At 45.3% G+C, this 60,948-nt stretch overlaps 2 protein-coding genes across 5 annotated transcripts; both read left to right on the top strand.

Annotated features, from left to right (window-relative positions):
• Positions 1–1,057: 1,057 nt before the first annotated feature.
• Positions 1,058–25,546, top strand: LOC138789967 (platelet glycoprotein IX-like). 4 transcript variants are annotated; one of them, XM_069968845.1, is made up of 4 exons: positions 1,058–1,077; positions 11,936–12,045; positions 21,698–21,764; positions 24,869–25,546. In XM_069968845.1, exons 2-4 carry the CDS (start codon positions 12,005–12,007, stop codon positions 25,487–25,489), a joined length of 729 nt encoding a protein of 242 aa, XP_069824946.1. In that variant the 5' UTR covers positions 1,058–1,077; positions 11,936–12,004; the 3' UTR covers positions 25,490–25,546. The 4 variants fall into 4 exon arrangements, with proteins under 4 accessions (XP_069824946.1, XP_069824947.1, XP_069824949.1 ...); XM_069968846.1 differs by lacking the exon at positions 11,936–12,045 and having other exon boundaries at positions 1,067–1,077; XM_069968847.1 differs by lacking the exons at positions 1,058–1,077; positions 11,936–12,045 and adding an exon at positions 12,350–12,386.
• A 22,249-nt stretch (positions 25,547–47,795) lies between these two features.
• On the top strand, positions 47,796–53,925 carry LOC138789966 (platelet glycoprotein IX-like). Its single transcript, XM_069968843.1, has 2 exons — positions 47,796–47,891; positions 53,223–53,925. The coding sequence occupies exon 2, from the start codon at positions 53,224–53,226 to the stop codon at positions 53,857–53,859; it is 636 nt and encodes a 211-aa protein (XP_069824944.1). The 5' UTR covers positions 47,796–47,891; position 53,223; the 3' UTR covers positions 53,860–53,925.
• Positions 53,926–60,948: the final 7,023 nt, after the last annotated feature.

The raw sequence follows: 60,948 nt of genomic DNA, 5'->3' as shown, positions 1-60,948 counted from the left end.
CACTGGATGCATCCCTAGAAGAATGGAATCCATGAGGCAATAGACATGAGTCAATAGCCATGATAGGCTTGATGGCTAACTTGAATGGCAGCGGGAAGAGAGAAAGGCTAGGAAGGCCTAAGCTGAGCAGTGAGAATTACGCTACAGCATAACATGGAAAGAGGTAAAGTCACTGTCTTACTTTTTGGAAATTTTGCTGTGGAAAGTTGTCCACACAGGCTATCCATATTTCTAAATGACTTGTTAAGGTATATATCAATCACAGGGAACAGTCACTTGTCAATTGCGCCCTCTTAAACAGGAGATGTCAGAGAGAATAAACTGTGTGTGCATTTATACTTTATATATTGACTGACCCTTATCCCCTGCTGCGTTCATCCCACAATGCTTTATCCTACTGCAAGATGTGCACTAGGGATGAGCGAACCGGCCGAGGTGGAGAGGCTTCTGATTTTCGCTGTCTGCCTGCTCCGTGGAGAGGGTGAATACAGCCTGAGGACCGCCTAGAAAACTGGGATACAGCCTATGGCTATGGCTGTATCCCAGTTTTCCAGGCGATTGTATCCACCCTTTCCACGGAGCAGGCAGACATCGAAAATCAGAAGCCTCTCCACCTCGGCCGGTTCACTCATCCCTAGTGTGCACACTCCAGTCACTGACCAAGGCAGATTGCCAGTTATTGGCTAAGCGGGCAATACCGTGTGTATTGTGTGCTCATCTGGGAATAAGCACCATCAGACTAATACCAGTGGCGTAGCTACCATGAAGGCAGGGAAGGCGACAGCTATGGGGCCCCTGCAGGAAGGGGGCCCGAGGAAGCCTGCCCTGCCTTCATGCTAGGTACCGACCACTGTACCCCCGGGGGTCCAGAGAGGAAGAGGGACCCCCACTGCACTGTTCAGCCCCCTCACTGTAGTGCCGGGTGAGCGGGCTGAACAGAGGAGCAGGACCTGCCAGGTCCTGCACGGCACAGGAGAGGAGTGAAGGACCTTTGGGTCACATGACCCAAAGGTCCTGAATACTTCTATGTGAAGATCAGCCCGGACTACAGGAGGAGGAGGGGGAAGCCTTGGAGCTGTAAGTGCTGTGTATGTGTGTCAGTGAGTGTATATATGTATCTGTGGGTATATGTATATGTCAGTGTGTGTATATATATGTATCTGTGTATATATTTGTCAGTATGTGTATGTATCTGTGGCTATATGTCTGTGTATGTCAGCAATATCTGTAGCACTGGTGTATATGTGTGTGTTTGTGTATGTCAGCAGTGTCTCAAGTGATTGACAGGTTTGCTCCCAAAGATGTTCTGCAGCAGCTTCTATTAACCCCTTAGCGACCCATGACGTACCTGGTACGTCATGGTGCCGCGGGGGGTGTTCAGAGCGGGGTCCCGCCGGGACACCGATCCAGATTGCAGCCGGGGAGCGCCTCTATTAGCCGGCGCGGGTCCCGTTGCCGTGCCGGCTAATTAAGCACTTCAATGCAGCTGTCAAACCTGACAGCTGCATTGAAGTGCTTTATGCACAACGTCCCTGGTGTCTAGTGGCACGGATCTCCCCCCCGCGATGCGATCGCGGGGGGGAGATCCGTTCTTCTGGCCGGCCCGGGCCTCAGCGTCGGAATGACGCTGATCCCGGCTCGGCAATAGATTGCTATGGCCTGCAGCAGGCCATAGCAATCTATCACCGATATGATGGATCTTTGCTGTGTATATACACAGCATTGATCTCTATGAGAGATCAGTGCTTTGTATATACAAGTCCCCCAGGGGGACTTCTAGTTTATGTAAAAGAAAAGTAAAAAAAGTGTTTTTATTAATAAAAAATCCCCTCCCCTAATAAAAGTCCAAATCACCCCCCTTTTCCCATTTCATAAATATAAATTATTAAATAAACAAATAAATAAACATATTTGGTATCGCCGCGCGCGTAATCGCCCGAACTATTAATTAATGACATTCCTGATCTCACACGGTAAACGGCGTCAGCACCAAAAAATTCCAAAGTGCAAAATTGCGCATTTTTGGTCGCATCAAATCCAGAAAATGCACAATCAAAGTACCGATAGAAAGTACATGTCATGGCGCAAAAAATGACACCTCACACAGCCCCATAGACAAAAGGATAAAAGCGCTATAAGCCTGGGAATAGAGCGATTTTAAGGAACATACACTCACCGGCCACTTTATTAGGTACACCATGCTAGTAATGGGTTGGACCCCCTTTTGCCTTCAGAACTGCCTCAATTCTTCGTGGCATAGATACAACAAGGCAGGGGCGTAACTAAAAATGGCTGGGCCCCATAGCAAACTTTTGATTGGGGCCCCCCCTCCGCCCGCCCCCTCTTGATCGACCACTACGCCATCAACACACTCAGCTCTACACAGGTCCTGTACACCATATAAATTACAGTACAGTTATATCAGGTGACTTAAAGGGGACGTCTTCTCTGATCGGAGTTCTTCCCTGTTCATTTTCTTCTCCATCTCCTTCTCCAAGCCACAAATCCACAGAATCTGCCAGAAAAACATATTAGTCTCCTCACACTGGCACCATCCTCATCTCTCTATACTGCACATCTGCATTGGCCCCTTTACACCCTCATTTAGTGGGAAGGCTGACTCTATGTGATCCCATTTTATTATATGGCCCTCCTCTCTGTCGCCCCTCCTGATAAATAGCCCCCTTATGTTGCCCCCCTTATAGAAGCCCCCCATGCTGTCCCCCTTATAGATGCCCCCCATGTTGTCCCCTAATAGATGGTCCCCTATGTTGCCCCCCCTATAGATGGCCCCTCCTATGTTGTCCTCTTATAGATGTTCCCCTCTCCCCCAATGTTGTCCCTTTATAATATCCCTCTCCCCTATGTTGTGCTCCTCTCCCCTATGTTGTCCCCTTATAGATGGCCCCCTCTCCCCCTATGTTGCCCCCCCCTTATAGATGTCCCTCTCCCCCCCTTCCTTATAGATGTCCCCCTCTCCCCCCCTTCCTTATAGATGGCCCTCTCTCCCCCCTCCCTTATAGATGCCCTCCTCTCCCCCCTCCCTTATAGATGCCCCCTTCTCCCTCCCTTATAGATGTCCCCCTCTCCCCCCTTCCTTATAGATGTCCCCCTCTCCCCCCTTCCTTATAGATGCCCCCTTCTCCCTCCCTTATAGATGTCCCCCTCTCCCCCCTTCCTTATAGATGTCCCCCTCTCCCCCCTTCCTTATAGATGCCCTCCTATCCCCCCCTTCCTTATAGATGCCCTCCTCTCCCCCCCTTCCTTATAGATGTCCCCCTCTCCCCCCTTCCTTATAGATGTCCCTCTCTCCCCCCTTCCTTATAGATGCCCCCTTCTCCCTCCCTTATAGATGGTCCCCCTCTCCCCCCTTCCTTATAGATGTCCCACTCTCCCCCCTTCCTTATAGATGCCCTCCTATCCCCCCCCTTATAGATGCCCTCCTCTCCCCCCTTCCTTATAGATGTCTCCCCCTCCCCCCCTTCCTTATAGATGCCCTCCTATCCCCCCCCCCTTATAGATGCCCTCCTCTCCCCCCCTTCCTTATAGATGTCTCCCTCTCCCCCCCTTCCTTATAGATGTCTCCCTCTCCCCCCCTTCCTTATAGATGCCCTCCTATCCCCCCCTTATAGATGCCCTCCTCTCCCCCCCTTCCTTATAGATGTCCTCCTCTCCCCCCCTTCCTTATAGATGCCCTCTTCTCCCCATCCCCCTTATAGATGCCCTCTTCTCCCCATCCCCCTTATAGATGTCCCCCTCTCCCCCCTTCCTTATAGATGTCCCCCTCTCCCCCCTTCTTTATAGTTGCCCTCCTCTCCCCCCCTTCCTTATAGATGCCCCCTTCTCCCTCCCTTATAGATGCCCTCCTCTCCCCCCCTTCCTTATAGATGTCCCCCTCTCCCCCCCTTCCTTATAGATGCCCTCTTCTCCCCATCCCCCTTATAGATGCCCTCTTCTCCCCATCCCCCTTATAGATGCCCCCTTCTCTCTCCTCCCCCCCCCCCCTGGAAAGCAGGTTTAAAAAAAACAAACAAACTCACCTTACAACGCGCTCCCCCGTCGAGCCTTTTTCCTGTCAGTCCCCCGTCTGATGCGCGGCTGCCGGGGGTGTCGCGTCCTATCCCCGACAGCGCGCGTATCATAGAGCTCTCTGTGGGCTTGTGCTGCGGCCGCGACTTCCGGCACACAGAGAGCTCTATGATACGCGCGCTGCCAGGGATAGGACGCGACACCCCCGGCAGCCGCGCATCAGACGGGGGACTGACAGGAGCGCTGTCGGTCGGTCCCGTGCTCCTCCTGGCCCAGTGACTCCTTTTCCCTATGGTTGGGGAAAGGAGTCGCCAGGTCAGGAGGAGCACGGGACCCACGTCACGGGCCCCCTGATGCGGCGGGGCCCCGTAGCAGCCGCTATGGCTGCTACGGCGGTAGTTCCGCCAGTGCAACAAGGTGCTGGAAGCATTCCTCAGAGATTTTGGTCCATATTGACATGATGGCATCACACAGTTGCCGCAGATTTGTCGGCTGCACATCCATGATGCGAATCTCCCGTTCCACCACATCCCAAAGATGCTCTATTCGATCTGGTGACTGTGGAGGCCATTTGAGTACAGTGAACTCATTGTCATGTTCAAGAAACCAGTCTGAGATGATTCTAGCTTTATGACATGGCGCATTATCCTGCTGAAAGTAGCCATCAGATGTTGGGTACATTGTGGTCATAAAGGGATGGACATGGTCAGCAACAATACTCAGGTAGGCTGTGGTGTTGCAACGATGCTCAATTGGTACCAAGTGGCCCAAAGAGTGCCAAGAAAATATTCCCCACACCATGACACCACCACCACCAGCCTGAACCGTTGATACAAGGCAGGATGGATCCATGCTTTCATGTTGTTAACGCCAAATTCTGACCCCACCATGCGAATGTCGCAGCAGAAATCGAGACTCATCAGACCAGGCAACGTTTTTCCAATCTTCTACTGTCCAATTTCGATGAGCTTGTGCAAATTGTAGCCTCAGTTTCCTGTTCTTAGCTGAAAGGAGTGGCACCCGGTGTGGTCTTCTGCTGCTGTAGCCCATCTGCCTCAAAGTTCGACGTACTGTGCGTTCAGAGATGCTCTTCTGCCTACCTTGGTTGTAACGGTTGGCTATTTGAGTCACTGTTGCCTTTCTATCAGCTCGAACCAGTCTGCCCATTCTCCTCTGACCTCTGGCATCAACAAGGCATTTCCGCCCACAGAACTGCCGCTCACTGGATGTTTTTTCTTTTTCGGACCATTCTCTGTAAACCCTAGAGATGGTTGTGTGTGAAAATCCCAGTAGATCAGCAGTTTCTGAAATACTCAGACCAGCCCTTCTGGCACCAACAACCATGCCACGTTCAAAGGCACTCAAATCACCTTTCTTCCCCATACTGATGCTCGGTTTGAACTGCAGGAGATTGTCTCGACCATGTCTAAATGCCTAAATGCACTGATTTGCCGCCATGTGATTGGCTGATCAGAAATTAAGTGGTAACGTGCAGTTGGACAGGTGTACCTAATAAAGTGGCCGGTGAGTGTATATTTGTTAACAATGGTTTGAATTTTTTAAAAGCCATCAGATAATATAAAAGTTATACATGTTATATATCGTTGTAATCGTAACGACTTGAGGAACATGCATAACAAGTCAGTTTTACCATAGGGCGAACGGCGTAAATGCAAAACTCCCCGAAATCAAAACAAATTAGTTTTTTTTTTCAATTTGACAGCGCAAATGATTTTTTTTCGGTTTCGCAGCATATTTTATGGAAAAATAATGCCTGTCATTGCAAAGTACAATTGGTTTCGCAAAAAATAAGTGCTCATATAAGTCTCTAGGTGAAAAAATGCAAGCACTATGGACTTTTAAACATAAAATGGAAAAAGCAAAAGCGCAAAAACGGAAATTGGCTTTGACCTTAAGGGGTTAATGCTGGGATCTAATAAAAGAACCCACCATTAATATCTGCTGCATTTTCTTTTATTTCTGGTTGAGTATTTCTTATTACACTGAGATGATTTCCCTGTGTACAGTCTACTCATGGTGTATACATCTGTACTAGTGTAATCACATACTAGTGTAAATGTGTGTATGTCAGTGGCGTATCTGTATATATGTTAATGTTGCCTCTGTGTGTGTATATGTGCGTCATTGTCAGTGTTTGGCGAGGGGGGGGGGGGGGTAGGGGAGCGTACAGGATTCATCGGGCCCCGTACAGTTTTTTGCTATGGGGCCCCATGAATCCTAGCTACGCCCCTGACTAATACTGTGGGGGATCAGGACAGGTTTGGCAGATTTATCTAGCGTCAATGGTATTTGTGATATCAAGAAGGGCATATACTATTGAAGGTGTATGGACACCTTAAGTAAACATACTTTCCTATGTAACTATAGTTATATCTGCCAACATGCTGTGTATTAGGTCCTTGAATGTTTATATCCATAACAGGCAATTTAGATCTAGTTTATACTGCTATGACCCCAATTCTGTCAGGGTCAATCCAGGTCATCGGAATTTGTTTTTGGACAAATTATTTACCTATAATACACTATGGGGGAAATTTATCAAACGGGTGTACGAGTATGCCAGTCTAATAACAATCCCTGCCCCAATGCACTGCGTCTGAGACGGGCGCAAAAATGTACGCTTGCTCCGGAGCAGGCATAAATTTTCAGTATGATTTACACCTAGGCCTACTGTATATTATCATCAATCTCTGTGACCTTGGGGGAGAAAACAAAGATTAAGCGAGCGATGCAGAATGCCTGCCATTGAAAGGTCAATGCTGGAGACAGATATATTGATTCTGCAATAACTCTTCCCATATACGCTGATATGTGACTATGATTCCAGAGGTCTAGACAATCAAGGGATGTGCAGGCGCTAATCTCATTCTAATTGTTTTGTTCTACAGATATAAACAGCAACTAAGTTCATCGATCCTATCGCAAAATACTATTTACTAAAGTAATCTGGAGAGTTAGTGGCACTTATGCAATTGTGTATTATGTGTTCTGGGGAAATTGTAGGGATTTTTACATTACACATTCCAGTTTTTTTTTTACTCATTGCACATTGAAAAAAAACTAGTCTACATTTTCCCCGCCATATTATGCATTTATGTTGTTGTTATTATATTCAAAAAAGTTAAGTATATACATTGTTAAGAAAAAGGGCCCAGAGGCTTCAGATAGCATCATACTGGGCTTAGATAAAATACATGGTATACATGGTCTATGTAAATAATTCCTGCAGTGCCCATTCCAATGGTGTCATACTGTGCCCCTTAGTGGCACACATTGCCCAATTGGTACCTGTGGGAAGTGTAGTGCTCCATATAGTTCCTTGGCACCTGTGCAAAGTTTTCACTCAGGTTAACCCCTTAAGGACAGAGCCAATTTCGATTTTTGCGTTTTCGTTTTTTCCTCCTTGTGCATCAAAGGCCATAGCACTTGCATTTTTCCACCTAGAAACCCACATGAGCCCTTATTTTTTGCGTCACTAATTGTACTTTGCAATGACAGGCTGAATTTTTGCATAAAGTACACTGCAAAACCAGAAAAAAATTCAAAGTGTGGTGAAATTGAAAAAAAAACGCATTTTGTTTATTTGGGGGAAATGTGTTTTTACGCCATTCGCCCTGGGGTAAAATTGACTTGTTATGCACGTTCCTCAAGTCGTTACGATTAAAACGATATGTAACATGTATAACTTATATTGTATCTGATGGCCTGTAAAAAATTCAAACCATTGTCAACAAAATATACGTCACTTAAAACCGCTCCATTCCCAGGCTTATAGCGCTTTTATCCTTTGGTCTATGGGGCTGTGTCAGGTGTCATTTTTTGCGCCATGATGTGTTCTTTCTATCGGTACCTTGATTGCGCATATACAACATTTTGATTGCTTTTTATTACAATTTTTCGGAATTTGATGCGACCAAAAATGCAAAACTTTGCACTTTGGGATTTTTTTGCGCTTACGCCGTTCACCGTACGAGATCAGGAATGTGATTAATTAATAGTTCGGGCGATTACGCACGCGGCGATAGCAAACATGTTTGTTTATTTATTTATTTGTTTACTTTTATTTATAACCTGGGAAAAGGGGGGTGATTCAGACTTTTATTAGGGGAGGGGGCTTTTTATTGACAACAACACTATATATATTTTTTTTACACATATACTAGAAGCCCCCCTAGGGGACTTCTGGTATATACACTTTGATCTTTCATTGAGATCTCTGCAGCATAGATATGCTGCAGAGATAAATGAGATAGGCACTCGTTTACTTCCGGCTGCTGCAGCCGGAAGTAAACGAGTGCCGAGCCGGGGACGGCGCCATCTTGGAGCGGTCCCCGGCTGGCTTCAGGAACGTAGATCGCTCCTCCGGGATAACATCCCGGAGGAGCGATCTCCGCCACTAGACACCAGGAAAACGCTGGATCTGCAGTGACAGCTGCATCTGATTACTGTATTAGCGGGCATGGCGATCGGACCGTGCCCGCTAATACCTACAGTCCCGGGCTACAAGCGGCACCCGGGACCGCCGCGGTTCAGAGGGCGTACCTATAGGGTTAAGGGGTTAAGTGGGAGATGTAGTACGTTATTTTCCCCCACTAGGTGTAACTACTGTTTTTTGTCCTTTATGAACAGCAGTAGAATGAAAGAGTTCACGGTTTTATGCTATGCTAACCAGTCACAGATGCTCTTCTTTCCTATGCTATCCTATTCATTATTTCTCTCGCACACACTCAGCCCCACCACTCTTAGGAGGGTTTAGATTTACCCCTGTAGAAGGAGTTAAACTGAGGAGGAAGTGAGTTAGTCTCTAGTTAGTATTCAGAGTGAGAGGATATACGTATGAGAAGCTGGCTCTTAGAGAGACTTTCCCTATGCAAGTAACTACCACAGTTATCTAGTGCTAAGTTCACCCTAGGGGAGAGAGGCCACCTAGGATAACCCTAGCCCACACCAGGAACCCTTCTAAAACATGCAGGGCAGTTTCCTGACAGTAGAGGAACTAACCTCAGTAGGACAAAGCTACCAGGAATAGGTCTACGTATCCTACTGCGCAGGACAACTGGGTAATTTGGAAGTCTGTTACACCCAGATAACCGACGACTGGGGCTTGTGCTACCCACCTAGGATGGGTTCTATGCAACTAGGGGGCAGAAGGTGGTCAGACTATAGTCTATATGTGAGTATGAGTTTCACTTATTTCTTCTTATCTACACTTCAGTTCCAGCAGAGCACATATTCTACATTGGGCAGGGCTCTTCTGGCAGCTCCTCTCCTCTTCCTGCTCTTCACAAAGCACTTACTACTACAAACACCTACTTCTACAAAGCACTGGTTTTACTCTATTGTCAGCAACTACTTTTTCCAGTATCAAGATTCACAATAACTGTATTAAGTGTACTGTTTACCACCAACCTTGTTCAATAAAGTAATAAATCTTCCAGCCCAGGGCTGTGATCAAGCATCTATTGATGTGCGAAACAGCTGTAAGCCTGATACTCATCTGCTATCCGCCTGTTGCTATTTTGCTTCATTCGGTGAGTGCCTCCACTGTCTACTCTAAAGCTTTATTACGTTGACAACCCTGTCTACTGTCTTGGAGTGCACCACCTGTAGCAGCAAGTCAGGAGGACGGGACTCTGATGATTCCCAGCTCGCAAGCTCAGAAAAGGTGGAGGGTCACCTGTGTTTGACTGACTTGTTCAGTAAAGTGTTCTATTTTTCTTCTAAACGCATAGGACACCACTGCTTTCCTTGGGTTATTTTTACCCTTTCTATGGGTGGCGGTACCAACATCCCGGGTGGGTCTACTACCACTCCAGGTTACCATGACAAATGCCCAAGGGACCCTCAACACTCCCGGAGGTTACCGACCATTTGGAGAGAACAAATCGGCCAAAACAGGTACCAATACTACAGAACTGGCATCACGAATAACATCACATTAACTGGCCGAGTAGCACATATGCAATATACGTTAGAACGGCCATACATTGTGTGAACGAAGTGGGAACGTTGTTCCTGCATTAGCGGCTGCAAATAATTGACGAGTCAATTATTTGTGTGGCTTTAGGGGAACAACGGCAGTTGTTCATTACAGTTTGTTCCGATAGAGTGCATTGCAGTGCATTATTTTAAGTTTAAATCGCCAACAACGTCCATTCTTGCATTAAAAAAATTTCCTGTGTGAACATAGTCATAGGCTGTTTACTCTCTACGGGAATGTGCCATAATTTAAATGGAACAAAAACACTGTGTATTGATAATGATGGCTGCAAATAATGACCATGATTATTAATTGCAGCCATCATTATCAATAGACGGACGCCTTTCCCAGCTAAATGACAGAACATTTCCAACAATATTACTTTCTACCCTCACCAAAGGCTTTCTTGCACTTTCCAATGAGTAAGTTCTTTGCAATTGTTGAAACTCTGTGAATAAATGTTATTATTCTGGTTACCATGACTCCTCTGATCTATATATTAGTGCATTATGTTACATTTATGATGTTATCTAAGTATCTAAGTAAGTAGATTTTTTTTCTTGTAAGGAAATATATAAGACACTAAAACATGTCCTTGGAAGGAGCTCAGGCAACCAGAATGAATTGTTTACAGTGCTCAGTGGAGTCACGAAACTATGTACAATAGGAATTGTCACCAACCATTGAATGTAGTCAGGGATGACAAGGGGTAATCAGGAGAACTACAAGTACCAGGAATATTAAAGTATACCTATTCTGCTGCTAGAAATTCAGGTATCATGGATAAAATGGTACTATGCACAAGCCCCATTAAGGTCTGTGTCTCTATTACATGGATGACAGTTACCTATTAGGCTATGTTCACACTACGTAAAACTACTTTTTGTGGTGTGGAACAATGCCTTATTTTTAATGGGATCCCGGCCGGAGCGTGTACACATCGTATACGCTCCGGCCGGTATCCCGTGCGGGGCCGCAAATAACCGACATGTCGGTCTTTTGCGGCCGCAATTCAATGAATTGCGGCCGTAGGAAACCCTGTCAGTTCACACAAATGAAACGAGCGGCTCCGGCCCCTCGCTTCATTGTGCGCAATAGGAAGCTCTAATGCGGGCGCGCGCTGATGCACCCGCATCAGAGCTCTGCGACCGGACAGATCACCCCGCCGGTACTTAAGTCCGGGGTCACGTAACGGCCGATTGTTCACGTTGTGTGAACATAGGCTTACACTGCATCTCTTTCAGTTCTGTTGTCTTGGTCTACACTGTTTGCATAACATCACAGACGTCTCAGTAATCACCAGACACGACATCATCAAGAAGGAAGTCCCTCAATGCATTAAAGGGGTTATCCAGCGTTACAAAAACATTGTCACTTTCTTCTAGACCTCTTTTCTCCTCTGTGGTTGTGGTTTGGGTACAGATTTTGCAACTCAGTTAAAAGTGAATGGAGCTTATTAGAAACCACACCTGACCTGGAGACAAGAATGGTGCTGTCTCTGGAAGAAAGTAGCCATGTTTTTCTAATGTTGGATAACCCCTTTAACGGTCCTTTTACAGCAATCTTTGGCTGTCTGTGGCTGTAAATGAGCACTGATCTGCGAGATCGACGCTTGTTTGCTTTGCCTTTACACGACACAATTATTTAAGGGGTTGGGCCACACAAACAATCCTTGTATCGTTCGTGCAACCATTAAATGCATGTTATTGGCCGCACATTTCATGTTTACACAAGGCGATGTATGGCCGGTAAACAATGATTTATAGAGCTGCTCAAAAGATGCCATCAGCCAACTAGGAGGCATTTTCATGCCCTGCACATGTATAATAAGGGCAAAGTCAGGTCGGCTTTTAGCCTCTAGATGTAAATACATAATAAATGATAATATGTTTCTATTCATTGCAGGTCAAGATCTTGAAAATCATAAAACATTTAAACACATTTTATTATTTTAACGGATATGATTTGAAATTAATGACTTTGTTCCTCAGAGCCGGATCATGTATACTTCCAAGGTATGTGCCATATAAATGTATTAAGGGTCGGAAAAAAAACTACTGATATACAGTGGCGGGACTGTGTCAGAACGATAGGTTTGTGGTGTTCTGTGCTTCTAAAAATACAATGAATAGAAACCAGGAGGTCACCCAACAAGTCATTTCTGTCATTGTATTGCATGTCATGGTGCATTATCAGCCTGCGACCATTGAGGGAAGGGGAATAGAGGACTTAGCATTTCCTTCCTGGCTCTTTTGAACATTAGATAAGTCTCCAGTATTTTGTTCACTTGGAATAATAGAGTCATTTTTGGTACAAGCTGTATCATCCTGATCTTGAGAAGCGGCATTCAGCAAAGGTAAGCATGCTCTTTATTAGAATATAATTATATATAGTGATCACATAGGGGCCCGATCACATGTCACCAGGATATGTCAGAACTTGTATTCTACTAGTGACTATAGCGACACCATATCCTGTATGTACACTGTGTGTGATACTAAGTTATAGTTTGCTGTGTCTTTTAGAACTGCATAGAAACAGTATACACAGTCATTATTAGACCCTTTTAACAGGTTGCTGATATATATCAGATCATATTGGAAAAACGTGATGTGAATGGGTCCTAAGAAATCTTCTTAATGACTTATGCTGCTGTAAATCGTTTGCTTGAAACAAGACCCTCATAACAACGATTACTCCAAATTAATAGAAATAAGGTGTGGGTCGGCTCGATACTCTATGGCAGGCTTGTCCTTAATAACAACACTGGTCATGCGGTAATTACAGAGAACATTAACCTTAATGTATCTGACATAATTGCGTATTCACACATTGTTACTATATTATGGGGTAATTGCCATCACTCTCTTGTGAGCTGTGTACCTGGTATGATCATCAGGTGATCTGGATAGATGGTTTTTACCCTAAAATAATTAAGGTTCTTACTAAATCTACAAATCAATGACAAATGGATACAGAAAATATGTTGAGAAAATCTTTTCACCATATAAAGCCTAGTATTTATATGCTGAAACTGGAATAACTAAAATTCATAATTTATTTTTCTCTGTCAAATCAACTGGTGTTAGAAAGTTCTATAGATTTGTAATTACTTCTATTTAAAAATCTTAGTTTTCTCAGTACTTATCAGCTGCTGTATGTCCTGCAGGAAATTGTGTATTTTTTCCAGTCTGAGGCTAAGTTCACACAACGTAAGACACAGTCCGTTCTATGACCCGGCCAGGTCACAGAACGGCCGGTGTTAGTAAGATAATCCTGGCCAGTACTGCAGTACCGGCCGGATGATCTTCATTTCTATTGAATTTGAATGCCAACCCATATGTATGCCCCCGCATCCGAATTCCCTGCAGCACAAAAGTGGAGTGTGCGGCCGGAGCCGTCATTGTGTGACCTGACAGGTTCTCTGCGACCGCTATTCAAAGAATAGGGATCCCGGCTGCAGCAAATACTATGTGTATACTTTCGTATTAATAACGGCCTTCGTTGCCGATTGCAACTTTTATGAAAATATACGTTGTGTGAACATGGCCTGACACAGAATTCTCTGCTGCTGACTCTAGCCATAACAGTAACTGTCCAAAGCAGGAAAGGTTTTCTTTTCTTTTTCTTCAAGGGTCAGTTCAGATGTACAGACTTGCAGCGTAAATCTGGCTATGAGTCTGTCAGTTCCTGGCAGTTCCCTGTGACAACATACTCGCAGCGGTCAGAACGACCATTGCGTGTATGTAATTCTGCCGGCCCCTTAACCCCTTCGGCTCCCACTGCTGCTGCTGCCCGCTGTGTCTGTATACATTACCTGTCCTCGCTGCATGGGGTCCCGGTGTACTGCTCTCCCGCCCGGCCAATCAGTGGCTGCGGCTGGGCAACACACTGATTGGCCGGGCAGGAGAGCAGTACGCCGGGACCCCGTGCAGCGAGGACAGGTAATGTATACAGAGCGGGAGCCAGGCGGCAGCAGCAGTGGGAGCCGAAGGGGTTAAGGGGCCGGCAGAATTACATACGCGTATGTTGTGACAGTGAACTGCCAGGAACTGACAGACTCACAGCCAGATTTACGCTGCGAGTCGGTAGGTGTTAACTGACCCTTAAAGATATTTTATTAAGGATTTTTTTGTTATAACAATACAGGCATTATTTTTGCACATTAGAAGATGTTGTAAGATCAAAAATAAAAATAGAAGATAAATGTCAAATATTAGACACGTATAAATAACCAAATATGTTACTTTACACATGATTTGCAACTGCTCTGGACAGTTCCTGACATGGACAGAGGTGGCAGCAGAGAGCACTGTCTCAAACTGGAAAGAATACACGACTTCCTGCAGGACATACAGCAGCTAATTGTACTGGAAAATTAGAGATTTTTTAATAGAAGTATTTACAAATTTACATAATTTTCTGACACCAGTTGATTTTAAAGAAAGAAAAATTACTTGACTTCCCCATTTAGTCACCCATGTTCTACAGTGAGGTATGAGGCATACCGTGCATGTAGTATTGTATGACTCTTTGTGTTTGGTATCAGAGATAGTATATAGATTAAAGTTGGAATGTGCCTTAATGAGTCATATGGTGGGCATCCTTTCAAGAATACCCCTTTATATAATATTCAGAGGGGGGGTGCAGATCGATACATTCTAAAGTACTTTATAGGACTAAATCGTGATATGGAATTTAAGTGAAGGAAGTATATGGTGGTTGGGAAAAGAGGCCAATCCAGGATTATTTCATAAAGTGCTGTCTATATTCAGATATTTACTGTATCTCTCTTCTTTGGGTCATATCATATGATCTGAGTAAGAGAGATCCGTATGTCTCGAAATGTCTGGTGGGAATAAAATTATAATTTCATGCAATAATCCGGGATTGGCATCTTTTCCTAACAAGGATTGCTAAAATACTACACAGGCATTAGGGCTCATCAAACCACCATATTCTGACCCAGTTGTCTAGCCATCATTTACCCTTGTCACTCGGATCCTCGGGTTTGTCTATTTTTCTTGTTTCCAACTGACTGCTCACTGATACTCCTGTGGTTTCTCAGATTTTGACTCCATGTGAATTGATGCTGCGAGTATATTTATTCATCACACGGCCCTAAAATTTAGTTACACGTATTGAATGTAATTCTTCATACTGTATTCACACGCATGGTGGCTTGTTTGGCAGTACAACCACTTCATATGGCAAGGGGAATGCTGTCGGCCTTTGGGAGAGGTCAGTTCAATGTCACCTCGCACCGGGTAAACTCGTATTAGGAGATTAAGTGGCCTTTTAAGACAGCTTTTATTTGATCATGGAATCGTCTAATTTGAAAAGGACATTTCATTTCAATTATGACTCCATAACATTTCCTAATGAAGTTGACAAAATCAATTTTATGGGAGATATTTCTCACACAGACAATTAATTCCAGCTCGGGTTTCTAAGTTCTCGAAGAGTTACTCTGTTTAATTAGAAAGGAGCAGGAGCGATATGAAGCAGATATTATCATTGACGGCGTTCTTAGTAACCACCTGGTTTTCAGAACTCTGAAGTCCATTACCTGGTTTATTAATGGGAGAATGGCAACATTTATAAATGTGCCACATGATCAGATATATGAGAGGTGACTACTGACAGAATTCAACAAATGAAGAATGATCGTTATTCACCAAAAAATACTGTGTCATGGAGCAGCAAAGATCATTTACAATGATATTGTATTGACCCTAAGTTCTACAATTCCTTTGGAAAGTTTTTACACTTTACCTATACTGCCATATTTTCCTCTGTCTTCACTTAAAGTGTACTTTAGGTACTCTGTTGCCTCCAGGACTTACTGTATGGTGGCTGACCAGTAAATAATTATCTAGATCATGGGAAGAACTCAATGTAAGTTTCCTTTGTCAGCTCACTGTCTCTTCTTTGGTTATGATCTCTGGGCCTTTCTAGTTGACACTACAATGGCACTTCTTAAAAATAGCACTCACATGGTGGAGACCCACTTGGTGCCACTCTAGGGGTCTCCATGCTACAGCCCACCAACTTTGGTCTAACTGCCTCATAGACCTACTACAGGTTATCCAGACACCTGATGTAGACGAATCAGCCTAGTAACATCTGGGGAAGGACCAGCGGTGGTGATTTAGGGTCCTATTAAACAAAGTGATATTCAACAATTAACGGTAAACAATTGCAAACAAGAGCTACCTGAAATTTTTCACCATATTACACAGAATGATAGTCATTAGTTTCGATTGTTACTACGATAGTTTACTTCATCTGATCCCAGCAAATAAATGAACAATGTGGAATAACACTGAACAATTAATAAAGATTTTAGGTTCAGCTTAAAAGATGCAATCAATGACACACGTACGATTTTTCAATGGTTGCCTGCATTCACACGAAGCAATTATTGTTTTAATTCAAACTATATATCGATTTTTCGTACGCTAACAAAATGGAAGAAGCATAGTAAAGCGGCAAGGGGGGCCCTGCAGATGAACTTCTCAGCTAGCAGGCCCAGTCGCCATTGTTTCCGATGCAACCAAAGTAGCTACACCACTGAATAAAGGTGTTACTGTCAGGTAGGGTACTGGAAAGACACGTAGATGAGTGCAGCCCTAGACTGGCACCCGCTCCAGCTGTCCCTACCTACTTGCCACAAACAGTACTAAGATTTACTGCGGACAACTGGTCGACAAACCTTACAGTAAAATAAGTGAAAAACAAAACAAAACAAGAAAAACAAACACAATATGGAATGGTCAGGAAACGAAGTCAGCAACAGCCGGGCAGCGTAGGTACAAAATCAGAATCCAGAAAACAAGGTCAGGGTAGGTAATCCAAAAGGTCAGAACAACAACAATAAAAAGTCAGGAGAATGCTTGGTCAAGGCACAAGGTGCTATCACAGGCACTGGAATTAGACCAGGGGCTGAGATTTATAGTAAACTGGAACCTAGGTGCTGACAGCTAACTGGCAAGGTCAGCTGTCAGTCACCATCAAGGGTACACCTGAAACCTATTGGGGTGGTGGCGAGGCCCCGGCTGCGGCAATACACAAAAGAAAAAAATAATAAACACAGCAGGCTGGTTGCTGGGGACGCTATGGGCGGGCCCACGGCAACTAGTCCCGCTTAACAGCAGAACGTGATAACATCAGAGTGTGGCCCGAGATCTGAACTAGCAGGGCGGCTGCTAAGGACGGCATCATTCTCAGCCAAGCCGCCCACCTCGGCAGAGACCAAGCACGTGGCTCGACTCCTGGCAGAACCCACCCTCTGAGCAGGTTGCTCGGCTCCTGACAGTTACCTTTTATTGCCCATAAGTGCCAAAAGGTGTTACATTTTATTGCCCATAAGTGCCCAAAGGTACCCACTGCTGATGGGTTTAGCTGACAATATATGGGGGCCTCCTGACTATCTGCCTACAAATGCTGTCAGTGGGGATAAAGGTTAGGTGTGATGGAAATTCAATGCCCAACCACCTTGTTCTTTAAGAGATAAACTGGCAAAAGACCCATCTGGCTGTGACTCAGGGTACTATTACACCAAGCAATTTTTCGACGACTAACGATTAACGATAAACGATCTTAAACGACCGCTAAGGCAAACGACCCGAAATCGTTTGCCCAATTACATGGAACGATGATCGTTATTTATGATCATTCTTGTGGTCGTTTAGTCGTCGGTATTGCGTACATTTCAGCTGCGAATTCTTATTCCACCGAACGATGTGGGAACGATCAAACGATAAAAATAGGTCCGGATCCTATTAAACGATCAATGATTTCTCGTTGGTCGTTTAATCGTTGCCTGCTAGTACATAAAACGATTATCGTTCAAATCCGAACGATTTAACGATTTTTCGAACGATAATCGCTCCGTGTAATACCAGCCTTACTCCTCCACTCTACGCACCAAAGAGAACATGACCAAGTGTTCATGTGTATGGGGAAGCCGGGAGAAATAACCCATTGGACTATGTGATGATAACTAATGATTTTAACAAAACAGGTCGTTTCAGCACATTGTGCAGCTCAGTGATCGATGTGAATACAGATTTTTTTTTTTAAACCTGTAAAAAAAAATTAAAATCACCTAAATGAAAACAAATTAAATAAAAGACATAAAAACTTGATTTAAACTATAAGTCATTTGCCGATAGCAAATTCCTTTCAAGTACAAAAAAAAACTAATTTACATCAATGTATTTATTTCATTCTTTTTAGAAACAGTAAAATACTCCAATAAATATAAAACATATCTTATCTTCTAAACTGACGGTAATGCAAAGATATTGCTCTCCCCAGGATATCCTCAGTACAATTAAAGCCTTCCATTTAGCCATGGTCTCTCATCTCAGCGCTCATTTAGCTGCAGTCGGTGTAAGGTGCACAAACCTAATTTGCAATTCTTAGAGACATTTCCACAATTAAGTTTCAGTTTTAATATTTAACTTCCCAGCCGAGCCTCCCAATGGAAATTACCTTAACTGGATATGGCATTAAAGTTACTTAGTTACTGACTTTAATTTCCCATACTGATGACACCTCCTGACTGTAAAAACATCCCGAATTTAACCCCATAAGTGCTCTTTCTTTTTATTATTCCACTTTGTAAGCAACATGCTGGAGGGCTACAGAAGTCTAAAGGGCCTTATAAATGGGCTGGTTATTGTGCAAAAAAAATCGTAAAAAAGAGTTTAAGAGATAATTTTCTGATGTAAACGCGACAATGATCAAACAACGATCAAACGAAATTCATTCGTATGTCATTTATCGCATCTTTTAAACTGACCTCAAAATCATCTTTAAAGGGGTAGTGCGACGTTTAACATTTATTCACTAAATAACACACATTACAAAGTTAAACAACTTTGTAATGTGTGTTATTTAAGTGAATGGCCCCCTTCCCCGTGTTACTCCCACCCTGAAAGTATGGTGCAGTATTACTTACTCAATTGCTGTCGACCCCGGCCGCCATCTTGCGTTGAAGACGTCATCTTCGGGAGACCGGCTGGACCACTCCAGCCGTACCGTATGCCAGTCCCCCTCTGCTGCATCATCAGCTGTTCAGACGCGATTGGCTGAGCATAACTATAGCGGCGCCCCGCAACACATTATATTGAGACACTGAGGCAGACGAGATTCCCAGCAGAGTCCGCAACGGGGTTCCACTCCGAATTTCCACCAGTTTTACTCAGTGCGAGCATACCCTTACAGTATAAACACTCATCGTTCACAGTAAATAGATAGGAACACAATTACCATAATTCGCAATATATATATGAACGTAATTACAATTGCTATAACTTTTCATAGCAAATTATCTTCTCGTCTAAATGCCTATTGTTTGAGAGAAAAAAATCCTCACTTGTTCGTTAAATGAGCGCTTAAGCGTTTTATCTGTACGTGTAAAAGGATTCTAAGACACGAGAATGGGCACATGGAGGGCTATAGAGCGACCCTGTGCAGCAGTATGCATGTCACTGTACCATTAATACCATAGTCCACTGCAGGGGAGGGTGGAGATGAAAGGTGATTAATAACCTTATATCATCTAAATTTAACTGATGGTGGCAACAGCAGAAAACACAGACCTATAAAGAGTCGCAATTGTTAGTCTATGCGGTATTGTTGCTACAGGTACATTCTTATCAAAATATTATTTTTTGGCCTATATAAACCAGTTGCAATAATTCCAGATAAGGGGTTCAGCTGGGGAATTGTGTGTGTATTGGTGCATTAGTTATACCATAATGTGTAACCTATAAGTATAAGTATCTTGATCAGTTGTGGGCTGATCATTGAGTCCCCTACCATGTCACAGTTATGGAGGTCTTTTGTCCTCAAGCCTGCATGCATTATGCCACCCAATCATAGTAGTTTTTGCAGGGTGGAACAATGCCTTAGTTTCAATGGGATCCCGGCTGGAGCGTACACACATCATATACGCTCCGGCCGGGATCCCGTGCGGCCCCGCAAATAACTGACATGTCAGTTTTCTGCGGCCGCAATTCAATGAATTGCGGCCGTAGGAAACCTTGTCAGTTCACACTATGAAGCGAGCGGCTCCAGCCGTTCTCTCCATAGTGTGCAGGGGGAAGCTCTGATGCGGGCGTGCGCTGATGCGCCCGCATAAGAGCCCTGCGGCCGGACAGATCATCCGGCGGGTACTTAAGTACCGACCGCGATGATCTGGGCAGAGACTGGCCAATTCTGTGACCCGGCCGGGGTCATGGAATGTCCGGTTGTTCACAGTGTGTGAACATAGCCTTAAACAGGTTCTCCTCATAATAAAAATCCATATTACCCTTCTTTTCCCATTTACATCTAAAAGTAAACAAAAAAAGTAAACATATTTGCTATGGGTGTGAGCAGATATATTTTTGGTTAAATTACATCTCACAAAAAAGTAAAAAATGGAATAAAAAGGGATCTACACATAAATGGTGCAAAGAAAAAACAGACCATGGCAAAAAAATCAAAATAGAGTCAGAATAGGGAGAATAGAGGTTTTTAATTATTTAATAAGGCATAAAAAAACTACAGTACATTTGTTATCGTACTCACTGGTAGAATACAGATAAAATTGAAGTTCCACTGCAAGATGAACGGACTAAAAATGAACCCATCAAATTTGCAGAATACTAAGGTTTTTATGTCTTTCAGCCTTAACTCTCTCTTAAATTTTACCAATAATTTTTCAGTTTTGCAGTATAAATGAGGGTGCCATTAAAAATTACAATTGGTCCTACAAAAAACAAGCCCTCATATGGTCCTATAGATGGAATAATAAAAACTTTATGATTCTTAGGAGGCCAGAAGGAAAAAATTGAAATCCCAAAAATAAAAATTGGCTTAGGAGTGTTTTATAAAAACAAAAAAACTGGGACATGCTATTAGTTACAATCAGTCAGGGTCTCTTTGCTGAGACCCTCACCGATTAGAATAATGATCTTCTCCAATATGAATCCTTTCCATCCAGCAAACCCATAGACTTATAATGGAGTTGCATGGGACAGAGATCGCCGAGAGCCCAGAGAGTGCACTACTCTACATTGCACTTTTTCCTGTTTGTTCTCTTTGCGGAGATCTCAGCAATGATATTCTGATCAAAACTTTTGACATGTCCCTGTGATACATCAAAAGGGTATTTTATGACTCATTTAGATATTAAGGGTGCGTTCACACCTACAGGATCTGCAGCAGATCTGCAGCAGATTTGATGCTGTGTTCAGTTATTTAAATGAAATCTGCTGCAGAAAATCAGCTGCAGATCCTGTAGGTGTGAACGCACCATCACTGTGAATTGCACAGACACTTTCTGCATCTCTTCAGGGTACCGTATAGCTGCAGAGACATACAGTGCAACCTATAAGCATCTAGTAAATTAATTTTAATTCATACATAAAATAATCAGAGAATAGAAATGACCTTTTCCCAACAATTTACAATTCCTAGCTCAGTATAAATGTGATGTCAATTGGAGCAGCACAAATATGATAGGTACCAAATACTAATCCAAGGTGACCTTATCTATTGAGTGTCAGAATCTCCTAACTCTTCTTCGCCTCTTTTACACACAGGCCTGTCTAACGGCCCCATGCTGGCAGCACGGATAAATAAAGTATATATATTTTTTCTAATTTCCAGGCAGGTTCTCGGCAGCAGCGGCAGAACTGTTGGCCTAGCACAAAGTGGAGATAAACTGTATGGGCAGGTAAATAAATTAGGTTCCTCCGATGAAAAATTGATACTGAAGTTGAAAATGAATTAATGCAAGATACAACTCAGCAACTAAAATATAATCTATAGCAATAATGTTTTGCTGCAAGATGTTTGGAAAGTAATGTATTGGGGATAATTCACTGCACTGGAGAACAGCGATTGGAATTATGTGACAGGAAGTACAAGGAAATATGGTGCCATCCAAAGGAGCCGTAGATCCCAGAGCCGAGCTCAGGCTGGGCTGATAGATGTGCTGTGATAGTGGTTCAGAGACATTACATCCTTGGTGAATATCAGCACCACAGGCGCTAGAATTATGTGTCACCATCACAAGCATCATTCAGCTGCACAGCATCAACTGTCCATAGCAGATGAATGATCCTATTAACAGCCAAGCTTTATTCTTCACTCCACTAAACAAAGTATGGCTCCAAAGTTTGAGTGACCTGTGGAACACACAGTATAATGCAGATAAGTCATAGTTATAGTACACTGCTAGAATTAGAAGAATAACCATGAACTGCTTAAAGGGGTTATCTAGCGAAAATCTTTTCCTTTCAAATCAATTGGTTTCAGAAAGTTATATAGATTTGTAATTTACTTCTATTTAAAAATCTCAAATCTTCCCATATCAGCTGCTGTATGTCCTGCAGGAAGTGGCGTTTTCTTTTCAGTCTGACACAGTGCTCTCTGCTGCCATCTCTGTCCGACACAGGAACTGTCCACAGCAGGAGAGGTTTTCTAAGGGGATTTGCTACTGCTCTGGACAGTTCCTGTCTCGGCCAGAGATATCAACAGAGAGCACTCTGTCAGACTGAAAAGAAAACAACATTTCCTGCAGGACATACAGAAGCTGATAAGTCTGGGAAGACTTGAGATGTTTAAATAGAAGTAAATTACAAATCTATATGACTTTCTGAAACTAGTTGATTTAAAAGAAAAGATTTTCGCTGCATGACCCCTTTAACACACTATAGCCTTGTGGTCTCCAGCATAGCACAAGTTAATTAACAGCCATTCATTTTACATATACAAAGGGGACACTGTACTGTTATATTGTAAGATGCAAGACAAAACAAGTTATGTGAACTTGGGACTGAAGGGGTAAAGTTTCTCCTTTAAAGAGTCAAAAGGCATATGGCATCTTATGGGTCAAGCATGGCTGCAGTGGAAAAAATAGGCAAAGTAGCTCTCCTCCAAGAGGAAGAGATATTGTTCTCTGATGCCACATATTGGAGGTAGTGTCCTGCAAGTCAGTGCTTGGTCCCTTTTAAGTGACTCTGTACCCACAATCTGACCCTCCCAAAAATGCTTGTACCTTCGGATAGCTGCTTTTAATCCCAGATCTGTCCTGGGGTCCGTTCGGCAGATGATGCAGTTATTGTCCTAAAAAACAACTTTTAAACTTGCAGCCCTGTGTCAAATTGTCATGGTCTAGAGGGATGCACCGCCTCTCAGTCTTTCCTCACTTCCCTCTTCATCATTAGGAATGCCCCTGGCAGGATTTTTCCTATTCATTTCCTGTCTGAACACTGCACAGGTGCCTTAACGATCCCAAACGTGTGCAGTTTTCAGACAAGTGATGAATAGGAGAAATCCTGCCCGGGGGCATTCTTAATGATGAAGATGGTGGGGAAGAGGTATGAAGGAATGTCGCAATCCTAGGGCATGGGTACTCTAAGGCATGCCAATTTTACACAAGGCTGCAAGATTAAAAGTTATTTTTGTTAGGACAATAAATGCATCACCTGTCAAACGAACCCCAGGACAGATCTGGGATTAAAAGCAGCTTTCCAAAGGTACAAGCAGTTTGGGGTGGGCAGATTGTAGGTACAGAGTCTCTTTAAGGTACAACTTAAAATTTCTGAGCCCCAGTGCACAATCTGTACCATTTGACATTTATCCATTTATACTACTGGTGTTTTCTTTGGGAGCCTGCAGACACCAAGGCACAGGTACAACTGCTTCCTCTCCATTCTGGAGATTTTTTTTCACATCAGAAAGATATACAGATCAGAATTTTCTGGTATCAGTACTTCCAGTACTTATCAGCTGTTGTTGTCCTGCAGGCAGTGGTGTATTCTTTCCAGTCTGACACAGTGCTCTCTGCTGCCCCCTCTGTCCGCAGGAGAGGTTTTCTATAGCGCGGAGCAGGAGAAGTTTTCTATGGACAGAGGTGGCAGCAGAGAGCAGTGTGTCATACTGAAAAGAAAACACCACTTCCTGCAGTACATACAGCAGCTGATAAGTACTAAAAGGTGGGAGACAAATCAATATAACTTTCTGGTGCACAAATTACATTTGTAAACCATGTTTAATGTACATGTCTGGAATACTTTTGGCATATACCGTAGTTGTATCTATAGGGTGCCTGTTAGCCAACATATGCCAAAGGTCATCATATTTATTTTTGCTGTAAAGTACGCTACACTATTCCATACACCTGGCTTTCTATACCCTTTCTAAAGTATTTCTTCTCCAGGTACTGCTCCTATCTCTCTATAAATATTAATTGATTGTTGTAACTCAAAATTTATCAGGGTCATTAGCAATGTGCACATTACATTTTTTCGGACAATGTCTCAAAATGTAAAAAAAAAAAAAAAAAGATACAAGCAAGTAAAACCTTCAGTTTGCTTTTGGAATGTTTCTTAGTTGCAGCATTTTTTGGGCTGTAGTATAAGTTATAGCCTAAGGAATGGCTATTTCAGTGCTTACAGTCCAACATACATCCCACAGTACATGCCAAAATCCTTATCCCTCAAATTGTTAATGAATAGTTATTTACACAAACAAATGAATAGAAATTCTCCCCAGAGAAGGAAATAGATATATAAAAAATGTTATAAAAAATATTATAATTGTTATAATAAGATGCAAGGATTAGACATTTCCATCACTCGTTTTGATGTTTTCTAGATATACAGTATTCTAAAGCAACATCTAGTATACATAACCATGTACAATATTTTATGTTGAATAGACATTGAAGGGCTCACTTAGAACTGATGATGTATGAGCTTTAACCATTATATGAATACTTCTATATATACACTTGCTACACCTTTGTAAACTGTAATGCATTTTGTTTTCTAGGCATCAATGGCATGGAGAAAACTCCCCTTTTGCGTCCAGCTGATTGCTTTGGTTCAGTTGTGTAACTGCAGCATTGATTCATGTCCAGCACCTTGCAGCTGTTTTTCCTTAGAAACAAGGGGACTTATAGTCAACTGCAGCTCGCGGCACCTCAGAGACGTGCCAGATCTTCCGATCCTCACTGTACGGCTTTATTTGCAGAATAACCTAATAACATCGGTTTCTCCCGGATCCCTCGATCACTTGGTCAGCCTCCAAGAAGTCGATGTGTCTGGCAATCCTTGGAATTGTGATTGTCAAATTCTGTACCTGAAAAGTTGGCTGGACGCTGTACCTGTGCAGAGAAACGCTGGAAATCTAAGATGCACGACCCCAAATACGTTATCAATGAAACCATTCCGGAACCTTACCGGAAATGACCTGACTTCATGTACAAGAGCATGGCCTATCAAGTGTAAAAAATTCTTTGTACGAGATCTTTATTTGATTGGGCTCGCCGTCGTGGTGCTTATATTGATGTCCTATGTGGTCCGAATGGCAAGAAAACTGGCTTGTCGTGTGGCAGTCACTACTGGCTCTTATTGCAAAAAGGCCTTAAATGAAAGCTACAAGTCAAAGTAATACAAAACCCAAATGCAAAGGTGGATTAAGGATAAGATCCAATTGTGGAATCTATGGGGGAGATTTATCAAACTTGCTGTAAAGTGGAACTGGCTCAGTTGCCCCTAGCAACCAATCAGATTCCACCTTTCATTTTCCAAAGAGTCTGTGAGGAATGAAAAGTGGAATCTGATTGGTTGCTAGGGGCAACTGAGCCAGTTTCACTTTACACCATGTTTGATAAATCATGTTTGATAAATCTCCCCACTAATCACCCTTCACAAACAATTAAAATAACCACCAATCACATGATTTTATAGGCAGGGACATCAATCAGGTATTGCAATTTCATTAAAGGTGTGCTCCAGCATGGGGGCACTTTCTGGGAGGGACCGGGGAGGAGGTGGCTGAAATAAAAGACATCCGCTCAGCCACTCAGTGAATGAGGCGGGATTCGAGCGGACTTCAAACGGATCCCGCCTCCTTCACTGAGTGGCTAAGCGGCCCTGAGACGTAGCGTCTCGGGCGGCGTCAGACACCAGGAAGAGGCCGGGGACCGGAGCGCCGCGATGAGTGACCCACCGCTGGAACCGGGGAGGTGAGTGGACGTCTTTTATTTCAGCCACCTCCTCCCCGGTCCCCCCCAAAAAGTGCCCCCACACTGGAGAACCCCTTTAATATATACATAACTATAATCACATAGGGGGAGATTTATCAAACATGGTGTAAAGTGAAACTGGCTCAGTTGCCCCTAGCAACCAATCAGATTCCACTTTTCATTCCTCACAGACTCTTTGGTAAATAAAAGGTGGAATCTGATTGGTTGCTAGGGGCAACTAAGCCAGTTCTACTTTACACCTGTTTGATAAATCTCCCCCATAGTGTATAATGTCCTATCCTGGAACTAGCCATTGTCATGCCACCTCATGGGCTCACATGATCTTGGGCCACTTTCAGGAATCCCAGTCATCTGGTAAGACACGCCACTCTCACTCCACGGCTTGTAAACAGGGAATGTGGATGCGCACACCCAGACTTTCAATTGGTGTAGTTGTAATAACTTATGCTTCTCCTCTTATTTGTCCATTATTGCAGACTTGGTTCACAGGCTCGAGGTTTTCTCCGCCCCACTCACAAGGCAGCGTCCTTTGCTACTATGGAGACCGATAAACTTTCATTGTCTTGGTTATGTAAATACTTAGAATAAAGAGTACACTATATAATAGATTGCTTTACCGAATCCATTGTATGAATTTAGATTGGTTATATACAAACTGGACTCAATTCCATCCACTTAGCACAGATAAGAAGCTACATGCTATAGTCAAATGTCAGACATCCAGGTGGCACCACTCAATATGAGCGCACCACTAAGTCACAAGCAAAATCGTGGAACGCATCATCCAGCAGCCAGCCAGCCATATCTGTCGACCCATAAGTATGTCATTAAAATAATGACCAATAAAAAAACAGGACTGTAATGGTGCAATTACACAGACAGATTTATCTGACAGATTTGTTAAGCCAAAGCCAGGAATGGATTTAAAAAGAGGAGGAATCTCAGTATTTCCTTTATTACCTGTCCCCTGTTTATAGTCTGTTCCTGGCTTTGGCTTCAAAGATCTGTCAGATAAATCTGTCTGTGTAAACGCACTACGTATATGTCAGTCAGTATATTTCAGCCAGTATTGCAACCAAAACCAGGAGTGGATTAAAAACACAGAAAGGATCTGTTCACACAATGTTGAAATTGAGTGGATGGCCGCCATTTAATGGCAAATATTTGCTGTTATTTTAGAACAACGGCTGTTATATTGAAATAATGGCCGTTATTTACTGTTATATGGCGGCCATCCACTCAATTTCAACATTGTGTGAACAGATCCTTTCTGTGTTTTTAATCCACTCCTGGTTTTGGTTGCAATACTGACTGAAATATACATATACTGACTGAAATTTTCGTAGTGTGAACGCAGCCTAAATTAGGCTATGTTCACACTACGTAAAATAACCGCCGTTGTTTTCACCGGCCGGGCTTTTGCGACCAAAACTACGGCCGTAGAATTACGATCGTACGGGCTAATCGTGAAACTACGGACGTTTAATTTTGATTCCTAGCATGTTTATAAACGGGATGAAACAGGTCATTTAATTTAAATACTGCGCCCAGCCCGAGAAACCACTCAGAAATTTTTTTACATCAAAATCAAGTTTAATTCGGCAGATATAGGTTTTACGTTCGCGGCCGCATTGAAATCCACGGCCGTTGTTGCAGTATTACGTAGTGTGATACGTAGTGTGAATTCAATGGCCGTAGTTACATTGCATTGCAGTGATTATAGGGAACCTCGAAACAACGGCCGGATTGTTTTGCGGCGCGGACAGCGGCCGTTATTTTACGTCGTGTGAACATAGCCTTAGAGTTTTAATGGCCAAGAATATTAAAGAGGTACTCCAGTCAATGGTAGTAAAACAGGAAGGACAGTGGGTGGTAGGAACATAATAATGAAGTGATACTTACCTTTGTGCCTATGCAGCAGTGCCACCACTCAGCCTCAGGTCTTCACAAGAACTACCCGGGTATTGGTGATTGTATACCAGGGGGGACTTGCTACTGTTACTGTTATTTATGGTTTACAGTATTGAGCACTTAGCACTTTCCTTCATATATTTGTTACTGAACATATCCTTTTGCTTGGTGTATTTACATTTTTATATTAGCAGGATCCCTTGTTGATAATTGAGTTTTCATTTTCACCTGGTATATAATTTGTTGCTCTGAGCATTGTGGGGGCACATGTGTAGGAATGGTGGCTTTTATGGCCGTCTTTTTAATTGTTTTTAACTTTCTTTGTTGTTAGTGTGTTAAAAAAGATTTGACTATTTGTACATGATTATTAGGTTTGTAATTTTCTTATAGCTTAGTCACTTTCTTCTTCTTTTTTTAATTGTCGCTTAGGACTGGCTTTTTGCACCTCGGTTGTAATATTAACTATATCATATGCTGTGCCCACCACTATCATATGTTTGTATAAGAACTACCCAGTAAGCCAGTCATTGACTACAGAGTGTCCTGCCTCAGTTAATGATGTGCTAAGCGGGCATTTCTGAGTAGAGCTGTGACATCACAGGAGCAGGAGATTTAGGAGACTAGTGGGCGACATTGAGCTGTGGCACTGTATTGTCCTCCCTGTCTTTTTACCTTTGCCCGGAGTATTCCTTTAGGGTGCCTTCACACCTACCGGATCCACAGCGGATCTCACTTCTGCCGATTCGAAGCGAGAACCGCTGCGGATCCGGTATTAATTCACCCCTATGATAGCACATATTCGCATCGGGATTAACATCCCGCTGTGAATATGTGCTTTAACTCCCTGGTGCCCGCAGCCCCGCCGTTGCATCCCCCATCCCCGGCGGCGGCACATCCCCCCCCCCCATCCCGGCCACATCCCCCCATTAGACCATCTCCGGCCTGCCGCCGCGAGCATACATTACCTGCTCGGCGGCGCGGCTGCAGTGAGGCTCCCGGCTCTGTTCCCGCTCAGCTGATCTGAGCGGGACCAGAGCCGGCAGCCTCACTGCAGCCACGCCGCCGAGCAGGTACTGTATGCTCTCGGCGTCGGCGGGCTGGGGGTGGGCTGATGGGGGGATGTAGCTCCAACAGAACGTACCTCCGCACCTGCCCGAATTCGGCTCAATCACCTCTGGGGGTAGCTGGTCGGCTTATCCTTCCACTGGACACATATGAACGGTGCTCTGCATGCTCGGGCCGAGAGGAAGCGCGGTGAGAGCACGAGCGATCGTAGCCTGATGACTTGTTTGTATCCACGAGCATGTGATAAATAAATAATCACCAGCAAGTATTGGACGTGTGCTGCATCATCTTTATTCCTGTTGTACTACACCCTTAAAATGTACCTGTCGTTACCTGTCGTAGACTTTTTTTTATAAGGACATGTACACTTTAAGGCCATGTTCATACAATGTAAGAGACCGGCCATTCCGTGACCAGGCCGTCCCCTGGCTGGTCTCTGAAAACATCATCCCGGCCGGTAGCCCAGTACTGGCCGGATGATCTTTAGCGCCACAGAGTTCTGATCCGGGCGCATCCGTGCACGCCCGGATCAAGACTGCTGACAGCACACTATGGAGCATGCGGCCGGAGCCGATCGCTCCGTAGTGTGCACTGACAGGGTTTTCTGCGGCCGCAGAAAACTGACATGTCAGTTTTCTAAGGCGCCGCTAGGGATCCTGGCCCGAGCGTATACCATGTGCAGGGCCGTATTTGTCACTAGGCACCCGTGGTCCGGTGCCTAGGGCGGCGCCCCGGGGGGGGCGGCACCCGCAGGGAACACTTTTTTTATTATAAAAAAAAAAAAAAAAACGTCCGTAGGCACCGGCCCACGGGTGCCTAGTCCGCGCCGGGGGGGGGGGGGGGGAGGTGTGATGGAGCGGCCGGGAGCAGGCTGGTGGGCAGGCTGGTTCCCTCCCCCCATGCAGCGCCGAGGTCCGGGGTGCGAGGCAGGGGGTGAGCTTCCGGCACACACAGTCTGACAGAGGCCGGAAGCTCACAGCTGCAGCCCCGCGGTCCCGGATCTTCTCTCCTGCTCGGCGGCGCTCACGTGATGTGACGTCATCGCCTAGCAGGAGAGAAGATCCAGGAACGCGGGGCTGCAGCTGTGAGCTTCCGGCCTCTGTCAGACTGTGTGTGCCGGAAGCTCACCCCCTGCATCGCACCCCGGACCCCGGACCTCGGCCCTGCATGGGGGGAGGGAACCAGCCTGCCCACCAGCCTGCTCCCGGCCGCCCCGTCTCCCCCCAGCCCCACAGCGTCTGCCCGCCCCCCCGGCCCCCCTGCATCCTCAGCTGCCCCCCTGCTGGGGGGCAGCCTCTCCCCTGCCCCCCCAGCCTCTCACCTGCCCCCCCAGTCTCTCACCTGCCCCTCAGCCTCTCACCTGCCCCTCAGCCTCTCACCTGCCCCCCAGCCTCTCACCTGCCCCCCAGCCTCTCCCCTGCCCCCCCAGCCTCTCACCTGCCCCTCAGCCTCTCACCTGCCCCCCAGCCTCTCACCTGCCCCTCAGCCTCTCACCTGCCCCCCAGCCTCTCACCTGCCCCCCAGCCTCTCACCTGCCCCTCAGCCTCTCACCTGCCCCTCAGCCTCTCACCTGCCCCCCAGCCTCTCACCTGCCCCTCAGCCTCTCCCCTGCCCCCCAGCCTCTCCCCTGCTCCCCCCAGCCTCTCCCCTGCTCCCCCCAGCCTCTCCACCAAACCATCAGCCTCTCCCCCCAAACCTCAGCCTCTCCCACTGCCCCCCAGCCTCTCCCCCTAACCCTCAGCCTCTCCCACTGCCCCCCAGCCTCTCCCCCTAACCATCAGCCTCTCCCCTGCCCCCCAGCCTCTCCCCCTAACCCTCAGCCTCTCCCACTGCCCCCCAGCCTCTCCCCCTAACCCTCAGCCTCTCCCCTGCCCCCCAGCCTCTCCCCTGCCCCCCCCAGCCTCTCCACCTAACCCCTTAGCCTCTCCCCCTAACCCTCAGCCTCTCCCCTGCCCCCCAGCCTCTCCACTGCCCCCCCCCCAGCCTCTCCACCTAACCCCTTAGCCTCTCCACCTAACCCTCAGCCTCTCCCCTGCCCCCCAGCCTCTCCCCTGCCCCCCCCAGCCTCTCCCCTGCCCCAGCCTTTCCCCTGCCCCCCCCAGACTCTCCCCCTAACCCTCAGCCTCTCCCCTGGTCCCCAGCCTCTCCCCCCTGCATTCTCAGCCTCTTCCCTGACCCCAGCCTCTCTCCCCTGGTCCCCAACCTCTCCCCCCTGCATTCCCAGCCTCTCCCCTGCCCCCCCAGCCTCTCACCTGCCCCCCAGCCTCTCACCTGCCCCCCAGCCTCTCACCTGCCCCTCAGCCTCTCACCTGCCCCTCAGCCTCTCACCTGCCCCCCAGCCTCTCACCTGCCCCTCAGCCTCTCACCTGCCCCCCAGCCTCTCACCTGCCCCTCAGCCTCTCCCCTGCCCCCCAGCCTCTCCCCTGCTCCCCCCAGCCTCTCCACCTAACCATCAGCCTCTCCCCCCAAACCTCAGCCTCTCCCACTGCCCCCCAGCCTCTCTCCCTAACCCTCAGCCTCTCCCCTGCCCCCCAGCCTCTCCCCTGCCCCCCCCAGCCTCTCCACCTAACCCCTTAGCCTCTCCACCTAACCCTCAGCCTCTCCCCTGCCCCCCAGCCTCTCCCCTGCCCCCCCCAGCCTCTCCCCTGCCCCCCAGCCTTTCCGCTGCCCCCCCCAGACTCTCCCCCTAACCCTCAGCCTCTCCCCTGGTCCCCAGCCTCTCCCCCCTGCATTCTCAGCCTCTTCCCTGACCCCAGCCTCTCTCCCCTGGTCCCCAACCTCTCCCCCCTGCATTCTCAGCCTCTCCCCTGCCCCCAGCCTCTCTCCCCTGCATTCTCAGCTGCTCCCCAGCCTCCCAGCCCCTCCCCCTGACCCACAGCTTCTCCCTCTGACCCCCAGCCTCTCCCCCTGAATCCCAGCTTCTTCCCTGCCCCCCTACCGCTCCCCCTGACCCCCAGCCTCTCCCCCTGAGCCCCAGCCCCCCCTGAACCCCAGCTTCTCCCCTGCCACCCTAGCTGCCCCTCCCTGCTGGTCCCCTGCCCCCCAGCTGCTCTTCCTTTCCCCCAGCTGCTCTCCCTTTCCCCCAGCTGCTCTCCCTTTCCCCCAGCTGCCTCCCTTCCCCAGTTACCCCCAGTTGCCTCCCTTCCTCAGTCCCCCCCAGCTGCCTCCCTTGCCCTGTCACCCCCAGCTGCCCCCCTTCCCCAGTCCCCCTGTCGCCCCAGCTGCCTCCCTTTCCCAGTCACCCCCAGCTGCCTCCCTTTCCCAGCCCCCCCCAGCTGCCTCCCTTCCCCAGTCACCCCCAGCTGCCCCTGCAGACAAGTTGTGGTCGGAGAAGTCTTCATGATGCTGCGCCAGATGGAGAAGAAAGCAAAAAGTTAGCGACGGCAATCGGAGAAGACGTCACCTGTGAGTCATTAGTAACTGCACTGTAATCACTTCTATAGTGTGCAGAGCCTGTGTACCATTGGGGTCTATAAGGGTCAGTTTATTGTTTGCGGTAGTGTACTGACACAGCCCCAGGGTCACTACAGTACACTAGTGCAAACTTTTTAACTAGGACCCAACTACAACAGCTGCAGGCACTACAACTCCCAGCATATCCTGAGGGCTGCAGACTGTCAGTACTTGCTGGGAGTTGTAGTGCCTACAGCTGTTGTAGTTGGGTCCTAGGTGCATTATACACTGTATTCTTTGTGGCGTATAAGAATACATAGATCTGTGGGGGCTCAGTGCAGGGAAGTGACCGCAGAACATCACTAATAGGGGATAGAACAAAAACATCTCCCCCTATCCCTATTAGTGCTGTTCTGGGGTCATGTCCCTGCACTGAGCCCTCACAGATCTATGTATTCTGATCTCCCACAACGCCTCCAGGACCCAACTACAACAGCTGCAGGCACTACAACTCCCAGAACAGTCTGCAGCCCTCAGGATATGCTGGGAGTTGTAGTGCCTGCAGCTGCTGTAGTTGGGTCTTAGGTGCATCATACACTGGATGCTTTGTGGCATATAAGAATACATAGATCTGTGGAGGCTCAGTGTAGGGAAGTGACCCCAGAACATCACTAATAGGGATAGGGGGAGATGTTTTTGTTCTATCCCCTATTAGTGATGTTCTGGGGTCACTTCCCTGCACTGAGCCCCCACAGATCTCTTTATTCTTATATGCCACAAAGCATTCAGTGTATAGGACCCAACTACAACAGCTGCAGGCACTACAACTCCCAGCATGTACTGACAGTCTGCAGCCCTCAGGATATGTTGGGAGTTGTAGTACAGTAGTACAATCCTATGATAACTGCCGCTGTAGACAGATGTATTACTGGACCTTCAGGGCTGATGGTTGTCACCCACAGATTGCAGCCACCAGGAGCCTCTGCACACAGTGATTTATTACAGGGTTGACCTCTCAGAGACTACAACTCCCAGCATACCCTGAGAGCTGTATAAATGGAGGGTGTTCTGAGATTTGTCACAGATACAGATGAATTCAGGAAAGGAGCGGGGTCAGCATGTCGTGTCTCACTGGTTGTATATTGGTGGCTCCAGGTACCCCAGTCCAACACTGGACAGAACCAGTCCCCCGGCCTCCTTCCTTCCTCCATCAGGTCTGTTTGATGAGAACAGCGGGCATCAAGCAGAGCGGCACCCAAGTGCCAGGGTATATACCATGCATGTAAAGTAACGGCGCGGCGGGGGGGGGGGGGGGTGAGGGGGGGCGCCTCTGCGTGCAAAGTGCCTAGGGCAGCATGAACTCTAAATACAGGCCTGACCATGTGTATGCACTCCGTATGGGATCCCTTCAGCCTGCAGCACCACGTAAGTTCAGTGAAAATTATGGTCGTTGCAACAATGGCTGTGATTTTCGCGGAACTTACGTGGTGTGAACATAACCTAAGGACTAAAGTCCTTTACTATATTAAATCCTAAAGGTCCCATGCAGTTTCATCTAAACAGGACTGTTGGACAATATGTATGGGGGCCTCCTGAATTGCCCCTCACAGTAAGTATAAAGTATGAATATTTAGCCATGATCATGTATGTGGGAATGTGTTGAATATCTGAATCTAATAACAGTCCAGAACTTTATGTTGAATGTTATCGAATGACTGCCTAAATATACCTGTGGTATCAAGAAGACGTGGGAATTGTCTCCAGTGACTATACACTGCTAAGTTCAATATGTAACACCATAAAGGAGATCCCCTGAGCCTCCATCCTACTTTCTAAACATTCATTACTAGCCTGGTTGTCAATTGGCCCTCAAGTACGATCAGCAATGCAAAACACGTGAACACACAGCCGAGGGCGCGTACCCGCCGCCAGTACCGCACACTGTACTAGTTTTTTCTCGTCAAAACAGTTAATTACTTTAATGCACCATTGTGTTGGTTTATTTGTGCACATATTTATGCGCTAATTATACAATCTTTCTATCTCGGAGCGCCCGGTGCTTCAGTATACAAGTATTTGTTATAATTTACAAGTTAATGGATAGGAACAAGAGCTCCAAATCTCTGCACGACACCTGAACACAGACAGAGATCACGGAACTGTAACAGAATAAATTGACAAACCCGTCACGTCTGGAGCATAATAAATGACAGACTGCGCAGCATGATATTACACGGTGGTCACACATAGAATATAACACAAAAGCCATTTATACAAATACACCCACACAGCTGTGAAGAATATCTCACCACTCACAGCCCATTCTTGCTATTGTAGCCAGGAGAATGGAAAGTGAAGCTGCCTACGTCAGTATTGCTAATGTCATTTACTATGCTTCAGTTCCGCTTATGCCAGTCTTTTGCACAGTCTAGGAATAAACTTTTATTATTCGGATATAAATTGATTTTCAATTGACAAAAGTCAAGTAACTTTGTGAAGTTCTGAACTTTGTGAAGTTATGGCTGACGTAAATTCGAGACAATTTTGCCATTATTGGAAAGAAAAATAACAAAAAGTCTACACTATGAGGGTTCCATTTATTCATGAAATCTGCAGTATACAGAGGTAAAGTTAGGTGCTATGGGGCCCTGATAAGACTCCATGCACTATAATACAGCCATGTCTTCCGTCATCCAAGACTAAGGATTATTCTCCTCCAAATGCTTAAGATGTTTCTTGGTTTTAAAGAAAATTAATAAAGTATACAAGTATGAGCATTGCTGGGTATCTTTCCTCTATTGTCTATGCATGGTGAGCAGTGTTGTGAGTTGACTTTTCCATATCTATTTTGGATCATAATATGGTACAGACATGTCTTCTGTCACTGAAGACCAACTTCAAGATACTACTGGCTTAAAGGGGTGTTCCTATCTGGATATGTATGGAATATACACAGGAAATCCCTATCATTAAAAAACAACTTTTGACATGTCTCGGAGACAGCTTCTCTGGATAGCCACGTAGACTTATAATGAGGCCACCCAGAGAAGCTAGGCAGAGATCTCTGCGCGTAGAGAAGTGCTTAAAGCGACTCTGTACCTACAATCTGCCCCCCCCCCCCAAACCGCTTGTACCTTCGGATAGCTGCTTTTAATCCAAGATCTTCCCTGGGGTCTGTTTGGCAGGTGATGCAGTTATTGTCATAAAAAAACAACTTTTAAACTGGCAGCCTCGTGCCCAATGGCCGTGGCCTAGAGTGACTATGGATTAAGCTGGCACAACCTCTCTGTCCCTCCTCCCCACCCTCCTCATCATTAGGAATGCTCCAGGCAGATTGTCTCCTATTTCCCACCTGTGTCAGCCCTGCACATGGGCTGGATCGTTAAAGTGACACTGTCACCCCTTTTGTGCATTCTGACATCTCTACACACATGTAATGGGTAAATTTAGCGGTTTTCATACCTTATTTTATATCATAAGTCATGGTACTTGTTCAAGTAAAAAGTCATCTTTTATCAACAGCAGATTATGTTAAGTGGGCGGGGCCTCACGATATTAGTGCCACTTAGCCCCGCCCACAACACCACAGTTGGCCCGCCCCCTCACCAGCCATTGGAACAGGCTGGCCTAAAGGTCTAGGCCCCACCCCCTCTAGGTCGGCCCACCAATGGCCGCCAAGGGGGCGGGTCCAACGGTGGCGTTGCGGGCGGGGCTAAGTGGCGCTAATGCCGCGTGGCCCCGCCCACTTAACACAATCTGCAGTTCATAAAAGATGACTTTTTACTTAAACAAACACCATGACGTATGATATAAAATAAGGTATGAAAACAGCTAAATTTACCCTTTACACCTGTGTAGAGATGTCAAAATGCACAAAAGGGGGTGACAGTGTCACTTTAAGACACCTGTGCAATTTTCAGCATGGAGAAAATGTTCCAGTGGCATTCCTAATGATGGAGAGGGTGGGGAGGAGGGACGTAGGGGTGGTGCAAAGTTAGGGCACAGATACTCCCGTTTGGCATGAGGCTGCAAGTTTAAAAGTTGTTTTTTAGGACAATAACTGCATCACCTGCCGAACAGACCCCAGGACAGATCTTGGATTAAAAGCAGCTATCTGAAGGTACAAGTGGTTTGGGGGGGAGGGGGGGGGGGGGTCAGATTGTGGGTAGAGTCACTTTAAGTGTGAGCTTCTCCCCACTTGCTCTACTGATCTTTCGGACATGAGGCATGTCAGAAGTTTAATGATGGGAACACTTTAACTTTGATCTAGTTTGGGAAGCAGATACCATTAGCCATTCTATGTGTAGATCACTATCTGCAGCTTCCCAAAAGGTTTTTACTGTAGCTACATAAGATGTAGACAATACCATAGGAATGTGGAAAGTGGAGAGAACAATGAAAAATGGTAGATAAGGACTTTATTACACAGAGCGATATTGGGTGATTATCACTCCGTGTAATCGGCTGATTATGTCTTTAGGTCCAGACCTAAAATCATTGGCTGCTGACTGTGCATCACTATTACACATAGCGACGGCTGTATACATTACCTCTCTACAGGACCGGGACCTCTGCTTGCTTCCCATAGCTACTGCTTTAGCTTCAGAGCGGACCTCTGAACTGACAGGCCGCTCAGCCAATCACTGGCCACGGTGCTCCCGGATCTAGCGGCTCTGGGAAGTGAGCAGAGGGCAGAAGAACAGTCAAGAGGTAATGTATACAGTTTAAGGGCAACGACTGCATGGACGTCGCTAACTATGTCCATGCAGCCCTTGATAAATGATCATAGAGCCGCATAATAGGCTGTAAGCAAGCACTGATCTAACAGATCGCACTTGCTTACAGGAGGCGTTGGGCCATGTAATATGACCCTTAAAAGTATTCAACAAACATTATGAAGCATTTAATATTATATATTATAATATTATTAATACTGTATCTATATTCCTTTTTAAACTACCTATTGTTACTGAAAAGCTAGACTCTTTGGGGGAAATAATTAACACTGCCAGCATCATTTTAAGACTGTCTAGTCTTGGTTTGGGTTCATTATTGTTTGAAGAAGTTGAATGCAGCCCTAAGGCTGCCTGGAAAACATGGATACAGCCTTAGCTCTTCTTGGAGAGTAGGGATAATATATTAGAAATTTATATATAATTTGGCACATAGGAGAATTAGTGTGGATGTGGCATGTGGATGTTTTCTAGCATCAATCCAACAGTTACAAGGACATGTCAAGAAGGTTGGCCCCCAAAAGGTATAACATAAAAAACACATACACCATTGCTGGTACATACAATGAATATATTGGATAGATGGTGTCTGTTGCCGGAATATGTATTTTTCTTCTTCTTTTATCACCTTTCAAATAGATATGGCGTTAATGTTGCCATGGAAGCATCCCGGTCCTTACATTCCATCCATCTTACTGCTCAGCTCTCAGACTGAGCTCATGCATAGAATCAGTTTCCCAGCTACCATACTACATTTAGTCTAAGATGCATGAGAAGCACAACAGACACGGCAGAACAAGCACAGAAAAAAGGCTTTATTGAACTTGATTACTGACAGTGCTATACTTAGAATGGATAGACACAACACAATAAGATCAGCTGTAATCATACTGTATTCGTCACGTAGTGATAGAAGCTCAATATAGACGTATCACAAGCGTACAGAAAGCACCTGCACAGCCGAGCTGGAAAGTCTATAAAACTGTCCGAGAAACAATTTGTTCAGTGTAAAAACTAAAATAGCAAAATAACCAAATCGTTGCCTTGCAATGATCTTCTGTTTTATGGATTCTTTTACAGATAGCTTATGTTATTGCATTTTTTTTTTAGCACATTGTGGCTGCACGAGGCATATCTTTGTGGGAACATAGCCTAATGGTGGGAATATTTAGCATTTTTCGGCTATGTTCACACAACGTCTTGTTAGACAAAATAACGGCTGATGTTTTTTAAATAACTGACGGTATTTTATAATGACGTAAATAATGATCATGATAATTTTTAATGGCAGTCATTGTAAATAAAATAAGGGACATTTTTCGCCTAAAAAAGATAGTATGTTAAGATAGCATAAGCCATTTTGTCCATATCTTGTCCTGAATGATATGTATAAGGTTGTTGTGTTGGTAAAGTCTGCTTTGCTTGTCATACGGCGGCATTTCTCTGTGTCTCTGTGTCTTTACTATACCCAGTGTTACATGCATGCAGGGCCGCTTTAACCAGAGGGCACATGGTGCACGTGCACCGTGCCCACTGGTTAAAGGGCCCCCCCGAGCAGGCCGGCCGTTGCTATGTGCAACCACTGCGGTCACACAGGGCTCCGGCCACCAGCCTGTTAGAGGGAAGCGTCATGAATGAGTAATCTACTTACCCATCCATGGCGCCCCCTGCAGGGCCACCCCCGCCCGCTGCTGCACTGTACATTGTAGCTAGGAGCGCTCGTAATGAGCGCTCATAGCTACCTTCAGCAGCACTGACAGAGAGAGAGCCATTGGCTCCCTCCCAGTCAGTCACTCTGGTGGCTGCACTTCCTGCGGTCAAAAGAGGCTGCACTGACCCTCTGGTGTCTGCGCCGAGTGACGTCACTGGGCGCCAGCACCAGGGTAAGGGTAGTGCGGCCTCTTGTGACCGCTGCAGTGCACATAGGGGGGCTATATACTATTGGGGAGCACAGGGGGTGTATATACTTATGGGGGAGCACACTGGGGGGGCTATATACTATTGGGGAGCACAGGGGGTCTATATACTATTGGGGGAGCGCACAGGGGGGCTCTATACTATTGGGGGAGCACAGGGGGGCTATATACTATTGGGGGAGTGCACGGGGGGGTATATACTACTGGGGGAGAGCGCACGGGGGATATATATTATTGGGGAGTGCGCAGGGTAGCTATATACTTCTGGGGGAGCGCACAGGGGGGCTATATATTATTGGGGAGTGCACAGGGTAGCTATATACTTCTGGGGAAGCACACAGGGGGGCTATATACTATTGGGGGAGCACAGGAGGGCTATATACTACTGGGGGAGTGCACAGAGGGGCTATATATTATTGGGGAGTGCACAGGGGGGGCTATATATTATTGGGGAGTGCACAGGGGGGCTATATATTATTATGGAGTGCACATGGGGGCTATGTACTTCTGGGGGAGCGCACAGGGGGGCTATATATTATTAGGGAGTGCAAAGGGGGGCTATATACTACTGGGGAGTGCGCACAGGGGGGGCTATATATTACTGGGGGAGCGCACAGGAGGGCTATATACTACTGGGGAGAGTGCACAGGGGGCTATATACTACTGGGGGAGCGCACAGGAGGGCTGTATATAACTGGGGGAGCACACGGGGGTCTATATACCTAAGGGACACCTTAAAATTATGGCGGCACAGATGAGTGTAACTACTATATAGGGGCACAGAGGGGTGCAACTACTTTATAGGGGTACAGGGGACCTAACTACTGTATGTGTTGGAGCCTAAAATGTTTCTGTGGCAGATTCTGGAGAGATGATTCACAGCCAGGAGAAGACTTCAAGGTGGCCCAGGCTGGATGGAGAGAAAAAGAAAAGGTGACAGACTCTGATCGGAGAAGATGCCACCTGTCATGTAACTGCATAGGCTTGTAGTTATAAGGTAACTACTGTATTTATCGAGGCTCTTAATACAGTGTGGGGGCACTTTCAGGGCATTATACTGTGTGTGGAGCTCCGATTCTGATAACGTGTGAGGGGGGGGCATCGTCGAGAGGGGGGGCACTCTTGAGGGCCGTGCACTGGGCCCACCAATGTATTTAAACGGCCCTGCATGCATGGATGTAAGATGCTTTGGTCACAAACACATCCTGATTATAATAAATTGCATTACAAAACGGCACCATTGCATAGAAACTTCAGAGGGTTTGGGGGGGGGATAGAAACTGGTTTCAGTACATGAACTTAGGGTCCTATTTCACGGGCCAAGGAAGGCCCAATCAACGATGTAAACAAGCGCCGATCTGCTAGTTCGCCCTATGATCGTTGAGCGAGGACTGCAGGGACATCGCATTACATTACCTGTCAGGTCTTCTTCTCCGCTCTGTCTTCCACCCCGGGTCCTGCACGCTCTAGCTTCAGAATGGCCTGTCAGCTGACAGGCCACTCAGCCAATCACAGGCCACGGCGGTCCCTTGGCCTTGTCCAGGTAGTGGTATACTGCCTGGAAAAGTGTGTAGAAGAAGAAGAAGAAGAAGAAGAGGTGTAGAGAAGAACACTCATACTCACGTTTAGATAGTGTGTTATCTGACCTCCTTCTGTCCTAACCAGTTCACCGAGTGCCAGGATGGGTAATACGAGCCCTAGGCCTTTACAATTGGACATAGCGGACTTCCCAAGACTTTCCAGAAGAGCTGTGCAGACAGTAGGATATGTCAGCTTTCACGCTATTTGCCCTACGGGGGTCAGTACCTAACTGGTGGTTACTACCCTTGACTTGTGAAGAGATCCCAGGTGTTGACAAGGTTTTCCTCAGAGGACGGCTACCCCTCCCAAGGGTTTACTGCACTGCATGTTAATAATAGTTACTAGCATAGAAAAAAAATGCACTTGCTTGAGTGTCTCAGTCCCTCCCCACCTCTACTGACAAAAATTCCCCCATTAACCTCCCTTTTATAGGGGTAAACTAAGCTGTGAGGTGATTGGTGGACTGTGGACAGAGGAGAGAGAAGTGAAGTAGGTGGAAAAAGTGAAGGAAAACACCTGCACCTGTAATTGGACAGAGCAGAACATGTGACAAACAATTAACCTATTACTCCTTCAGCTGTGCTTCACGTATAACATACATCTGGAAAGAAAGTGACACATAGTGAGAAAAATACATAACAACATCTCCTTTATCCCCTTTGTGTGATACCTGACTGAGATACTTTGCTCAGGTATAACAAAACTTAATGGAACCACCTGTACTGGGACACTGCAAATAGAGACATCAGTTAACCCTTATATACTTTAGACCAGTGCTTCTCAAACTGTGAGGTGGGCCTCACCAGTAAGGAGCCCCCTAGTTGCTGGTGAGGTGCAGCTTGGGAGGTAGTTCTCACAAAGTGGCCACAAGCAGCACTGTCCTTTCCCTTACTGCAAAAATCTCTGCTTTAGGAACATTATAGACTCATTTTGTACTTATTTAATGTTACACAGAGATTGGGAGACAAATGGAGGGTAGACTGAGTAATAGTTTTTATATTTGCATGGACTTCTATCATAGATGGTAAGGGCCTCTACATCCTCTTGGTCAGTCTGGTGAGGCCTAGGTATCATTTTGTCTGTTGGATGAGGCTCCAGCAGAAAAAGTTTGAGAAGAATTGCTGTAGACCAGCGGTGGGGAACCTCCGGCCCGCAGGCCGCATCCGGCCCCTGAGACCTCCTGATGCGGCCCGCGGCTTCCCTGTCATGTGCGCACCGCTCTGGTGGAGCAGCAGGAGCCGGCATTCACAGCATCTTCCTGTGTCTGTGACACGGGAGGATGCTGTGAGTGCTGTCCCCTTCCCCACCAGAGCGGAACATGTCATCCTTGTCCCATTTCCAGGGACCAGGGACATTACTAGGGGGGGGGGGGGAGTTGACTAGGCTACCAGGGATATCACTGGGGGGTGTTAACTAGGCTATCAAGGAAATGGCTGGGGGGTTAACTAGGCTACCAGGGACATGACTGGGGGGTGGTGGTGGTGGGGTTAACTAGGCTACCAGGGACATCACTGGGGGGTTAACTAGGCTACCAGGGACATCACTGGGGGGGTTAACTAGGCTACCAGGGACATCACTGGGGGGGTTAACTAGGCTACCAGGGACATCACTGGGGGGTAAACTAAACTACAAGGGCCATCACTGGGGGTTAAACTGCAATAGCAGGGGCACTAGGGGAACAATACTTTGCCTTGCCCCGGGTGCTGCAAACCCACGCTACTAACTGCCGCGCACAGTATGCGGCCCTCGAATGATTTTATTAATGCCCGACCGGCCCTCGACATGGAAAAGGTTCCCAACCCCTGCTTTAGACCATCAGCTGTACAATAGAACAGTGACATCTGGTGACAGGAGTAACAACCTATATTTGTTAGAAAAGACAGAGGACTCTGTTCTGAGACACTGCACCTTTGCTTATACCGAATCCTGGAGTATATTTCGGGAGGTGGCGTCAGCTCCTCTACGACATGACTCTGCAAGGTGAGTGGCACATGTGAGCGCCCTTGCTGTTTATGTTTTCTTTTTTCTGAACCAATGACAGAAGTCCCTAGTCCAGCTCCTTTCTAACCTAGAAACGGATGGACCTAAACCAGTCCAAGTCTCTGAACAGTTTCCATGTCTGCTAGCTCAGCTCCTGCTAGTCAAGCCATTCAGTCAGCTAATAAACTGTACATTCTGTATTCTATACACTGGGAGAGACAAACCAATATGGAGATAGTCTAAGGCAAGTCCCAGCTCCTAAAGTTGCCTCTTATTCTAGGTATGACAGCAGTTATAGTGCCCCAGCAGCTAGATATCCATCCATATCCAGATGTCCACGTATAAATATCTGTATTCTCTATCCTCCATGATGCTGCGATTCATTATCGAAATTCTATATTGTGCCATTATCCATTTGCATATATCAGTCTTGCTCCGAGATATTTAGTGCAGGTGTCAGATTTGCTGAATGCTAAGGTATGATGTAATAAATCACTCGATCAATAAACCATTAAACCTGAACCTGCGGGACATTTCTTACCACACACATCTTGCTACTGAACTATGGAGGTAAGAAAAGAACTGTTATTAGTTGAGAAAATGTTCCAAAATGTATGTGGAGGCATGATGCCGCTATAGATATAAAACGGGAAATCTTAATTGAATGACAATACAGAGCAGCTGTGCTGGCGCCAATAGATAGGATAAGAATAAGGATGTATGGAATAATCTAAGGATAACCCTATTTCAAGGAAAAAGTTTGCTGGGTGGGTTAGTAACCAGTCCGCCTCTCATTTTGGATGAAATTGCAGTATGAGGAAACATTCTTCTTGATGAGTGCCATTTGCTTGGGTTGGGCACTTAAAGGGGTTATCCAGTGCTACAAAAACATGGCCACTTTCTTTCAGAGACAACACGACTCTTGTCTCCAGTTCAGGTGCGGTTTGCAATTAAGCTTCATTCACTTCAATGGAACTGAGCAGCAAAACCCCGCCCAAGCTGGAGACAAGAGTGGTGCTGTCTCTGGAAGAAAGTGGCCATGTTTTTGTAGCGCTGGATAATCCCTTTAATAGTGCAAGGTTTCCTGCAAATGCTTCAAGTGTGCCATCTAGTGTCTGATACTAGTTTACTTGTGCAAGATTCCTCTACAATCTTATACCTTCACTGTAGTCTTCATGCCTTTAAGGCAATGATGGAGCTATATACCTAGGGGAAAGGGAGGACATAGTGGTCTGTGTCACTAAAACTGATTTTACCTCTCTATTAATATCTATCACGTTTTGACAGGGTAACTGGTAAATGTTACATAGTTAGAGCCCCAACAACTGAGTACCCGGCTAAAATCTAGAATGCAGAAGTCCAATCCCTGTATCTCCTCCTCTAGGTCTCCTCCTGTATCTCCTCCTATTAGTTCATATGGATCCTGTAATAATAATAATAATAATAATAATGATAATGATAATAATAATAATAATAATAATAATAATAATAATAATGTTTATTTATTTGTATAGCGCCAACAGATTCTGCAGCACTTATGGTATGCAGAAATGCAATGTTTTATGTAAAATGTACATGGGTCTGATTATTGGAAGGTGTTAGTAAAGTTGTTATGGAATGGAACAAGTTGATTTTCAGAGTCTGTGCAGCAGTGGCTTACTTATTGTAGAAGCAAAGCACCCAGTGTAAGCAGTCATAGTAGCTACCAACAGCCACCACTAGGGGGAGCACCTTGTATACAGATATATACAGATGAAAATAAGTCAATTAGAAGTTGTATAAATCTGCTGTGAGCTCCCTTCTTTTAGTATTAGCTGCATGGGGCTAAAATTATTCTGTATATGATATATGGTGTGAAGTCATTACAGTACATCATAAAATGTATGTGAAATGGAATATTTCATCTCAAAAAGTGATGGCAAGTCAATGGGTTATTCCATTACATTTTGATTGGTAGACCCCAGTCTATGGTGAATCTATAGTGAATACAGCACAGGTGTAGCACTGCATTTCCTTGTGGGGTTTTATATGCAAAGCAGTGCTGGTGCACTCCAGAGGGAAATTTGTTTTCTAATCAACTGGTTTCAGAAAGTTGTACAGATTTGTAAATCAAGCTTCTCTACAGGAAGTGGTGTATTATTTCTAGTCTGACACAGTGCTCTCTGCTGCCACTTCTGTATGTGTCAGAAACTGTCCAGAGCAGTATCAAATCAGACAGAGGTGGTATCCTTGACATGGACAGAGGTGGTAGCAGAGAGCACTGTCTCAGACTGCAAAGAATACACCACTTCCTGCAGGACATACAGCAGCTACGCTTAAAGGGGTTATCCAGTGCTACAAAAACATGGCCACTTTTGCACCACTCTTATGTCTAGATTGGGTGTGGTTTGAAACTCAGCTCCATTGAAGTAAATGGAGCTTAATTGCAAACCACATCTGAACTGGAGACAAGAGTGGGGTAAAAGGGGCCATGTTTTGTAGCACTGGATAACCCCTTTAAACAACCTTCCAATGTATCTGAATTAAAGCTGGTCTGCAAAGCACAATGGTCTACAATTCCCAAAAAAGCATATGAACAATTAAAGGGACCGTCCCAAGATCAATGTTTATCCCCTAAGCCATGTTTTATGAATGTATAGCTAAAACACTTGTAGACTGTCATCTGACTAAACATTCACCTGATCCTGTCTGGTGAAGTTCTTGAATGTCCTTGCAAAGTATTGTGGGATTGTGCCGATGCAAAAGAGGAGAAGAAGCTGTCAGCAACAACAGAGCTCTCCAGAGAGAAGGCGGAGATGGTTTATTGCCAACCCTGCCTTCCCAATCACGGTATACATAATCCTTATTGAGAGCTATATATACAGCTTAGCAGAAGCCATAAGACTTCCAGTATCTTGTCTTGGAAATCATGTGATTGCTGGCTAGCTACATGAGCTGCTGGGTCTTAGCTCTGTATTCCCCCTGGAACTGTGTCAGGCCCAGTTATAAGGTATATCGGTACTGATCTGACCTCAAACAACTTAGTCCTTAGCCAATATTTTGAAGGAAGTTTTTTTTTCTGTGGTCATCCATGTGCAGTCTTGTGTAAAGCTGTGCTGTAATGCCGTGTGGGGACTGTAAAATGTAACTGAGTATAGTAAATATGTATAGAGAGTATAGAACTACTTTTTCTTTTCTAGTCTGTACTGGAATTTGAGGAACGGGTATTTGGAGTTGGTTAAAAAAAAAAAATCTTCATATGGGTCAATAGATTTGAGGTCTGTATGGGTCTGTATTTGGGCCCTTACACAATACAGAAATCGCGTGGATAACTTGCCCCCGGACTCCGTTGCTCACCACCCCTCTCGGAGATGCCACCCCTCTCCATTCTTGAGACTCATTTAGGGGAATCACTGGCTGAGTGGGCTGTCACCAGTGATTGGCTGAGTGGGCTGTCACCTCCAAGATGAGTCTTGGAAGTGGAGGTGGGATAGTCTCCAGGGGACACTGCAGACCTGTAGGGGAGTGCGGAGAGGTAAGCATAGCTTCTTTATTGTTTTATATGTACTTGAAACAATATAAATTTTAAATAAATGTAACTTACAAATCTATACAACTTTCTTAAATCAGTTGATTTGATAGAAAAATATTTTCACCAGATTACCCCTTTAACTTCTATTATTTTTTGGGGATATATATCTTTATCTGGGTCAGTACAATTACAACATGAAGATACTTTACATGGCAGGCCTAGAGGCCTGCAGACCTGCAGACTTGGTGTGGATCTTTCCTTACCCACTGATTTTAATAAAGAAATCCGCAACATAGATTGACCAGCTGTAAACTATAAAAACAAAACAAAAAAAAAAAAACACCACAGGTCAATTTCTGCCAAGTAAAAATGTCTGCTGTGTGTAGATAAGATTTCAAAAATCAACAAATGACACTGAAATATAGGCTGCAGCACTGTCTCGGTGTACACTGCTCTGCTGTGTGTATGCGCCATTGTGCTGCCACTGTATTAAAGATTAAAGTAAATGAGTTAGGCTGGGTTCACACTACGTTTTTGCAAATCGTTTTTTTTTCCATCTGTTTTTACCCAAAAAAAGGGATGAAAACAGATGGAAAAAACGGATGCATCTGTGTGCATCCATTTTATCCGTTTTTCCATTGACTTCCATTATAGAAAAAAAAAACAGATCAAAACACATCAGTTTTTTTAACGTACACAAAAGTAAGGTCAGCTATGTTTTTTGTGTACGTTTTAAAAAAAAAACCTGATACGTTTTGATCAAATCAAATAACTGATTTTTTGCAAAAACGGATGAGAGAAACGGATTGCTAAAACATAGTGTGAACCCAGCCTTATCCAGGCTTAGAAAACATAGACCTCCAGGAACAGTGCTACTCTTGTCCCTTGGGTGTGGGTTTTGCAGCTCACTTCTCTTGAAGTGAATGGAGCTGAATTGTAGTACTGTTTTTGCAAGAAAGTAGCATTTTTTTTTTGCTCCTGGATAACTCTGATCACATTTGCATTAGAGCCTCTGTTGCCAGTTCTGCGAGATTTGATGGGAAAAACAGCACAGGATGCATCACTATTTATGTCCTCCAAAAGACAGATACCAAAACAGGAACCTGGAGATCCTTCATTCAGTAGGGTCTGTTGGGCGTCAATAGATCCCGCAGGGGGACATGATGCAGATGTGACTGAAGCCATGTCAAACTTGCTAAATGAAAGTATTTGCTAGAGAAAATTAACTTGGCCAGTCCTACAAGTCAGATGGGAATACCCCTTTAAATATATTGTACATGATGTCAGTGTATATTCATGTAGAGAAGTCAGCCGGTAGTGAGTAAAGATAATGCTATGGCATTTTCCACCACATCATTAAAGTTATAGTCTTTGCATTGAAATAATTTTATGAGAAGTAAATGTATTTGAATGTATCGTTCTGCCTGTGTGTTCAGCTCCGGAGCGGTATCTTGCTGACTTCTTATCAGTTCTGAACACTAGTTTGCTGTTGGGTTTTCAGAAGCCCTGACCACTGCCGCTTATCTCTCCCTGACAACAGGACATGTCACGTCAGCTGTCACACACGTGAGGGATACAGAGCTGTCACTGTGCACTAATGCCGGATTCCTTCCCCATCCACTGGTCGGAGAATTGGAGAACCACAATTACCAGCCTCTGCGGATGGGAACGACGTGTAGACATGGGCTTATGTGGATTCAGACAGTAACTAGAGGTAATGTAAAGCATGTACTAGCCATCACTGGTGTGTCATTGAAAATGAATATATCTGAGTATGTGTGGGTTTGGGACATATTATCCCCCCCCCCCCCAGTCATATGGCTTTGTAATATTAGTTGGAAAACTCAAGGGAAAACCTTCCCGCTCTAACAGTCCTTGACATAATTAATCCGCTAGTAAGCATCGGTCTATGGATATAGGAGTTAAAGAAATGTTAATGTCCACCTGGGATGTAATTTCAGTAGTATAGAGAGGCTTTGGAGCCGCAGGAAGGTCACTATGCCCCATGGGTAGACTACTACTATGAAAGGTGCATGATATTTAGTTTGGAAAAAGATGGCCTAGGGGCTACATGATCTCAATCTCATGATACACCTAGGTCTATAACCATGACAAGGGGGCATCATATACGTCTAGAGGAAAAAAATCATCACGTATAGGCATTCTTTACAGTGAGCAGTGAGACTATGGGACTCTCTTCCACGTGATGTTGTGATCGCTGGTTCAGTGAACAAGTTTAAGAGGGGCCTGAATGCTTCTCTTTAAAAATATAATATTACGAGTAATGGGTTCTAGGTTTCTGGATCCAGTGATTTATTCTTATCATATTATATTTGGAGTTAGTAAAGGTTTTCCCGCCGTAGTATGGGACAATAGGCTTCTACTTCATAAGGTTTTTTTTGCTTTCCTCTGGATATATACAGTAGGCTTATAGGTTGAACTTAGGTCGACTTTTGCATTTTAACGTTATCAACTATGAAGCTATATTTGGGGACCTGTGTCTGACTAGGGTTTATTGGGCCCACCAGAGGAAATGATCTCAAGGGCCCCCAGTATCTAAACAGATCATGTCACTACAACATGTGGTTGCATTTTATTCTCATTTTATAGCAAACGTACTGTATGGGCAATATGATTTTTTTAAATGAATCATCCTATAAAAAAATAGATAAGTGATTGGCATTAAAATTAGGCCTAGCATGGGCAGGTGATGGACACTCAGCTGAGTGCAGTCTGGGGAGTGTTGTCTGGTGTCATCGCTGCTGAGCGAGGTCCTGGGGGGTGCCACCAGCCCCCCTAGCTGTCAGCACCCCATGCGGTCACCCGACCTGCCCGTCATTAGAAACTGCCCTGTATACGATACCTTCATATCCATATACAATACATGTACATAGTTTCCTCCCTTGTTGTCTCTTTGGAGACTTAATTTTCAGAATACAGTAGAGTCTCATCCACATGCTGTGGAACTTTTCTGTGCATAAATTGACCTGTGAAGGGTGTTCTTTTTATTATGCCTCTGCAGAATAGCGAAGTCACACACATCATAGGGGATATCTATGTCATCATGGGGTGGGGTGGGGCGGCTGACTGCTGGGGCCCCCTGTGATCTCAAAAATGGTGACTCAAGTTTCACATTAGAGTGGACTAATGCTATGTGCATCCCATCGCTTCATTCTTATGGGGGACTCGGATCCCTGTTCTTGAGATCGTAGATCGTTATCTGCGATCACATTGTTGCCCCCTATTCTGTGCATAGGGGACTTTGTTGGATAGGAAAATCCCATTAGCACAAGAGTTACAGCTGGTAACTGGTTATGTTCACACACAGTAAAATTAATGCCAGGTTGTTTATCTGGCCATTACAGCCCTGAACATCAGTTTTTGGACACATTTTTTGACACATTTGTTGTGTTGATAATGTCCAAAAAATAGTTTGCAAAGTGCATAATATCCTTTACTGTAGCATAAAAGGCTGGGACAAAAACATTTAAAAACATTTTTCAAGATGGTGGGAAAAAAGGTTCAAAAAGCAGCAGGAAAAAAACTGGCTGAAATTTCCTTTTTTTTGGCATGAAAAATTTCTTTTTCTGGAGCTGAACATAAGACACAAAAACTGAGAGGGAGATTTATCAAGGTGTAAAGTAGAACTGGCTTAGTTGCCCCTAGCAACCAATCAGATTCCACCTTTCATTCCTCACAGACTCTTTAAAAAATAAAAGGTGGAATCTGATTGGTTGCTAGGGGCCACTAAGACAATTCTACTTTACACCAGTTTGATAAATCTCCCCCTGAGTGTCCACATAACCCCAGAAGGAAAGAGCTGAGCAAGAAGGGGGATATGTTTTGGTCACATGGTGCTGTGATGCACTCTCCACTGCTATGACATGGGAAGACTTATAACCACTGACTGCCATGTGACTGATGATGAAGATGGTGATTTTATATCACCAGAACAACTCTGTCTACAATATGTAAAGGCAATTTTACATTGCCTATAGCAAGTGAGCACCATTTTATTGTTTGTCTGCTGATTGCTCGCCCTTTAACATGGGCCAAATGTTGGAAATGGGTGTTCCTAGGAGGGCCTTAAGTTATCCACAATCCCCTTTAGGTTCCCTTGGCACTGTAGGATAGTGATTGGCAGGCTCCACAGCAGATTATAGCTGATAAAAAAGAGACCACCCCTAAAGCAGACAACCCCTTTAAGAACTATTCATACTAAGGTTGAATTCTCACTTGTGGCATACCATTTACTTTAACTATTGTATATTTTTACCAATAAGAAAAATGAAAGGAAAAAAAATTGCACTAAGAAAACCGACCTCTAATCTAAATATATAATGTTATATTTGCCTTATTAAATTTTCAGTTTTTAATTTCACGCCCCATAAATTTAACTTCCAACTTTACCTCTTACAATTTAACAGGCTTTGCAAAATAGCCACGTGCAAGCAAAAATGTGACAATTAATATGCACTGTCAATGGATTTCCTAGATAGATTGGGTAAGAGAACTACAATGAGAAGGAGAGGCAATTAATATACAGCTAAACACGTGTAAGTCAGGGAAGGTTAAATGCGGCAGAATGGAAGTAACTCCTCAACTTTATATGACTGTTTAATTACGGAGTCATTCCCAACCCTCACAACTAGCAACCCGTCATTACACTCTCAGCAATCTACTGTCTATTGGGAAGGATATTTCAAAAGTAAATAACACAATATCCTGTTCCCTTTAAGCAAGGTCTTCTAAATCGTCTCTTATATATACTGACAATATATCTAGATTATTAGATAAGGTTGTCACAGTGATTGTGTAGAAGCTCTTAAAGGGCTTGCTTTTATATGAATAGAGGAGACCAGCACGGGGACGCTGGTGCAGTGGTCCTTTTTTTTTAACTCTAGGATTAACGGGGCCCCATAGCAACAATGTTTAAGGGGCCCCCCTCCACTACGCACAACACAAAGCACTGCGTGTGTGTATATATATATATATATATATATATATATATACATGCTTTACTGCTGGTGCACTGATAACCCCTAACCTCTGCATGGAGCTCTGCATGTTTTCCTTTCCTACTTGATTGCCAGCTGGAGAACAGAGGTCGAAGGTTATCAGTGCAGTGAAGCAGAGATCTCTGTCTTCTCTTTGTTAACCCTTTTGCAGTACATAAGAGGTTAAGCAGAAGGACACTCGCTCTTACCTTCTCCCCCAGGCCCCCCTCCTGCACAGGCCCCATAGCAACTGCCTACCCTGCCTCTATGGTAGCTACACCACTGACTGGGGGTTGGTTCAAAAGCCCCCAGTGTGACAATCTCTCTTCCCCTCTGTGACAAAGCTCCTTGATTCTAATGGAGCCGTGTCACAGAGGGTAGGGGGTTTAGTCACATCCAGCCCCCAGTGCTTCATACCGGGCCGGTGCTTAGGAATAAACTGGCACTGTGCATGGGAACTGGGCGGCAGTTCAAAAATAGGGTCTGCGGCACCGACATTCCCACGTCCGCACCGGTCTACTTATGGGGGGGGGGGGGGGAGAGAGAACTGTCCTCTAGGGTACACCTTGTCCACGCCAGGGATCCTTCTCCTTTATTCTTAGGACAGTTACCAAAGCAAGGAACTGATTTTCAGTAAGACAATAAGCTGGAAAGCTAAAGAATCTTACTGAACCTCCGTACTGGACTTTATTTTTGTTTCGCTGCACCTTCTGTACACTAACACTTGGGCTACCTCTTTTTCAAGTGCAATGCCCGAGTGTCCGGGGGTGGGTCATACCACTCCTGGCCACTGTGACAAGTGTCCAAGTGAACCCAAGCCCACCTGCTGTATACTACCACAACCACACAGCCCCCTGGCCATGGCAGGGGTACAAGTGACAGCTGCCTAGAACTTTAAAGCGGCAAAAAGACTCACAAATGGCCCAGGCTCTTTCCCTCTCTCTTGTGTATAGCATTAGCTAAGCTCCGTCCCTACTTCCCATGTTCTGTCTTGGGCTCTCTACTTTAAAGGGGTAGTGCGGCAGTAAAGAATTATTCACAGACTAACACACATTACAAAGTTATTCAACTTTGTAATGTATGTTATGTCTGTGAATGGCCCCCTTCCCCGTGTCCCACCACCCCCACCCGTGTACCCGGAAGTGTGGTGCGCTATTCTCACCTGTCACGTCCTGACACCAGTCTCCGATCTTCAGCGAGTGACGTCTTCTTTGGGCGGACGGCGAACAGCTCCGACTGTCCCGAATGCCGGCCGCCCTCTGCAGCGTCATCGATGCTCAGCCGCGATTGGCTGAGCATAACTGTGCTTAGCCAATCATGGCTGAGCAGCTGATGACGCGGCCGCGTCATCAGCCGCTCAGCCGCGATTGGCTGAGCATAACTGTGCTCAGCCAATCGCAGCTTAGCACAGTTGTGACGCGGCGGAGGGGGGACGGGCTGCAGCGACTCGGCCGTCCGTCCGAAGATGACGTTTGGCACAAGATGGTGAACGGCCCTCGACACGGATCAGGTAATGTATAATGCACCAACACTTCCAGGTACACGGGTGGGGGTGGTGGGACACGGGGAAGGGGGCGATTCACAGACATAACATACTGTACATTACAAAGTTGTATAACTTTGTAATGTGTGTTATTCTGTGAATAATTTCTGAGCGCCGCACTACCCCTTTAACAGCAGTTTGCAGGTAAGTGAAGACACCTAGTAAATAAGACTTTAGAGCTTTTATTCTGTATTAAAAGGAATTATCAAGCATAAAATAAATACAAAACATAGCTGCTTTCTTCCAAAAAGAGGACCACAAATTGTGTGTAGCATTACAACTTGGCTCCATTCACTGTAATGTAACTGAGCTGCAGTACCACACCCAAACTGAGGACAAGAGTGGCACTGTTTCTAGACAAAAGCAGCTATGTTTTTTTCAACTTCTGGGGAATCGCTTTAAGGAGTTATCTTTGGTAAGTGAATTCATTTAAAACATATTAGAATTCACATAAATGAGGCGAAGCTTAACAGATTCTATTTTCTTATTTTAATCATCTTTTTAGGATGGTGATTGGTCCAAACCTAATACTTCTAGGGACCTGGTTCCTGACAGTCGTCAATGGAAATAATTGCCCTGTACAATGTAAATGTATCCAAATGAGTAATAATGCATTACGGGTGGACTGCAGCTCCCAGAACCTGAAGTCCTTTCCATCCTTACCCAAGGAAACAGAAGAGTTATATCTACAGGATAACCTATTAAGTGTCGTCCCTGCTGGAGCCCTCGATAACTTGATAAACCTGAAGAAGTTGAATTTATCTTCCAACCCATTGCATTGTGACTGCAAGATCTGGTACTTAATTATGTGGCTTTCTGATGGAAACGTGGACGGAGTCAGCGGGATAAAATGTGTCTATCCCGCTCCGCTGTATGGGAAACCAGTCAGCCAGTTAACGGCAAATGAAATCACTTCTTGCTCGAGGCACACAAGGCACTGTTCAGACTTTCTATTTAATGATGCTTTTCTTTACGCTCTCCTTTTGCTCTTGTTCTTTCTAATGATCTTATGCTTGAAAACTTTCAAAATGATAAAGTTTGAAATCAAAGTAAATGATAATGACATTGAGTTAAGGACACATCAGACTCCTAAAGTTGGTTTTCTTAAGAGAAGATCGCTTTTATATTTAAAGGTCCGATAACTCCTTGAAGATCTGTGATACAACTGTTTATTTGCTCATTTTAATTACAGATAAAGTGACAAATACGCTTGGTAGTACCGTCTGTTGCTGGAAACATCCGGGACTAAATAAATCAACGCCCACGCAGAGCCGGGCACAACCATGTCAAAGATAACCCTAGAGTTTTCTTCATGAATACTTAAATTGCCTTACATATGTTTGTAACCTAGTACTCTAGTGGGATTGTTCTGTATCAGTGGCGTAGCTACCGCGGTCACAGCCGCTACCGAGGGGGGGCCCCGAGGCCCCCCCTTGCCACTGCACTGCCCCCTCCCACTCCCTCTTGTGTCCACAAGCAATGTTTTGCTTGCGATCACAAGAGGCAGGCTGGGACGGGCCCCGGCTGACTTGCTGCTCCCCGGCTCTGTCCGGTCCTGTCCCCGGCAGCACACACACCAGGGAGCTGTGTGTGCGCTGGGGAACTACTTTCAGGGCCGGGAGCACTGCGTCGTCACCGATAAACCAGGTCCCGGGAAGCTCCGCCCCCTGTCGCGGAAAGCCCCGCCAGCGCGCGTGACTAGAGGACTACAGAAACCATATAGGTGAGTATAGATTTTTTTGTTTTAAAGGTCATGATGAGGGGTGTAGTGGTATGATGATGAAACAAGTGGATGATGAGGGGTGTAATGATATGATGATGAAGGATCAAGAGGATGATGGGGGGTGTAGTGGTATGATGATGGAACAAGAGGATTATGGAGATGTAGTGGTATGATGAAGGAGGAACAAGAGGATGATGAGGGGTGTAGTGGTATGATGATGGAGGAACAAGGGGATGATGAGGGGTGTAGTGGTATGATGATGGAGGAACAAGAGTATGATGGGGATGTAGTGGTATGATGATGAGGGAACAAGAGGATAAGGGGTGTAATGGTATGATGATGATGAAACAAGAGGATGATGGGGATGTAGTGGTATGATGATGAAGGAACAAGAGGATGATGGGGATGTAGTGGTATGATGATGAAGGAACAAGAGGATGATGAGGGGTGTAGTGGTATGATGATGGAGGAACAAGAGGATAATGAGGGGTGTAGTGGTATGATGATGGAGGAACAAGAGGATGATGAGGGGTGTAGTGGTATGATGATGGAACAAGAGGATGATGGGGGGGTGTAGTGGTATGATGATGGAACTCAAGAGGATGATGGGGATATAGTGGTATGATGATGGAACAAGAGGATGATGAAGGGTGTAGTGGTATGATGATGATGGAACAAGAGGATGATGAGGGGTGTAGTGGTATGATGATGAAGGAACAAGAGGATGATGAAGGGTGTAGTGGTATGATGATGAAAGGGCAGGAGGATGAAGGGGGTGGTAGTATTATGATGGAGGTGGTTGTAGTATGATAATGGAGGGGCAGGAGGATGAAAGGGGTAGTAGTATGATGATGGAGGGGCAGGAGGATAAAAGGGGTAGTAGTATGATGAGGGAGTGGCAGGAGGATAAAAGGGGTAGTAGTATGGTGATGGAGGGGCAGGAGGAGAGGACAACATGGGGGGCATCTGTAAGGGGTTTAAAATGGGGGGCCATCTATATGGGGGATAACATGGGGGGACATCTATATGGGGGATAACATGGGGGGGCATATATATATAAGAGGGACAACACAGGGGGGGCATCTATAAGGGTTAAACATTGGGGGGCCATCTATAAGGTGGACTACACGGGGGTGTATACAATAGGGCATTCACAGAGGGGGGCATGTACTATAAGGGGGGTCACATAGTGTCAGGCTACCTAATAAATGAAGGTGTAAAGGGGCCAATACAGATGTGCAGTTAGTATAGAGGTGAGGAGTGAGGAGCCTAATATGTTTTTCTGGCAGATTCTGTGGATTCGTGGCTTGGGGAAGTTCTCATAACAGCCCAGGGCAAATGGAGAAGATGAAAAGGGAAGAACTTTGATCAGAGAAGACGTCCCCTGTGAGTCACTTGATATAACTGCACTGTAATGTATATGGTGTATAGAGCCTGTGTACAGTGCGTCCACCTCTATATGACTGTATGAAGTGATATTAGTCCATGTACAGAGGATTTTATTCAGTAGCAGGGGTGTGTTAGTCAGTATGTAGTGGTGTTAGTCAGTATGTGGTGGTATTAGTCAGTAGCAGCGAGGTGTTAGTATGTGGTGGTATTAGTCAGTATGTGGTGGAATTATTTGTTACTTGTAATCTGGTACTGTGTTTTATTGGATTTAGTATACTATTGGATTTAGTATACTGGATTTGGTCAGTAACAATATGGTGGTGATGGTGGTAGTGTTGCGGTAATATTGGCAATATTGGTCTCAGTAAACAGGATTTGGTTAGTAACAGTATGGCGGTAATATGTATGGTGATAATATTTTCTATATACTGGTATTATTGGTAATATCGGTCTTGAGATATATATCTACCAATAGCATCGAGTTGACCTCTTGCACCAGGGCCCAAGAGACATTAGCTACGCCCCTGTTCTGTATCCATACAGAAGGAAAACCTTAGAGACTTTAAAGATTATGTTTATCTCTGTGTTAATTTTTTTATTTTCTTAATGCATTTGAAATGAAAAGTTAATTATATAAATGTTATATTTTTTAAGGATCACGACTTTTATTCAAACTTATGATTCCCCTGAAGTAACAAACTGCAAGCTGTGTACAGTGCAGTCATACCATTCCATACTGTTTGTAACATCCCACAATTAAAACAAACCTAACTTTTAATATGCTGCTGCCCATGGTGAGACTAACAATTCCTTCCATACATGTTATTATCTTTTCAGACTCCTTCTCCCAGTTCTGAGCTGCTGCTTTCGGCTGAGGACAACTGTAAAATCTGTGTGTGAGCTGCTCTCTCCTTTTGCCCCTCCTCCCCTCTCCCTTCTGATAATCTGAGGTCAAGTTGCTAATGAAGTTGTGATGAATCCTCCTGGCATTACAAAGTTGCTACAAAGTTCCAGATAGAGACTTGTTTACATCAGCCATTTCAGAAGGGAAGGGGGAGGAGGGGGAGATAGAGAAAAAAGCAGAACACAGCAGTTCAGAACTGGGAGAAGGAGACTGAATAGATAATAGATAATAAGTATGCAATGAATTGTTAGTTTTACCATGGGCAGAAACATATGAAAAGTTATGTTTGAGTGCAATATCCCTTTAAATGCATCTTCTTATATTATGTAGGTGCCCCCCAAAACAGCTGTGACCCATAAAGGCATGAAGTCCACATGATAAGTATATGCCACTCCCAGGCAGCTTCCCTTCACAGTAAATGGTGTATCAGTGCATGCAACACAGAAACCTATATCTGCGATCATAAACATCAAGGAATCTTGTGAATAAGCGTTAAAGGGGTATTCCACTCAAACATAACTTTTGATGTGTTGCTGCCCATGGTAAGACTAACAATTCTTTCTACACTTTTTATTATCCAGTCTCCTCACCCGAGTTCTCAGGTGCTGCTTTCTGCTAAAAAAACAACAATAATCTATGTGTGAGCCTTTCTCCCCCCCCCCCCCTCCCTTCTGTGACAGCTGATGTAAACAAGTCCCTGGTTGGCTTTATCTGCAACTTTGTAGCTTCATTGTAATACTGGAAGGGTTATTCTGAGGTTAAGTTGCTAATGAGAAACTTGACCTCAGAATAACTGTCCTAGCATTGCAAAGAAACTACAGTGTTGCAGATAAAGCCAGTCAGGGGCTTGTTTAAATCAGCTGTCTAAAAAGGCAGGGGGAGGAAGGGGAGACAGAGAGAAAGGCTCATGCACTGATTTTTTTTCTTCAGCAGCTCAGAACTGGGAGAAGGAGACTAAACTTAAAATAAGTATGGTATGACACAACATGGAGAGAAAGGAACGGTTGCACATCCCATCTATGGCTGATACCAATGCCGCTAGGCCTATTTTAAAATTCAACACCAGGGTGTCTGTATATAATTTGATCAAACCATAATAGCCCCGTGTACCACGTGCAGGTCCCCTGGTTCAAACGGGTCCCTGCGCTAACTCCACAACATGTCGGTCAGGGGCCGCCAACCCTGTAAAGCATGACCCAAATTGACAGGATATATGTCAGGAATGTGACTTTGCGCTCCTCGGTCCGTGCTGGGCGACCGAGGAAGCGCTGAGCCTCTGGTTGTTTTTTGTTTGCAGTTCTGTCTGAATGCGGTCTTAGTTTCCCAGCCACACCCGCATTGCCTGTTACACTCTGGCAGTGCAGGGGTTACTCCTTATAAGACCTGTCCAGCTGAGCTGAGTGCTGGGATCAGGGCTGATCCAATCAAGTGCTGGACCCAGTCCCTGATTCCAGATAAAAAAGCAGCAGGTTCTTCATTTCCCTGCTGGCTATTGAGTGTTACTCAGCTAAGCGCTTCAGCTCTCCTGGTTCTGTTACTTCTGTTGCCTGAACTATTGCTTGATCTTCCAACCTGCTTTGTCTGCTGCCTGCCCTGACCTCCTTGCCTGTCTCTGACTCTTCTTCTGCCTTACGTTTTTGTACCTCGCTGACCGCCGTTGCTGACCCGGACCGTAGACTTTGCATTATTGTGTTTGTTTCGTCTGTCTTGTTTTGTGTATCACCTGGTGTAGGACAGGGACTGACACCGTGGTTGTCCACGGCCGTTTAGGGCCGTTGAGGCAAGTAGGTAGGGTCAGAAGGTGGGTTCTAGTGGTTAGGGCTCACTGTCTCGTTCTGTTCCCTACCTACGTCCGGCGCAATTTGTGACAGAATAGCCAGCCTTTGTGACAGAATAGCCAGCCCAAAAGAAGATTTTTGGGTCACCTGCATCATGAACCCTATGAACACCCTGGTGACTCAGATGCAGGGTCTGAAAACGTTGGTTCAGACCCTTGCTGAGCGTGTGCAGGAACAAGAGTCCTTGCCCAGGCAGATGTCTCTGACCCCCCCGCAGGCTCCTGAACCCCCAGTGCAGCTCCCTGAGAAATTTAAGGGGGACAGGAAAAATTTCCGGACCTTTCGGGAGGGGTGCAGATTATTTTTTCGGCTACGTCCCCGCTCCTCCGGAGATGAGACCCAGAGGGTGGGCATTATTATGTCCCTCCTGCAGGGCCCACCCCAAGAATGGGCATTCTTACTACCTTCTGACTCCCCTGATTTAATGACCGTTGACAGATTTTTTTCAGCCTTGGGCCTTCTGTATGATGACCCAGCTCTGCGTTTCCAGTTTTGTGCGGGATTGTCTGACCAACTGAAGGACTTGTTAGTAGCCTATACTAATCCTGAGACTCTGGAGGAAAATATGACCTTAGCCATACGGGTAGATAGGCGTATGCGGGACAGACGAAACGAGAGAGAGACGTCTAAATTCCCTTCTGGTTCATGCCCTTTGACCTTACCTCCTAAACCTTCTTCTTGCTCTCCTGTGTCCCCTCTGCAAGACGAACCTATGCAGATCGGGTCAACTGACGCCAAGGCTAGACGTGCATATCGCCTCCAGAACCATCTGTGTCTCTACTGTGGCAAAGCGGGGCATCAAGTACGACAATGTACCGCTAGACCTGGTTCACCGCCGGAAAACTTCAGCGCCTGAATGATTATCGAGGGGGTCATTCAGGTGCACAGGTAACCTTCGACAAGAAAAAGAAATTGTTGTTGCCTATTTCTTTGACTTTGGGAGATAAATTTATCTCTGGATATGCCCAGGTTGACTCTGGGGCTTCTGCTAACTTTATTAATACTGTTTTCTGGTCTGGTCTGGGGGCATGTCCGCTTCAGCTTAAATGTCCGTTGAATGTGACTGGAGCGGACTCTGCCCCTTTTGCTCAGGGTAATATACGCTACATTACCCCCTATCTTGAGGTAAAGGTGGGATCAGTTCATTTTGAAAAGCTTGACTTTTTGCTTATGGAAAATTTGTCTGCTGATATTATTCTGGGGTTACCCTGGTTGGACCAGCATAACCCCGTGTTTGACTGGCCCAACAGGGAACTGGTTCGATGGGGACCAGAGTGTGCTCCTCATTGTATTTCTTTGTCGCTTGCTGAATGTTCTTCTGATGATGGGGAGATTCCGGAGTTTCTGCTTGATTATGCTGATGTGTTTGATGAGAGATCGGTGGATGGATTACCTCCCCATCGTCCCTATGATTGCACTATTGACTTGATACCAGGGTCTAAGTACCCTAAGGGTAGAATATTTAATTTGTCCTGTCCGGAAAGAGAGGCTATGCGAGATTATATTATATAAGGATAGCTTGTGTAAAGGTCACATCCGTCCCTCCTCTTCTCCCATGGGGGCGGGATTCTTTTTTGTGGGTAAAAAAGATGGTGGTCTACGCCCCTGTATTGATTATCGAGAATTGAATAAGATCACCGTGAAAAATCAACACCCTCTGCCTCTCATTCCAGACTTGTTTAACCAAAGTGTGGGAGCCAAATGGTTCTCTAAGATTGATTTGCGGGGAGCATACAACCTAATAAGAGTAAAGGAGGGAGACGAGTGGAAGACTGCCTTTAATACTCCTGAGGGACATTTCGAATACCTCGTTATGCCCTTTGGATTATGTAATGCTCCGGCAGTCTTCCAACATTTTGTTAATGACGTGTTCCGTGAACATCTGGGTCGTTTTTTGGTGGTATATCTAGATGATATTTTGATATTTTCTCCTGATTGGTGCTCTCATGTTCAGCATGTTCGTACTGTGTTAGAATTGCTAAGGCAAAATCACCTCTGCGCCAAGCTGTCAAAATGCCAGTTTGGGATACAAGAGGTCTCATTCTTAGGGTATAAGATCACCTCCAACTCATTTTGTATGGATCCCCTTAAAGTGACAGCCATTGAAAATTGGGAGCGACCCAGTAGCCTTAAGGCCCTACAAAGGTTCCTGGGGTTCGCCAATTACTATAGAAAGTTCATCAAGGGTTTTTCTGTTATTGCTAAACCATTAACTGATCTAACCAAAAAGGGGGCAGACCTGGTTAATTGGAGTCCTGAGGCTATCCTGGCATTTGACAAGCTTAAGAGGTGTTTAGCGGAAGCTCCTGTGTTAACTCAGCCTGACTTTGAACAACCCTTTGTCATTGAAGTTGAACCAGCTGAGGTTGGGGTAGGA

Source organism: Dendropsophus ebraccatus, chromosome 4 (genome assembly GCF_027789765.1).
Source record: "Dendropsophus ebraccatus isolate aDenEbr1 chromosome 4, aDenEbr1.pat, whole genome shotgun sequence".
NCBI lineage: Eukaryota > Metazoa > Chordata > Amphibia > Anura > Hylidae > Dendropsophus > Dendropsophus ebraccatus.
Note: the sequence above shows the minus strand (reverse complement) of the source record. Positions and strands in the feature narration are given on the sequence as shown.

Coding starts and splice junctions, on each gene's coding strand:
- LOC138789967 (XM_069968845.1), top strand. CDS start 12,005: ATGACTTTGTTCCTCAGAGCCGGATCATGTATACTTCCAAG. Junction 12,046..21,697: donor GGATCATGTATACTTCCAAG/GTATGTGCCATA, acceptor TCTAATTTCCAG/GCAGGTTCTCGGCAGCAGCG. Junction 21,765..24,868: donor GAGATAAACTGTATGGGCAG/GTAAATAAATTA, acceptor TTTGTTTTCTAG/GCATCAATGGCATGGAGAAA.
- LOC138789966 (XM_069968843.1), top strand. CDS start 53,224: ATGGTGATTGGTCCAAACCTAATACTTCTAGGGACCTGGTTCCTGACA.